Here is a 72,089-nt window from a genome sequence, read left to right on the forward strand (position 1 = left end):
GAAGTTGATCTAAAACATGGTAAGGAGCTTGAGAGTCACCTGCTGGGCCAGTGGTGTTTAAGAGGGGCTCCATGAAGCCCTGGCAAGGACAGAAAACCGCAGGTCTGTGGAAATGCTTTGGATGGCCAGCATGCTGCTTTAAAATGGATTGGTACTGTATAGCACAGGGAACTCTGCTCAATACTCTGTGATAACCTAAATGGGAAAAGAATTGGAGAAAGAATAGATACATGTATATGTATAACAGAATCACTCTGCTCTGCACCTGAAACTAACACAGCATTGTTAATCAATGATACTCCAATATAAGATAAAACTTAAAAAAATAAAAATTAAATTAAATGGATCTGAATGCTTTTTTCCAATCTGACAGAGTTTTCAATATCCTCCATGGTCCTGTTCTGGTCTCTTCTCTTCCTCTTCCTTCAGTCCTTGTAGGTTCCCCGGGCTACTGACTATTTTACTGACATTCAGGCCATTTGTGCTGCACTGTCCATTCGTGTTCTACAGATGTTTCTCATCTGGTTTTTACCAAATTTTGTTTCTTAAACCCTTGATATGTGAACCTCCCGTCCCCTCAAAAAAAAAAAAAAAAAAAAAAGATGAAAACTTTTTGAAAAGCAGAGAATACCAAACCCCTTTTCTGGAGATCTACAAAATACATTTGTACATTCGTGTCACTGATATGATCCACATTAAACAAAAAACAACTAATTTTGTTTAACGCAGGATTTTCCAAGCGAAGCCGACCATGGGACCAGCCCTTTTATTAAGCGAATGTCGAGTAATTAGGGAGTGAAATGTTGACAAATAAATTAATTAATTAATAGGCCAGAAAGTTTCATTACCTTTGAAGAAGCAACAAGTGGACTGACAGTGGAGTTTCCAATCCAGGCTGTGGATGCGGGAACACAGAGGGATGACACCTTTAGGATAGGAAAGGAAAATAACTGCCTTGCAGGAGGAATGTCGCATGAAGAACTCTGTAGGAATGTAATATACGGTCCTATCCATGAAGCGACTAGGTCAAACACAACTGAACAGATTCAGAGATTTGAGGGAACTTCTTCTAATCTGAGGATCAAGATGCCAAGGAATAAAAGACATGTATAAAACATTGGAAAAGAATGGAAAGGGCTATACAGTAAAGTCACTGTGGGTTTAGTTGTTATAACACATTTTTTAAAATCTTTGATTCTAGTAGACATTTATAAAAAGGATGAAATATAAAATTGTTTCCCAAAAGAAGAAAAAGGAGAAGGAAGAGAAAGAGAGGGAGAACAACCGTTACTTCCCAAAGTTCACCAACAAAAAGTAAGAAGAGGCCCAGACTGCATAGAATAGAAGATCAACATTTGTTGTTTCTCTATTGGAGTTTGAAAATTGGTTTTTTCCCTCTTTCCTCATCAAACTTGAGATACATACACAAATGAATGCTAAAAGCATCTTTGAATTTGAACAAATCATTTCATTTGGGTGTTTATTTTTTACCCATCCTTGTTGCTCTTCCTCAACACGTGCTGAGTTCTAAGTGTTTAATTGCGAACACGAGTTTTAGTAACTCATAGATGTGCCATTTGTGAAAAATCTTCCCTGTGAAATGCCCTTTCGAGAACTATGCAGAAAGAGGACACAAAATTCAAACGTAGTGGGCTTCCCTGGTGGCACAGTGGTTAAGAATCCGCCTGCCAATGCAGGGCACACGGGTTCGAGCCCTGGTCTGGGAAGATCCCACATGCCGCGGAGCAACTGGGCCCGTGAGCCACAACTACTGAGCCTGCGCTCTAGAGCCCGTGAGCCACAACTGCTGAAGCCGGCGTCCCTAGAGCCCGTGCTCCGCAACAAGAGAAGCCACCACAATGAGAAGCCCGCACAACGAAGAGTAGCCCCTGCTTGCTGCAACTAGAGAAAGCAAAGACCCAACGCAGCCAAAAATAAATAAAAATAAAATAAATTTATAAAAAAAAAAAAAAATTCAAACGTAGTAACAAAAAGTGAAAACATCCTAAGTTTTTATAGGTGTTTAAATTGGCTAGTACCTCCGTTCTTTCCTGCTGAAGATGTATCAGAATCTGTGAGCAATGTTCGTATTCTCATTTTCTCACCATGGGGCACAATTCTGAAGACAGACTTTTAAAAAAGCTTTCCTTAGCAAGGAAACCAACATTTAATTCCACCTCAGCTTTGTGTAACATCTTTCTGTCCTGATTGACAGCTGGAGGAGCGCTCCTGGGTGGCCCGCCTCTGGGTGTATATCTCTCTTATTTTTAGGACACTGAAGGAAAGTAACTGCCAAGCAGTAGGAATGGCATGTGACTGAACTCTCTTCGTATATATGGTCCTATATGTAAAGTTACTGGGTCCTACCCCTCTCTCTGTACCAAATTTCTTTTTTTAAGTCACAGTTGGTGCCTATCGGCTCTCTGCTGCCACATTCAAAATCTGTCTCATTTAAAGCCACTTTGAGGGTGCAGAAACAGGGGTTTGGGAAGAGGGTTCTGGTTTCCTAAGCCTGCCAAAATACATATTTCGGAACCTATATTTGGAAACATGCTAGAGGCTGCACCCTCAGGATCTCTGAGGGTGTTCCTTGCTAAAAAAAAAAATGTGAGGGGGGTGGTGGGAGGAGGAGAGGCAAATAGGAAGGGCCTTCAGACATCACCAAGTCCAACTTTCTAAATCCTATAGGGGAAACTGAGGCTCGGGGATGCCAACTGCCCCAGGAATGTCTGCGATGTCACCTTTATCCTTGACCAAGGCATTCATCTGCATCTCCCCCAGCCCATCTCTTGGACCTCCAGAAAGGCCGCTGAGGATGGGCAAGTGGCCTCTGGAACCGCTAGAACAACCCACAGCCTCTTCCTCCGAGGGCCCCGATGGGGAGGGAGGAGGCCTTTCAGGGAGAGAGTAAGGGAGGGAGGGCGAAAGGAAGGAAGGGGAGCCAGGGGTGGGAGTGGAAGAGGCAGGCTCGGCCGGGGCTGATTGGCTCCCGGGGCCAGCCCTCCCGAAGCGGTTTATAAGAGTTGGGGCGGCCGACACTCTCCTTGCTCGCCCGCGCGCCCCAGGAGCAGCGCCCGCTTCTGAGCGCCCCTACGTCGAGGCCCTCCTGGCCGCGCGCCGGCTCTGCGCCGCCTTTGGACTTGGCCGCCGGCCGAACAGCCTCGGAGGGAGGCGAGCGCCCGAGCGAGGCGGGCCGAGCGCCATGCGCCGCGCCAGCCGAGACTACACCAAGTACCTGCGCGGCTCCGAGGAGATGGGCAGCGGCGGCTCCGGCGCCCCGCACGAGGGCGCCCTGCACGCCCCGCCGCCGCCGCCGCCCGCGCAGCCCGCCCCGCACCATTCCGCCGCCGCCTCCCGCTCCACGTTCGTGGCCCTGCTGGGGCTGGGGCTGGGCCAGGTCGCGTGCAGCGTCGCCCTGTTCCTTTACTTCCGAGCGCAGGTGAGTGCTCGCCTTACAGGGGCGCGCGGGCGGGGCGCACCCGCCTTCATCCTCCAGCACTTTGCAGGCGATGGAGTCTAGTGCCCCGGCTTGACTCCCCAGAGCTTGCATATCTGGGGAGGGGAAAGTGACCCTAAAAAGGGAGCGTCCGGCTGGGGGACAGCCAGGCGCGGGGCCCGGCGCGCTGGCCTCTGGTCCTCGCGCACGCACCCGGCCCCGCTGCGCGCCGAAGCTGAGCTCGCCCGGCCTGGTGCGTTTGAATTTCCCCCGGCGAGACCGCATTGGCCGCTCACCTCTTTGGGAAACGACTGCACACTTTTCTCTGCTTCCACTTCCCACTTGAAGCAAAGAATGAACTTAGGTCCACGCAGGAAAAAAAATTGAGCGCCTACCGTTGCGAATCGACCCTTTCCCTTCCCACCCATCCCCGGGAGGATTTGGGGTCCTGGGGTTGGTTGCTTTGCACCGCGCAGTGCGTGCGCTGCCGGCAGCTGCTGGAGCCCCGGGGGGCGATGCCCAAGTCGCCAGATGGACCGAAAGACATAGCGCGGCCAGAGAAGCCTGGTGTTAGGACCCGGGCTCCGCTCTCGCGGAGTGGAATTAGAAAGAAGGGCCCTCGTGCCTTCCCACTAAAGTGGGCGGAGGAAGGAAGCAAAGTGTGTGTGGAGGTGGTGAAGTTCTCTCCCCCGGCACAGCCTAGCAACAATCTAGCAAGTAATCAAGCTTTTCAAAGGTGAGGAAGCCGGCTAGGAACGGCAGAGAGATAGTAGAAAGGAAGGGGTGAATTTGTAACATTATGCTTTCTGGTGGTTTATGCTCTTGTGTTTTCTTGGAAATTGCAGTGCAGTTGGTTGGATTCATTCAAGTATTCTTGTCTGGTGCTGTGAACTCTTTTTCAAAGGAAGTGGGGGGCTGACTGTGCATTTTTTTTTTTTTTATGGGAAAAAAGACTTGGGTTTGGACTTCATTGGTTTTCAGATTCAAAGGTGATTACTAAACCAAATTGAATGCATCAGAACAAGGCATTGCCTGGGCTGTATGGGTTTTTGACATGTGCCAGAGTCTTGAACTCCATTACTTGTAATCATAGGCTTTTTGTTAAATATTCAGTATCCACTAATTTGCATTTTATAGAACTACTTTATCTACTAAAAGGTAGACATACTATGCGCAGTGCTTTAGAAAATTTGTATTTGTATATTGATAAAAATAATCTTTTCCTATTGAGAGGAAGTTTTTCTAAAAATACAACTTTCAAGTGGCTTACTTGCAACATAGATTACACAAATCTATATGAAAGTGATGAAACATTTTTCTTTCATTGGAGTATGCTGCAGCCAAGAATGAATGATTTATCCATTTTCTCATCCAGCATGTGGTCCTGTCCCCTTCCTCCCCCTGCCCCGCCCCGTCTGTATATTGAGTGCCTGCAATGCACATGACACTATTAAATGGTATGGAATATGAATTAAGAATCATTTATTCAACATACAATGTCCACATACTATGTGCATTGCATGATGCCAGGTAATGAAGGGGCCTATAACAAAAGACTTTAAATTCTTAGTCAAGTAAGAGAGAAGCATTCAGAAAAGGGACAGAAGATTCAGTAGTTCTCTTTTATCTTTTCTAACAACTGGGGGTTATGGCATTTTCATAGCAGTAGTAGTGAAGTGAGTATTCAGCACTGAAAGAGCAGTAGGAAATGAATGAGTCCCAGGGACCAGGAACAGCTTAGATTGGCAGGAACCATGGAAATCGGCGTGACCATTTAGGAAAGAATGACCTGTTGGGCTGTTGAAGAAAGTGCTCAGCTTCTTTGTAGGGATTCTCAATATTCATGGCCTGGTGGGCTGAGGGGTCTAGCCTTCTGATGATCGTTTAGCAATCTTGATGTAACATGGATAGAAAATTTTCAGATGGAGAATTTAATGTCATCGACTTTCTGGGTACAGTTTTCCTAAATGCCATGAAGATTGGGCTTCTCCAAGACTTATGCAAAATATATTAGCCATTACTCTGAATCCAACTGTGTATTACATTTTTAAAAGGTCATCTCCTTCAGTTAAGAAGTAATATTCGGAGCAATGTTTTCATAGGAGGATACTCCACTAGATGTGGTTATGTTTTGCTGAGTACGGTATCTACAGTTAATGCTGAAAGGGGTCCTAATCATTTAGAGATACATTCGGAAGTAGTTACAAATGAAATAAGATGTTTCAAAATAATAGGTGGGGAGCCTGGGGAACAGGGAAGTGGTTGCTTATGATGAAACAAGATTGGCCACGCACTGGTAATCGCTGAAGCTCGGTGATGGGTACGTGGAGCTTCTACAAGTCTACAACTCTTTCCACTTTCACATATGCTGGAAGCCTTCTTTCGAAGTTCTAGCTGAGAGAGTAGATTCAGTTTGACCTGACACTGATTTAACATTTTCACTTCTATCAGCTTCCTTGGATTAGAACTTGGTACCAAATAAGAGAGAGTTTTTTGATTTCCACTAAATTTGTGGGTCAACTACTTGGGGCTTCTGAATGTGTTTGAACTAGAATGAAATCATCTAATATCAGGTAATATGTTTGCAGTTAACAGTTAAAATAAAAGAAAAGAAAAGAAAAGGAGCCAGTTTTGTTGTTTTTGTTTAAAGATGGGAGGGGGGAGCCATGCAAATCCTCAAGAAAAAACAATTCAATTTAGTTTTAAATGCATTTAGAAAACTGCCCCCAAATAATGTAAAAATTATAGTGACAAAAACTTTTCCCCTGCTCCACTCATGTTTGAATAGCTAAACGTGAATCAGCCTCCTGAATGTTTGTAGATTGCTTATGCCTAGATTAAGAAAAAAAATTTAAAAAGTACTAGATCCAGTGTAGATTGGCTTTTCCCCTACCAACCTTGCCAAAGAAAAAATAGCATGTGGCTTGTGCTATATATTTACCACATAGTATTCATACTTTGGTTTACAAAGAAAAAAAAACCCTTACAAAAAATTGCTTTTAAAATTTATGTGCCCTTTTTTTTTTAAAGCATCCATATAACCATATTCAAAGTTTAGAGCTTAGCTACAAGATAAGCTTTTCAGGAAACTCAATCTCTGTCCCCTTTTAACGCCTTCCGCCAAACCCCCAATATGCACACCAACCTCCCTGGGCTGTTTGTTACCCAAACAGGAGAGCAGTCATTACCGAAAATCTGATGTGGAGGTGTGTAGGCTGCCTGCTTGAAAAAACAGAAAACAAAGTAGCACAAATGTCTAGCATCCTGCCTCATTTAACCCTACAAATGATTAAATTTCAAGGAAGTTTTTTTTTTTTTTTAATGATTGAGTTCCTTTCACATGAACTACATCATCTGATCACTGTATTTTTGAAGTCCAGTTTAAATCAGATATTCAAGATTCACTTAATATTTTCAGTCATTTCTAGATACAATGAATTCATTTACTGTTTACTGTGATTTTTTTTTTTTTTTTACTCTGATTTTTGGATGAGTTTCTTCGTTCCTCTGTCGAGTGTAAGTTCCTTGAAGGTCAGGACTGCCTGTTTTGCTCACTGCCTCCTTTACAGCATCCAGCCTACTGCTTTGCATGTTGAATTTACTGAAAAAGCTTTTCAAATGATTTGCAGCACTAGAAATATACCTTTTTCTAATTTGTGATGTGTAAATGATCTGGTTAGTAGCTAAAATAGACTAAAAAGCGTAATTTTTCCATCATATAAATTTTCTATCCAGACTGCTGTGTCAGGGGATGGGTTGTTAGGGGAGAGGTTACATTTGTCCAGCCGCTCGGTGAGTAATGTGGAGGGTCCAGCATCAGTCCGACGCCCTGCCCTGCAGCTCCTGCAGTGCTGAGACCACAGGAGCAGAGGCCATCATTTGCCTGTGTGTGTTGCTGGCCCTGCGGCCCTGCACCCCTGCACCTCTACGCCACCCTTTCTCCTGGTCTCCACCTTCAGGAAAGGAGAGCTACAAGGGCACTGGAATAAGAAAGACATTTGTCTGTAGGTTAAAAATAAATTTCTAAGACGCATGCAACCCTATGTTCATAGCAGCACTATTCACATTAGCCAAGACATGGAAACAACCTAAATGTCCATTGACAGATGAATAGATAAAGAAGATGTGGTACATATACACAGTGGAATACTACTCAGCCATAAAAAAGAATGAAATAATGCCATTTGCAGCAACATGGATGGACCTAGAGATTATCATACTAAGTGAAGTAAGTCAGAGAAAGACAAATACCATATGATATCACTTATATGTGGAATCTAAAATATGACACAGATGAACTTGTTTACGAAACAGAAATAAACTCAGACGTAGAGAACAGACTTGTGGTTGCCAAGAGGGCGGGCTGGGTTGGGGAGGGATGGAGTGGGAGTTTGAGATTAGCAGATGCAAACTGTTGTATATATGTATAACTGAATCACTTTTCTGTACACCAGAAACTAATACAACATTGTAAATCAACTATACTTCAATAAAATAATTTTTTAAAAATAATAAAAATAACATTCTAACATATGACCCTTAAATAAACAAAATAGTATATCAAAATTAATTGAGTATATCAAAATTAATTATGCCATACTTCCATTTGGGAAAACAATTGGTGACATTTTATATATGTTTTAGCTCTAATGTGACTTTCTGAAACAGTGGTTCTCACCTGCACATTAGAAACACTTGGGGAGAGAGACTCAGTTGACCCCTCCCCTTAGGAATATTGATTAAGTTGGCCAAGGGTGGGACCTGGGCATGGACATTTTTTTAATAGAGAAGAGACAAAAATCTTGGCATTATATTTCTTTGCATTAAACCCTTAGCCATTATTGACCGTTTCAGTAATTTTGTATTAATACTAATTGGTATTACTTGTGAAAAAATTTTAAAATTGGTGTCCAAAGAAATTTGGAGACATTTTAATAGCAGACAATTGATATTTGTATCTTCGGTATTTGAAAGCATTACTTCTCAAACTTTAACGTGCATCAGAATCACCTGGGATCTAGTTAGAATGCAGATTCACAGGCACTGCCTGGGGTGGCGCCTGAGCATCTGCATTCCTAACAAATTCTGGGTGAGCCTGTAACGCTGCAAGTGATTGGACTATAGTTTCCATAGCAAGAGTCGCCGGTACTGCTGCTTCTGTTGATGGCACTTAAGCTTGTCAGCGGGACTGGGGCTTAACCAATGTTAGGGTACCCAGGCATTTCCCCACTAATACCACACTGTTCCTTTAGCTCAGCGGCTTTCTGGTGGTGAGATAGCTGAGGCCCTTGCAGGATTCTTCTTTCTTGAGGTCTGAATCCAACGACTCTTCATATCAGTTGTCCAGGCTTCTCTGGTTTTTTGCGAAACTTATTGGTATAAGTGAGCTTTTTAAAAAAAGTATGGAATTGAACACTTGCCTTATATAAAATCTCAGATATTCTGATTCATACTAATTATTTTAAAGAAAGAAAAAGTAAACTTGGATTGCAAATAGTTTTGCTTCCTGAGTCACACCGTGCAAAAGTGGAATGATAAAATTTGCATTAGTGGGTGCACATTTGTTGAAAGGCTGTTATTTCATTTTGAGAATCACGGGTATGGATAGGGTACTTTCTTAGTTTACTTCTGACAGCTGGTTAATAAACCTGCACATCTTCTGATGACTTTCAAAAAGATGATTAAACCAGGGAACGAGAGACTTGATATTAATTGACTGGGCTTTGGTTATTGGAAACTTCCATAATTTTCCCTTTTTCTCATCTAGCCTGTACCTAGTCATAAGCAAATGCACATGAAGTACCTTGAATTTTTTGAAAGAAGAGGACAATAAATTAAACCACTTAAAAATTAAACCAATTAAAACAATTAGGTAGCTAATTACCTCTACTATTTACTTGGCAGTTGAAACCACTACAAAGGCTTGGAGGAGCTGGCAGACAATTTTAAGAAAAGAGTAATACTTAAAGAAGTGCTAATGCTGGCACCTGTTTTAACCAGGGGACCAGCTAATAACTTGATGGGGATATTTTGGGTGGGACGATCCCATACACTACAAGAATTTTAGCATCCCCTCAGCATGTATCCATAGAGCTTGCTCACACCATGAGCCCCCATCATCCCAGCCGACACCAAATAGCACCACACACATTCTCGGGCACCCTCTGACAGACGTACCACTCCAGGTTAAGAAAACTGATGAGAGGCTCAACGAAAAGGGAAATTATACTTCTGGCTTTTCTTTGGAGCTAGGAAATGGATTTCTCCCTCCCTTCTTCAGCTGATTAAAACACACATTGATTAAGGGAAAAGGCCAGGCAAACATGGCAGCTGAACATGATGTTAATTTCACCTGATTTATATAGGTTTCATGCTTTGAATATCCAAGTGGGCTTCATAATCCCACGTAGCGTGCTGCATGGGGGGGACTTAAGGATAAAAGGCTTTCTCTCCCTGTACTGAACACATGTAATTTCTTTGATTCCCCTCCCCTCAGTGAGCACTTTTACAATGTCAGACGATTTTGATAATTTCCCCATGAATCACATGTGTACAGGTGTGTTGTGGATGGTAGTCAGCTACTCATAAAAATGAATTAGAAGTCAATTTTTTCACCAACTCGATGGTAATTGTATTAACTATTAGTTGTTGGGGACATAATGACTCTTGCAAGAATGAATTCTTTTGTCCTTAAGTCACACTTTATTAAATAACAGAATGATCAGTGATAACCACTCTGACGTCCTCACATTTTTCCCTCCTCAGATGGATCCTAATAGAATATCAGAAGATGACACTCACTGCATTAATAGAATTTTCAAACTCCATGAAAACACGGATTTGCAAGACACAACTCTGGAGAGTCAAGACTCAAAATTAATACCTGATTCGTGTAAGAGAATTAAACAGGCCTTTCAAGCAGCTGTGCAAAAGGTGAGTACACATTGAGATAAGTCAAGGGCCCTCACTGACTCTCCTAATATTGAAAATTAAAACTGGCTAAGTGCTGTTGACTTTGTTCTTTTTTATTTTAATAATTTGTAAAAGAGCCAAAGAGAATTTTTTTTTGTGGGATTAGCAGAATTCTTTTGAAGTTGGTAGTGGTTAGTTTTGGTGACCAGCAACATTCATGCAAATATTCTTTTCTTTCCTTTCTTTCCTTCCTTTCTCTCTCTTTCTTCCTTCCTTCCTTCCTTTTCTTCCTTTCTTTCTTTCCTTCTTTCTTTCTTTTCTTCCTCCCTCCCTCTTTCCCTCCCTCCCTCTCTCTCTCTCTCTCTTTCTTTCTTTCTTTCTATCTTTCTTTCTTTTATTTTGGAGGAGGGATTTACATTCACACTTGGAAGGAGGACAAAGATGGTTTGCGGTAGTCAGTGGGTCAGTTTGCTAGTTTGAATTCCCTGCCTTAGAAGACATTCCCTCAGCTCACAGGATTCTCTGCTGGCTACTTCCTTTATATTTGGTCTTAGAATGGTAGGAACCTCTATTCCACATCTGTGGATCCAGGTCTCTGTTGAGAATAACAATAGCTGGTCCACTGTTGTCATCCGAAGTGAGGGGGTAAGCGAGTAGAGCAAGAATTGTTGTGGTGGGTGAGATGGAAATTCTCTGTTCATTTTTCATTCTTCGGGAGAGCTGGGTGAGAAGGGAGGAGATGAGGACAGAGAAGACGAATGACTTCTCTACACCGACAGCCTCAATTGAGAAACCCTGTAATAACTGCCTGTTTTACTTTCCTGGATAAAGTCACTTGAGAATTCTGCAGCCTTGCAATTATTTTACTTCTACCCAAGAACCGGGTAGAATCCCGTGACTCCAGTGCATGCACATCTGTATACATTGCATACTTGCGTGCACATCTGCATGGATTCTTGCATCCGCTCATACATCCCAACCTCTAGTTTGCAACTCCCTGGGCTATCTCTGATCATCTTAGAGTAAATACTAAAGTTCTCAAATGCCTTACATCTAAACTAAAATTTAATTAGTTTCTTTTTTAAAGATTCACAAATAGTAATAGCATTTTTTAAAAAGAGGATATATATTGGACATAGAAGTAGGGTGATAAAGCTGTTTTGTATAACCCTTAAAACTGATATTTGCTATATTTCAACAAATCTAAGATACCATGAATTTTAAGCTTACTTTATTTCATGCATCACAAAGAAAGAAAAAAATTTTAACTAAAGAATTAAACATGATCATTATAGATTCTAGTTGCATCAATTTCAGAGATTCTGAAATATAAAAAAAATACATCATAGAATCAAGGAAGTACATATCGTTCTAATATCTATAAGAGCTATTGCTTAGAAATATTACATTTTCATTATAGTGTGTAGGTGCTTAGCTTTACACAGTAGATGCATATTTTAAAATGTGGGTTTAAATTTGATCTTTTTATCTTACATTGTAATTTTTGAGCTATAGCAACAGCAATTCCACTAGTCTAATTCATTTTTTAAAGTTCTATAACATTTTCTTTTTCTGCTTTTGCAAAAAATTAAACTACTAAAAATAAGAGAAAAATGAGTAACTTCTGATTTTTTACTATGGAAAGAAATTGGAAATTGAATGGCTACTATACTGTATCTACCTCTGCTCACATCATCTTAATTCATATATATTTTGTGGGAAAAATCGTGGCATGTGAAGTCAGATAGACTTATGATTAAATAAATGTGATCTTGGAAAATACTTAATATTTCTTCACTTTGGCTTCCTCATCTTTAAAAAGTGGAGCTCACAATCCCTCCGTAGCAGGACTGTGGCTGATTTGAAATAAAAGATGTAAAGGACCTAAGCACAGTACTGGAAATATAGTATGCACTCATTAAATGTTTATATATTACTTTTATCACCATTATTACTAATTCATTGTCATTGTTGATGATTTAATCAAAGACATATTTTAAAAGTTTAGATAGAGCAGGTTTGATCATTTTTCTAAACATGCAAGAGGACAAAACAATAGGACACTGAAGCAAGTTGCAGAAAACCACTGTGACATTTTTATCACCAGCAGCAATAAACATGTTGATTATATACTATCCTTAGGAAACTTCTAGGTCTATTTAAGATGTATAATTAATTAATTTAATTAATACAGTAAGTAATTAAACAGCCTATTCTTAAGGCATTTTAAGCTACATGTTGAAGGATAGTGTATTAGTGGAGGAGAGAAAGACATAACATTTGCAAGACCCTCAATTTAAAATTATCGTCAAAAATCCTGATCTACATTGGGAAAAAGAGGATCTACTGAGCTATATATTGTGAAATCTAATACTCAATTTGCTATTCTTTTTTAATTGAAGTATAGTTGATTTACAATATTGTGCTAGTTTCAGGTATACAGCAAAGTGATTCAGTTATTTTTTTTTCAGATTATATTCCATTATAGGTTATTACAAAATGTTGGATATAATTCCCTGGGCTATACAGTAAATCCTTGTTGCTTATTCTATTTTATGTATAGTAGTTTGTATCTGTTAATCCCTTACTCCTGATTTGTCCCTCCTTCCCTCCCTCTCCCCCTCTGGTAACCACAAGTTTGTTTTCTGTCTGTGAGTCAGTTTCTGTTTTTGTATATACATTCTTCTGTATTGTTTTTTAGATTTCACATGTAAGTGATATATTAAAAAAAAGAATGAAATATTGCCATTTGCAGCAACGTGGATGGACCTAAAGAATATTATACTTAGTGAAGTTAAGTCAGACAGAGAAAGACAAATTCTAATTCATTTTTTATGTTTCATTTTCAGTAGTCAGCTTTTTATCCCACCTCCTAAATACTGAGTGGTCTATCTATAAACATTGACATGTACCAGAGGTAATCTGTTAGTTCAAAGCTGAACCTCTAATTAAGGTAATTCTGGTTAGGTAAATGATTGTCTCCTAATTTTCTGTTTAAATCAAGCCATACTGTATATCCTTACAATGAAAAAGAGATAAACTTTTAATTTCAATGGTGTTCTGGTTCTTAAAAATTATACTTTGGGTTTCCTCTGGAAGAATAAGTATGCAAGATCAGCCAAGATAATTTGGAAAATAAGTAATATTAAGAAGAACAGATACCATTAACATTTACCTATGAGAATGCAAGGATGGTTCATCTTAACAGGTCAAAGGAGAAAAATGTTATCATCTCATAGACACTGAGAAGTGATTGACAAAATTTTGCACTTATTTCTGATGTTTAAAATCCAGTAGAAAACAGAACGAGATGGATTCTTGATGTTATCCTAAATAGCTCAAACTAAAAGTTAGCTAATGATGAAAAATAGGAGCATTTCTCTTAATATCAGGAATACACCAAAGATGCCCACTGTCCCCATGTTATTTAACATTGTTCAGAATGTGCCAGCAAATGTAATTACATATGAGAATGAAATAAAATATATAGAAGGTAGAATCTGCATGTGATATGATTGTATACTTGGGAAAATTCAAAAGAACTGAAAAGCTACAAGCAAAATAAATCAGTTTGTAAAAGTTAATAGGTAGGGACTTCCCTAGTGGCACAGTGGTTAAGAATCCGCCTGCCAATGTAGGGGACACAGGTTCGAGTTCTGGTCCGGGAAGATCCCTCATGCCGTGGAGCAACTAAGCCTGTGTGCCACAACTACTGAGCCCGCACGCCTAGAGCCCGTGCTCTGCAACAAGAGAAGCCACTGCAATGAGACGCCCATGCACAGCAACGAAGAGTAGCCCCTGCTTGCCGCAACTAGAGAAAGCCCACGCACAGCAACAAAGACCCAATGCAGCCAAAAATAAATAAATAAATTGATTTATTTATTTTAAAAAATAGTTAATAGGTAATAATCACTAGCTGCCCCCATTTCAAACAATAATTAGAAAACATGAATGAAAGATTTCATTCATAATTTTTAAAAAGCCTGAAAAATTAGCTTAACAAGGAATGTACAAAGCTAGAAAACTCTCTAGAGGCATTTAAAATAGGATTGGATAATGTAAAGATGGAACTAGGCAAAGCCATAGTCCATGAACGAGAACAGACACCTTGGAGTAGACCTCATTGTATGTGTGTGAATGTATGTGTGTGTATAACTTAATATAATAGAAAATTATTTTGAATAAGTGGGTGTAATTTGGGTTATTCAAAAATGGGACTAGGACAGTTTGTGTGCTATTTTTTTTCAAGTGATAGCCTTATCTCACGTCCTAAGTGAAAACAAATGCCAGATGGAGAGATGTGGCCAATAGCTGCTCCCTGGCAGTCCTCACTTCTGCTCCCTCGGTGAACTTTCCGCCGCTAACTCCCCCATCAGAACTTACTTGTTCATTATCCCATTTCCTTTGAGCTTTCTGACTGACTGTCTAGAGAGTACGATAAGCCAGTTTGTACTTAAAGATGTTGATGAACAATAATGACAGAATTTTCACTATTTTAGGAGCCTGTTGGAGACAGGGTGCCTCATTCCACATGAGTAACACTAATTATGAGAGATTCAGTGCCTGGGAAGCCAGAAGGAGAAAGATTTGTGGGCAGACAAGAATAGTCAACTGCTCTTATTAAAGACACACAGGTTTTGTGTTTTTTTTAAGATTTTTTGATGTGGACCATTTTTCAAGTCTTTATTGAGTTTGTTACAGTGTTGTTCTGTTTTCTGTTTTGGTTTTTTGGCTGTGAGGCATGTGGGATCTTAGCTCCCCGACCAGGGAATGAGCCCGCACCATCTGCACTGGGAGGTGAAGTCTTAACCACTGGACCGCCAGGGAGTTCCCAAGACACACAGCTTTAATTATACTAACAGACTAGTGTGACTCACAGGATGAGTAGAACTTTATTTCATTAATTTAATATTTGTTTTTGTTGTGCTATGGGATTGTTACTCATGGGTAACAATATTACACACAAATAATTCTTTTTAAGGAATAAGAAGTTGTCATAATATACCATTGTGTGTTTGGAGGTAGAAGACGCCATTTCTTCCCCCAGACAAGGGACTCCTTAGGAAGGAGACACACGTTATTCATCTTATCATTAGACTCAAGCAATTTTATTCAGTGCACACACTGTGCTAGGCACTTTGCTATAACTTGTCCTTTAACCAAGGATTTACCCTTCTCTTACCTTGGCCAAATAATGCCAAATGTGTTATCCTTTGATGAGGATTATTGGTTAAGGTGACAGTCTACACATCTTGCCAAAATAATCAGATTTCTCATTTCTCTTGCTGATACTAAAAATAGGATGGATGTATCAGGCATTCATAAGCAGGTTTGTATCTTAGCTTCAGTTCTAATATAGATATTGGGTGAACCCATAAAACACAATTACTTTTGTGGCTGCAATCATTACTGAGAGATCTCCCCATCCAATGGTAACAAATGCTAGACATAAGCACAATATCACATTCTATGTGTGCAAAAAGTGGTGTTTACCCAGCCCGTCTTTGGTCAGACAAGTAATGCTGTTTTTTCCGCCTTTTTTGTTTGTGGCTGGGTTTTCTTGGCTTTTTTTCCCTTTAGCACAGAACTCTGAAAGCCTCTTAGTGATCCAACCCTACCAACCACAATTTACAAAGTCTCTCATAACAGTCTATGACAATAAAGAGAACACTAGTACAAATACGGTGTCCGATTTATAAAGCAATTCTTGCTCCAGCTTTGGCCGCCTCTCTGGCCTCTGCCAGCCTGAGGAGCAGTGCGGGGGGCTCAGGCCTGAACAGGAGCACTTGGCCTTCAGACCTCCCGACCAGTCTCAGTGGAAAGCCATCTGTTTATACATATTTATACATCCTGAGCCCTGGGATGTGACTCTACTTGATGTTAGTATGCCTGCTTGTTGATTTCACATTGGGTACCTGTTGGTGAAAGACTTCCTGAAACTTACTTTGAAATGTATCTGAAAGGGTGATATGGAGGAGAGAGATCAATATACAAGTCACACCAATCACCTTGCTCTCCAGCGTGGGGTGTTCAGTGCATTCAAGGTGACCTCCCTAGGCCGCTGGAAGGAAGCAAGGTGATTTACATGTATATGTATATTTTAATATTGGCTTCAAAATATTTTTGTGAATATTTTAGAAGGTAGCTAATATACAGGAACGTTTTAATTTAATACTTAAATAAATAAATATGCACGTTTGGGAGCATTAAAAATTTTTCCCTGAAGAAGCTGCACAGTCAGAAATGCTTAGAGATCTTGGAATGAATTTGCAGTTCCATCAGGATGAGAACTGCAGCCACTTTGCTCACATTTGAATATATCACATCTAATTTAGACTCAAGATTGAAGGAAAAGAACAAGTAAATGAATGATGACTTCTTGAACTCTGTAAACTAATATTTTTAAATAAACATGAGTCATTGACCAACTCACAAAGCCATTCAGAATGTTATAAGCCTGGTTCTCAACTATTGGATGTCTTACCAGTGTTATAATTGATGATTATTAATATTATAGCCTGAAGCAATAATGCCTCCATATAATCATACTACAGGTTAATTTTTGTTGAAAGTTATGTTCATCTGGACTTCTTGATTTAATCATGTTTTCCCCAGGTCTATTTGCCTCTTCATAGCTTATAAACTATATAGAGGCAGGTTTACAATGTGAACTAAAAACACAGCTCTGGCTTCTTTTATGTTTCTGTAAAACTCTCTATTTCATCCCAGAATATGAAAAGCCAATGGTGATGACTACCAGTAAGCTATGTTGTTAGCATATTCTTGACTAACCATTTCCTGGAGTCAGTAAGTCTCTGAGCCTCCAAAGATTTACTGGAAAATGGGGAGTAAGACCAGCGCCATAATCACTGAACAATTAATTCTTACCTGGAATTCTTATTTTATTCCCTGGGAATCAGTGCATAGTTGGCCTTATCTCCTGCAGGATTCACAATATAAATGAAACTATCTCCTGGTACTAAGAATGATGTACCCAAAGATTCACAGTCCTTTGATCCTCAGTCATATATTCACTGTTATTTCATATAGTCTATGCTGCCCTAACAAAGAGACTCATCACTCATTGGACAAGATAAGATAGAAGTTTTTTCTCTTGTGTGCAATAATCCAGAGGTGGCGGTTCAGGGCTGGCAGGAAAGCACCTCCATCCTCAACAGGTACCTTCCATCTCTGGATCCACATTGGTTTCTCCATATATTGTCATCTCCAGACAGAGGAAAGGGAGAAAGAAAAAGTCAAGGTGGTACCTGGAAGTTGAGACGTCAGTCATTTCTAGTAGCATCTTATTGGCTGGAACTTACTCATAAAATGACACATGGATGCAAAGTAGGCTACACATTGTAGTCTCTAGCGGGGCAACCGTTTGCACCAAAGCTTGAGGAAAGGGGTTGCCTATAACTAACTGGAGAGAGGTGAGGATGGATTCTAGGGGGACAATGAGTGGTCTCCAGTACTCACTAAACCCTATTTAGGCAAGAAAGTGGGTTCACTGTATGAACAAGAGGTAACTCTGTATATATATACAAGTCTTTGAAAAATTGGAACAGTCAAGATTTTATTTCTAAAAGTTAAAGTACTTTAAGATTATTTAGATTCCAGAAGAGAGAGAAATTTGAAGGTAGATTTAATAGCATGCATCTTTCTGAGGAACTTTCAAAGATTCATTGAGTCATATGCATCTGTGATCTGTGAATAAACCTTGATTCTCACTTGTCCAGTTTTTAGTAGGTTTTGTGGATTCAAGAACATTAATTTAAAACCAGAAAGTTCATCAAATTGAGTGGTTGTTTTTTTCATCTGTAAAGCTGATTCCTTAGAATTCCAATGTCAATTATTACAGGAAACCTATTCCCATTTTTAAAACTAAAGTACATAAGAAATCAATTAAAAGTTGAGTAGATCTTAACTGTTTATGAACTTGTAAACACTGGAGTTGTTACATAGCCATTATTTCTCATTTGCTTTTTAGTTAATACACACACAACAGAAACAAGGGGAAAAATTAAACCCCATTCATTATCTCTTTTCCTTTGTATACAAGAGTATGTGTCCCAAGAAAGTTTCTTGTAAACCCACAAGGCAACTTGGGGTTTGGGGGCACTGACGTTCCCAAATCAAGATGTTAGTCATGTAGTGGTTTTCCAATGGGATTTCATCTCTGCCATAACAGTTTTGGGAACTGCAATTCAATCAACCCCAATCATATCTAGCATTTATAAAAGCTGCCTTTATGGGAAAGCCAAAGTATGACCCACAGAATTTTCCTACAAAACCAAGGCCATCTACTGCCTTTTGCCCAACAACGGGCCATTGGCTGTGATGTGCTCAATCTCAGGGGAGACCCAGGGCAAAAGGTAGGAGGGTCTGCACGAGGGAAATAACCAGGGAGTGATGTCATCAGAGGTGGGCTTATCTTCGTGCTAGAAGTACTCCAGGGTGGAAGGAAAGATATTCTGGCTTGACATTTTTAAAGAAAGAGAGAAGAAGAAGGACGTTCCTGAAAGAGGAGCATCTCGTTATGTGGCATGGGGATCTTGAGCTAAGACTCCAGAAGTCAGTAAGACTGAGGGTCCTCAGTTGGAGGGGACTTGGTAAAGGATGGTTGGATTGCTCCACCAGGAGTGGCTCGTCCTAGGAGAAGTACAGCCTGTAGAACTGGAGAGAATGGCGTGCCCTAGAGCAGCGTTTTCCAAACCTGCTTGATCTTAAGAATCACTTGGGGACCTTGTTTACAAAAGAAAGAAAAAGGTTCCCAGATCTGTTACAAAGATTCTGATTTGGTAGTTTAGGTGTAGACTTTGTGACGTGGGAAATCCTTTTTTAGAAGGGCTGGGGGCTGGTCCGTCTTTACAAGAAGGCTTCAGGGTGGATACTGACCAAAGAGGTGTTCTAAGCATCCTAAGAAGAGTTGAGGGCCACTGGAGGACAGGGAAGCCATTGATGAATGAATGACTATATTTAAGAAGTAGGATTCAGCCTGTGTTGTGTGGAGAAGATGGGTCTTGGAAGTTGCAGAGAACAGTCTATATCTGAGATGACCAGACAATAAATGTTTGCTTGAACTTTTTGAGATTCAGGGTCTGAGAGGTCCATTCTCTCGTAGCTTCCTCATCACGAGGGTGCTACCCCAGTCCTTAGTCATTGCCCTTTGAGAACACTGGGTGGGAATAGCAGCAGTAGCAGCAGTAAAAACAATCTTGATAATTATCAACTGTAAGGCTTATCTTCATCAGAAAGTTTAGGTGAGCTCAGAATCTCTTCTTCTCGGTGCCTGTACCTGCTTCTCATCTGATCTACCCCTTGGTGGTGAATTACTATGATATTATCTCCATCACCCCAAATCAGAAGCCAGAAGATGGTCTTAGACACTTACTCATTGACTTTTCACCTCACCCCCATCCTGGGAATTCTACCTCCTTACTAAACCTTCACATACTTTACTCTGTGTCACTGCTGTTGCCACCTGAATACAGGTGTCGCCATCACCATTGCCATTTTGCATCTGGACCACTGCAAGTGGGCACCCCATCCTACTCACATTACCTCCAGCCTATCCTCTCCACAGCTGAGTGACTTCTCAAATTCAAATCTTACTTTCCTACTTAAGGAAATCCTTTGGTGGACTCCCTATAGTCATCAGGATAAAGTCTGAGCTGCTGAACACATAACACAAAGCCTTTTGTGTTCTGGAACCCTCCTTCCAACGTCAGCCTCTCCAGGCTCATTACCTTGTGGCTCCATCTCCTCACCCCACCTCAGCTTGTGCTCAGTGGACCCACCTCAGGAAAGTGCTAGAAGTTCCCTAACCTGGCTGTGCCCTTCCCCACCCCACCCCCGCCCCCGTGCTACAGCCATAAACACAGTGAAGGCAGAGAGGATATCCGTCCAGGACACGCAGCATCTTAGTATCCTGCAGAACATCTGGCCCTAGCAGCCATCAGTGAGCTTTGTGGGATGGATGAAAAATGGATGGATAAATCATGGGTCTTTGTGCATGTTCTTTATGTGCCATTCCAGGCTCTTCTTTGTGTACAGTTTTCTAATTGTCTTTCAAAATTTAGCTCAGGCATTACTTCCCAAAGAGTCCCCCAGTGATGCCCGCCTGCCCACCTTTGGGGTTAGGGGCCCCTTTTGTGCACACCTAGGGCTTCTTGTATTCACCCCATCATAGCATTGACCCCAGGAGCCGGGTGCGGGTCTGACTCACCCAGATGTGAGCTTTCCAAGGACAGAGACTATGTGATGTTTGGTTTCTCTAGCCAATGACAGGTACAATGAGTAGGCGCTCAGCTGATGTTTAAAGAACACTTTTAACGAATACGTGAGTGATCTGTGCTCATCCCTGCTCGTGGTGTCATCAGGTGGCTGGTTGTTTAATATTGTCGGAAGCTAGCCACATTACCAGTGCCTGGAAGATTCTCATCAAGGGGTGGAGGTCGCTCCCATGTGTGATGTTTTTCCTGCTTCTTCAAGAGAGAGCGTCTTCCCTCTTTGGGGCATGAACACCATAGGGACTTTGAGTCTGGAGGACCTTCACGGCCATCCTGCCCCTTCCCTCCCTGGCCTCACTGGTCCACAGTGGCTGGCCTGGTACCTCTGTCCCCCTTTAGTTCCATTTGTAGCAGTCAGAAATACTTTGGGGAAGAGTCTGTGAGAGTAAGCCTTCTACAGAGGAGATAGGGCTTTGTGAATGTCAGAAGCTCTGCCAATGTGAGGTGGCATAATTACGTTTCAAGTGGCAAAAGAGAGCAGAGACATGGTAAATAGTGCAGTTAGCCCAAGATTCCCCACTGCAGTTACCCTGCAGAGACCTTAGATGAAACTTTTTAAACGAGTACCCTAGTGCAAGACACTTTAAAATTGGGCTCTTTATGAAGACTAATATTGCTGTCATAGGGCTACTTCATATAAACCCGAAGGGACCTTTAACTAGAGCGAAACTTCCTCATTTAAACCATGAAGGTTAAACAATAAAAACTAATTTTCTATTCCCAGCATAGCCATCGCCCTGCCGGGAAAGCATCACTCTGCTTTAGGAAAACAAGGGCACCGTATTCTTTAGCCCTTCGGTGGGTAGAGTACATTATCTGTGTGCAAAGACATGTCTTTTCCAATCAGCAGACTTCTGGGAGAAGTGAGCCTTCGCTGACTGTACTTGGGGTGGAAGGAGGAGGCCGGTCCACATTTTTCTTGGTAAAGCTCTTTCTTGAGAATTTCCAGAGATGGTCGTGGGTTGGTGGCTGATTCAGTGAGGAGACAAAGAGATGAGGAGATTCACAGCGGGGGGGTGCATGAGGGTGGGGGAGGTAGAATCCTGTTGAGAAGACTTTGGCTTTGAGAGAATTTTTAAAATCAGTAGTTCATAGTAAGAAATAAAGAATTTTAGGGATGAGAGGGTAAGGTTACAAATTCAAGTCCGAGATGGTTCTTACCTTCAGGATTAGGGGGGCTTACGCCTTATCTACTGTCTCCCTTGCCCCGACACTTGCTGGACCCTGGGCCCCTCCTATCTCCCCCGCCCCTCCCCCTCCCCTGTGGGGATTGGGGGGGAGCTGCCCTTCCCCCTTCCCAGTGCTTCTGCCCTCTGCATCCTGGTACCCGGTACCCTGTAGGGCTCTGCTCCAGGGGATCTGGGCTGAGACGCACAGGCTCCACTATGCCTGAATGACATGTATTTAGGTGACAGAACCTTTAATGGCTCCTGCTCCTAAAGTTCTTTGCTTTGAGGTGTTTTCGAACTGTCACCATTGACTCTTCATGACAAGCTGGGGGGCCTCCAGCTCCATCCAGGTGCATACAAAGTGTTCCCCCACGTTCTGTGGATTGGAATTTCCATGTGAGCTTTCGGAGAGGAGGCAAGCGAAGCTAAGGCATCAATTCTAATCCTGTCTTTTTAGTTGCTCCACAACACCTGGTGGCTATTGTTTCAGTGCCTTGTGAGCCAAGAATGCCATGGAAAAAGAATCTTTACAATTAAAGATGAACTATCGATAAGACAGTAAGACATTTCTCCAGGGGAGCAGTTGTACGCCAAGTCTGCATAGATGGGAGGGCAGGAGACCTGCAGAGAGAAATAACTCTAAGTAGTTCTGTGTGGCTTGAGCATCCAGAGTGTCCTCAGGGGTGATGGAGTTTGGGGGTGCAGGGGAGGAATAGCTGGAGAGTCCAGAATGGTAACCAGCCTGGTCATGCAGGGCCTTATAAGCCCAGGTAAGGAATGTAGACTTGTTCCTGAAGTCTGCAGGCAGCCCCTGGAGGGTTTTCAGAAGAGAAGGGACTTCATTGACAGAGGAATGGATAAAGGAGATGTGGTATATATACACAGTGGAATATTACTCAGCCATAAAAAAAGAATGAAATAATGCCATTTGCAGCACATGGATGGACCCAGAGATTGTCATACTACAAATGAACTTATTTACGAAACAGAAATAGACTCACAGACATAGAAAACAAACTTATGGTTACCAAAGGGGAAGTAGGGGGAGGGATAAATTAGGAGTTTGGGATTAAAATATACATACTACTATATATAAAATAGATAACCAACAAGGCCTTACCATATAGCACAGGGAACTATATTCAATATCTTGTAATAACCTATAATGGAAAAGAATCTTAAAAAGAATATATCTATCATCTATCTATCTATATAATTGAATCACTTTACTGTGTGCCTGAAACTAACACAACATTGTAAATCAACTATATTTCAATAAGAATTTTAAAAAACCTTTCAAAAAAAGGAGAGAAGGGGCTTGCTCCCATGCGGACTTTCTGATGCTCTCTCTAGCAGCAATGGACCAGTTGGAGGAAAGCATATCAGGAGAGGAGGTAGGAGGTTATTATTGTAATCCTAATGAGAAATGATGAAAGCTTGAAGGAAGGCAGTGGTCCTCTGGCTGGAGAGGGGAGGATGGATTTCTGAGCTATTTACAAGGTGGAAGTCTGCAGGATTTCTCTGCAAGAGTAGGAAACTGGCTATTCATTTTCAGAAGCAACCCATATGTGGCATTTACGTGCTAACTCAGCTGATGAAAACACTATTCTTGTAACTAGGTTGGAGAAGAATTAAAGGAAGGGTATCATTCAGATGTTATAATGAATGCATTACACATGTTAACAAGTGTATGAACCCTGTATTATATCTGGCAAACGGGGTGTTAAATCCTTGTTCAACCAGCCAGATGTCCCTGCAGCTGCTATTGGGATTGCAGGCGGAGCCAGCCACCTGAGACCCCAGGTAGGAGCTGGTGCCAGTGGTTTCTGGAAGCATCTGGCTAGACAAATTGCTTCTCCTGTGCTGACTGACAGGTCCCACATGGATCACACAATTCACATCACAATGAACAGGTGGGATTTTCAGTCTGATAAGGCCAGACTCCAGGAGCTTGACCTTTTTTCAGGGAATCTTTACAGCTGGGAGTGTCCTCAGTGGAAATTTAAATCTATTTATACATATGATTTTTTAAGACCAAAAAAAAAAAAAAAAAACCACTTCAGTCAAACAAACTAAGGCCAATTTAATAACATTCGCTCTTGAATTGGTATGCTATCAAAGTCTTGTTTGGGGCAGTTATCCAGCTGAGTTTGCAAAGGCTGGCTTAAGCGTTTGCTGTAAATGTTTAAATTACCTGGAGCAAAATTCCCGTAATTACTCAAAAGAAGTTGAAAGTACTGATAGGTGTTTATATTTATTCTTACGGAGTACAATCTCTCCTAAGTGGCTTTGATATATCAAGACTGAGCCAGTTCTGGGATGTCTCCCTCCTCCCTCTTTTGGAAAAAGATCCAAAAATATTTTTAAAAGATGATCAAGGGAGCCTGTCCCAGCAGTCTCCCTGTCACACTCCTGGGAATTGTACTTCTGGGATGTTGAATTCAGGAGAAGTTAAAGAGAAGCAGTCCTAGAGACCACAGTTACACAATCATATTGATCTTTTGTGTACTTTCTTTCCTGGAGGAGAAATTGTGAAATGCCAACAGTTTTTCTATGAGTGAAATAAAAAGTCGAAATTTAAAAAAAAAAAAAGGAAAGAAAAATCATACCGGTTGTTTTCTTGTCTGTTCAAATGTACTCGGACAGCAAAGATGAAGAGTCAGTGCAGTCTAAATAGGAAGATACCACAAGGAGCAGATTTTCAAATGTTGTGAAACTTCCGCATCTCTCTTGTTTTTAGACTTTGGAGTTGGGGGCGAACAGCAGTTTCAAATCTGCGAGGTCTGGCTGTGGAAGCCCAGGCTTGGCAATGTTAGACAGTGTCCACCAGGTGGCAGTATGTCAGAGGATTTCTTCTATCCTTGAATTGGCAGCGATTTTTTTGGCTGTCTACCAGTAGGTCGGTTTTCCTTTTTGTCCTGTTTTGAAGGGTTAAATGAAGCTCTCATAATTTAGGCGCAAATTATGCTTATTTAATAAATGCATAAATTCGCTGAAAAGCCTACTTGTTACAGTGTGACCATAAATAAGTTCATTCATTCATTGGATTTTTGTTAGTAACTTACAGGTGATCCTAATGGTCATGAGTAGGTTTTGGAAACCAGGGGGTAGTTCTCTTTGTCCTTGCATGTGACAGATGCTAAACATGCTGTTTTCTGAGAAGGTAGATCGCTGATCTTCCTGGGGAGCAGGGCATTGGGTCCTCTTTAGTAGCTTTCAGCCAAGAGAAGATCACACGGAGGGCTGTCTGCCCAGCTTCCTCACCCTGGAAACTGCTTCTGGCTTCTTTTGGAGGCTGTTTGCTGGGAGGTGTATCAGAACTACCTGTACTTCTTTATGCAAAGCTGTGGGCATTCTGAGAGTGTAGACAACATATGAGTGCACTGAATGTGTATCCAGAGAGTTAACTTTTTTTTTTTCTAATTTTTTTTTCTAATATAGCTGGATATAAAATAAGATCAAACACATATAACATTTTTTAAAAGATCTCTTTCATCTGAATAATTTGTTCAGAGGAAAGGAGTTAGGATGTTCTTTGTAGTGTCTTCCCCAAATTATTAATAGATGAATCAGAACTTTCTGCATTCAGAGAAACCAGAAGCAATGTCTGAATGATTAAATTTGGGACTAAAGAACTCTGCAAATTTTAAAACATTCTAATTAATGTGACAAAAGAAGAGGACTACTGTGGATGAAAATAATCGTAAATTCAAAGCTGAGGAAATAAATGGAATTGTCCGTTGGGGTGAAGTTTGGGTACTCCTTTAGAAGAGTTTCTTATAATTTTGAAAATTAAAAATATTAGGGGGCCATTCAAGAGAAAACTGTGCTTGGTATGTACATAGCAAAGTATTTGATCTTTGAGAAAAATGACCAGAGTGGCCCTGCTCTGTGGAATGGCCTTGATGGAGTCACATTTGGAGACGTGAGGCCCCCATGTCCAGGGCCCTCATGGCTTACTTTGGAGGCTTCACCAGCCAAGCTCTGAACAAGTCTTGGCAGGTTCTGAGCCTGCTGTTTTCTGAAGCGCCCCCCCAAGAATTCTGAGACCATATTTCCTGATGTTGAGGTTCCTTTTTGTCAGATCCCTGGTCAAGGTGGGCCTCCTTTCAGAGTTTCTACTTCAGGGAGGGGACCACCCTCTAAGAATTTCCTGATAGGTATAGAGAGGGAAAAAAAATTTCTCTCCTCTCCCCACTTAGGTTCACCAGTCGGGGCCCTGTAAATTAGACTGACAAGAGATAAATTATAAGAGAAAAGCATACCAATTTATTTAATGTAAGTTTTACGTGACGCAGGAGCTTTCATTAGGAAGTGAAGACCCACAGGAATAGTTAAGCTGAGTGGTTTTTATACCCAGTTTGATGAAGGGTGGAAAGGTGTAGAAAAATGAGACAGGACAGGACAGGACAGGGTCTCAGCTAAGGATGGTAAACTGGGGGAAACGGAGCAAGGCCTGTTCCTTCAGATTCCTCTAGGCGCCCTCCCGCCTTAAGAGCTAAAGATGCTCCTTTCTTCCCAGTGGTAAGGCACTTCTCACGTGAGGGTCTGTGACCTGCTTCAGGGGAGAAGGACAAAGCCAGGTAGTCCTTCCTGCCTCTGCCATTTCCCAAAGTCCTTTAGCTTAAAATATTCCACTTGCCAAAGCACCATATTTGGGGGTAGCATGTCCTGAACCCCATCACAGGCCCCTGATACTTTCCTGCCAGCTTCCAGGCATAGAGTTGATGACCACGTGTTGTGAAGGGGGGTGGGCTGATAGCTCTAGAAGAGGACTTGGAAGGCGTAGGCTCAAGTCCCAGAGTTATTAGGGGCATCTTTATTCTCTCTTGGCCTCGATTTTCCAGTCTGAAAAGTGAGCTTAGTAGTAGTTACCCAGCCTCTGATTCTAACATGACTCAAACAGGATAATACAAGGGGAGATAGTTGGCTTTTTGTTGGCTGCAAATGTAAGGGATGATTTAATTTTCAACACTTGGAATATATATAAATCGTGAGGATATAATAAATCTAGGACTAAATAGAGCTGTCACCAAGCAACCATTCACGGAAACGCTCAATTAGTAATAATGCTTCTCAACGCCTGCTGCATATTAGGATCACCTGGGGAGATTCTTGTAAAATGCTACCAAGTCAATATCAGACTAATTGAGTTAGACTGGCTGGAGTTGGGCCAGCGTACCCTAAAACTGTAGTCTTAGAAGAATGTTATGTTCGTGGTTGATATCTGTGCATATAAATAACAATGATCTTGAGTTCAAAAGATTGGGGTGGGGTAGGGATATAAGAACAGATATTGAGACTACATTTTTTGTAGCCTGAGGCTATAGACACATCACGTACTTTGCTTTTCATGTGGAAACTTCCCTATAGGGTTTCTGAGAGGAATTGCAATTCTTGGATACCCAACAATATATAACATGAAAGCAGCATTACCTCATGGGTCTTTAGCTCAAGTTTTAATTCATCTTGGGTCATGACACACTTTTTTTTTTCTTTTTTAAGCAGACATTGAAAGTGTTTCTGAATGGCACTGGTTATTGAATTTTCTTGACATGAAAAGTTTCTGTGACAGCTCTGACCTAGCACCTGCTGATTAAATGGGCAGGAGAAGTTCATTCCCAGGTAGGAGAGAACAAACTTTCCCTGCCCACTTAATCAGTGACTTTTGTCTGCTGCTCCTTTGGCCTGGTCTCAAGCTTCAAGAAAATCTCAGATTTGCTCATCTCTGAAATCTTTTGGGATGTGAGAGGGATTGCTCTTCTCAAATGGAGGCCCCAGGTCAGCAACACCAGCTCGTCTGTTAGAAATGCAAATTCTCAGGTCCTGCCCCAGACCAAGCAGATCAGAAGCTGTGTTTCAACAAGCCCTGTGGGAGATTGTGCTGCATGTTCAAGGTTGAGAACCACTGAGCTAGCAAAACGGATCTTACCTTGTTTTTCTCAATAATAAGTGTGCTTTTCTCAATAGAAAAACACCAAGCAGGCATTTGTAGGCATATGTCATACTTTGCTTTGCTTCCTTCTTCCCTCTCCCCTCTTCCTTCTGATGATGAGGCAGATCGGGGCTAGAGGGAAAATGAGGGGTAGCTTTAAATCTCTGAATTACTGTCATCAGGTTCCTATTTGTTCCAGTCTTTTAAGAGATAATAATCAGATAAAGTTACATTATATACAAATATATAAGTATATAAAGAGATATACAATGTATAAAATATATTGTATCATAAATGTATAAAGCTATATACATGTATAGTAAATGTATAGTAAACATTGTGTGTGTATATATATCACCATTATAAATGTGAAAAGATATATACAATGAATAAAGATACACTATATATACATTATATATGTAATGTATTATGTATTTATAAAGGTAAAAGATACACTGTGTATATATAAATGTATAAAGGTATACACAATGTATAATAGGTACATTGTGCATATATAAATCTCTGTTGTGAACGCAGGGAAGACTAAACCAGGAAATTCCAGAAATCAGGGTACCACTGGGAATCCAAAGATCATGAGAAAAGACTTGGGAGATTGGCAGTCAGCAGGGGAGAGAAATAAATCTTGGATGGTGTGGGGAGAGGAGCAAAGCCTGGTAAGGGCCACTGTATTGCACAACCCAAAAGCGCCAGCCATCACTTGCCTGGAATTTCCTGCAGGTGCGCCCAGAGCTGTGCAGGGCAGTGCCCTGGGTCAAGGCAGGGGCAGGAAGTAGCCTTGGATGAGGCTGTAAAGCTTCCTTCTAAAAGTCAGTCATGCTGTGACTTCTTTAGGATGTTAGAATAGGTAACTGAAGACAGCTGTGCTATCCTCCAAGGGTCTTTAAAAATAGAATTGATTCTCTTCTCTCTTGGGGGTCTTGAAGGCAGAGAGAAGAATCAATGTAATTTTACCACTAGAACCCTTCCAACTGTTAACAGTCGAAGTTTTGTTATAGCCTCTATCTATCTAACTATCATCTGTCTCAAAGCCCTTCTCTCCAGACATTCCAAGAACTTAAGCTATCTGGCCTACCTTTCAAACATCATGAGGGGGTGGGGTAGTTAGCATGGATGGTCACCCCAATAACAGAGAAATTAGGAATCTCTCCAGAGTGTTTCTAGTAGTATTTAGATGTATGGAGTTACCAGACCCTCTGCTGAGTGCCTACATCTCCTTGAGTCTTCACAACCACCGATGATAAAGGTGCTGTTAATATCCTCAGTATTTTTAGGTGATTGAGAAGGGATTTGAGCTGAAGTCAAAGCCTGAAGTTCCATCCACATCACTTTACTATTTAATGGTAGCTAAGGTCTTGATTCAGGTGGGCCTGCAGTTACTTACTGGACCCTTCATTGTCAGGGCTCAAATTGAGATATGCAATTACCTACGTTCTTTATGTACTTGAGTTCTTTCTTTTACTGGCTTGCACTTCTTTTTTTTTTTTAATTTATTTATTTATTTATTTATTTATGGCTGTGTTGGGTCTTCGTTTCTGTGCGAGGGCTTTCTCTAGTTGTGGCAAGCGGGGGCCACTCTTCATGGCGGTGCGCGGGCCTTTTCACTATCGCGGCCTCTTGTTGCGGAGCACAGGCTCCAGACGCGCAGGCTCAGTTAATTGTGGCTCACGGGCCCAGTTGCTCCGCGGCATGTGGGATCTTCCCAGACCAGGGCTCGAATCCGTGTCCCCTGCATTGGCAGGCAGACTCTCAACCACTGCGCCACCAGGGAAGCCCTGGCTTGCACTTCTAAACCTCTATTTGTGGCAATATTTTAAGTTAATGATTGGTAATCTAAAAGCTCTTAGACTTCCATGTAGTAATTTAAATACACTGTGACTTTTTAAAATAAAAAATTAACCACTGGGAGCCAAGCATCTTTCTCTTTCTTATGGGCTGAGCTTCAACATTATAACAGGAATTCACTAATGAAACAGACATAAAAAGAGACTCTCTAAAGATTTAAGAGGGTCATATATTCTGTGGTAATTGTTATTTTCCTAGTTAACTTCATCTCCATTTGTGTACCTGCTACAAATGTTTAATTATGTTCAGTGATTCCGTGTTTTATAATTTACATTGTCTTTTATTTCCTCTTATTGTCCAGAGTATTTTATTGGATGGTATGTGTGTAGTCTGCTTTTTAAGCACATCAACATAATTCTTTGGGGTGAACTTCCCTTGATAGCTACTTAGAACATCAAGAAATTTTACTGCCTATGTACTTCTGGCATATTTTGAAGGAAAGAGGATTAATTTATTGTATGTCCAACAGTCCTGAATTCTTAACTGCTTTATCAAAAGAGTGTATAAATAAGATTCTTTTTTCTTTTTATTGCAGGAAATGCAACATGTTGTTAAATCACAACACATCAGAGCAGAAAAAGGTAAGCATGGATGTGTATAAATATTTGAAAACCCCTAGGGTGACTCCTCTTTGAGCTAACATGGCTTCTCTCATCTCCAGCCATGGTGGAAGGTTCATGGTTAGATGTGGCCAGAAGGAACAAGCCTGAGACGCAGCCCTTTGCCCATCTCACGATTAATGCCACAGACATCCCATCAGGTAAGTTCCATTTATATCCAGCCTGAAAAATATTTCAAGAGTAAGTCAGAAAGAGAAAAAGAAATATCGTATGCTAACACTATATATATTAAAAAAAAATTAAAAAAATTAAAAAAAAATAGTTCTGATGAATCTAGGGGCAGGACAGGAACACAAGGACACAAGGAGGGGGAAGGGTAAGCTGGGACGAAGTGAGAGAGTAGCATTGACATATATACGTTACCAAATGTAAAATAGATAGCTAGCGGGAAGCAGCTGCGTCGCACAGGGAGATCAGCTCCGTGCTTTGTGGCCACCTAGAGGGGTGGCATAGGAGGGATGGGATAGGGAGGGTGGGAGGGAGACGCAAGAGGGAGGGGATATGGGGATATATGTATACAAATAGCTGATTCACTTTGTTATACAGCAGAAACTAACACAACATTGTAAAGCAATTATACTCTAATAAAGATGTTTAAAAAAAGAGTCATTTATCAGCCCATCTGAATACTCAGGCCGATTCTTAGCCTGTTAGCAAAATTTTGAGAGCCCTTAACTTCTAGACCAGAAGAAAGATCATCTATTCTTCAGTTAGTCATCCACATCATGGAAACAGTGATCCTCAATCGTGCCGGAATGGACATCATCACTATATTCATTTTCAGATGATCAGAGTGAGTTTATTTTAAAAGACTGCTAGTTGAGGTTGTATAACTGGGAAGGATAATCCCGTGTTATACTCATCTCTATTTTTCCAAGCAAAAGTTGACACATCCGCATCGCTGGCCCGTGAGGTGCATGAATTCCTCCAGGTGGTCATATACTCAGCCATCTCCTGCAGAGTTCCAGGCAGGAGCTCAACAGAGTGATATTTAAGAGGCAATAATAGCCCTCTAGAAAATGAGACATACTCCTTCTCCAGGGAGTTATCGTTTTTTCTGGCTAAGAATTTAGCTCAATAGACTGGAGACCTCATTATCTTTTGGAAATGAGGAAACCCAGAGCTCTATGTCTACATCTACCTAACGTACCAGTGATTTCCATCATATAATCCCCACTGGTCACTTCACATTGCGTTAGGTGAGCATCAGAAAGATCACAAAGAACATTATGATGGAGTGACAATGGAATATTATTGTTATTATTCTTATACCATTTATACACACACTTTGTATCAGGCATTTTGCTCTGTATTCATTATCTCTAAACCTTACTACAACCGTGCGAGGTAATGATTATCATTCAGATTTTGCAAACAGGGAAACCAAGGTCCATCTAGTGTAAGTTATCTGATCGAGGTTACAGCGTGGTAGGATTAGAAGTTGAATTCCACTCTAGTTGATTCCCAAGTCCATGCTTTTTATACTATAGGTTATCACATAAGTACCTTGTGGCCTGTTGGCTTTGTCAGAGGGAAATAAATTCAGAGCGCTTATGTTCCTCTTTTCGTGTAAGAAGTAGATTAATGTGGTTTTAATAGCAGGGCGTCTCAAGTCTGACGGCCTGGGTTTGAGGTCCCACTGTACCACCTGGCTGGGTGACCTTGTGCAAATTATTGGAATCCTTTGTGTGTCAGCTTCTTCATGGGGGTGGTAACAGTTTGTACCTCATGGGGCAGCTATGAAGATTTAATGAGGTTATATACTAAAACGCTTACATGGAAGTGGGCATATAGTAAGAACTTAGTGAATGTAATTTGTCATTATTTAAAGTTTAATTAAATAATTTTATATATTCTATTTTTTGTTTTACAAAAATGATTCAAGGCAAGTTCTTCTTAGAGTTAAAAAAAATCCAAGTTTTAATAAGCAGTTTTGAAGCTACTAATATAGTATGGGCCACAAAGGAATTTTCCCTGACTGCAGACATAGAAAGGAGAAACCAACTCTTTGATTTTTAGATTTTCCTAAACTATCTATACTGTCCCAGATATTTGCTTCATAAACAAATTCTCTCTCTCTCTCTTTCTGTGTGTGTGTGTGTGTGTGTATGTGTGTGCCTTATGGTGGAACTACACTAATTTTCTGAGTGGAAAACTATTTTGCATGTTAGCAAAGGCAATCAAATTAATACTGATCTATCAGCTGTGTGTGCTGTGAATGTAGTCTGCATTTATCTTTTCAGTTCATTTTAAATGGCATATGATAAATATTGCATTAGACTGTGTGCCAAAGTCTATTTGGCAATAGCAAGCATGTTTTAGTTATATAGCTCTCCCTCCGGGCACCTTGCATCAAATCATTGCCAAAAAGAAGGCAAAACTCCTGGTTATTTTCTGATGGTTATTGAGCTTGAGACAGAGTGAAATGAGTTAGTGTATGCTTCTGTTTAAGAAAATAGAATTTGCTCTTCTGACTTGGCCAATGACTCCTTGAGTCCATTTATCTCCCAGTTTGGGCCAGGATTGGATACTTCAGAGGAAGATGGCTTTAATTTTGCATGTTCATTCGGGGCCTCTGTTTCATACTTATTTGTACTTATTTACACATAAGAAAGAAATCAGAAATTGCCTTATACTGACTGTATTTCAAAGCTTCTTGAATAAAATGCATTGGGGAGTATTTTGTGAGGTCAGGATTCATGGCTTTCTTAAGGGCAGCTCAGGCTAAATATCTGGAGAGACTTCTTCTCTAATATCTAATAGCAGTGACCCTAGGGGCTGGGGCGGCTGGGGACGCTGAAGGTCGTCTAGTGATGGAAGCCCAGGCTTGCTGTGTGAGGTCCTCCAACCTGATGGGAGTGCTATTCTCGTCTTTTCTCCCACTATCGCTATTCATGAGCTCTCCAGTTCACACTGACGGTTCTTCTCCCTTTTCCTCTGTGTGCTGTGTGCGTTCCGTTCTTTGCTCGAACAGTTTTCCTCTCTCACAATCCTCTCCCTTTTCTCAGCCCGTCCACATTTGACCCAAGTCCTCCCTGCCCTCTGTCACTGGGCTGAGTTCACCTGGTCGCCACTAATTTCTGCAGCTTCCACTTGGCGGGTGCTTTAACTGAACTTCAACCATGTGCTGTGTGACATGCAGAAATGAAAATGTTATATTTTTCATTTGGTGTGCCCATTTCTTCTTTTCTCCACTACTAAGTGCCTTGAGGGTATACTGCTTGATGCATTTCTTAACTGTGGATAGAGTGAATGCCCATAGAAAGCACCATTCAGATATTTACTAAATGACTAAATTGATCAGCGAATGGATAAATACAGGCATGTTTAGAAGGAAATAAGGACACTCCTTCCACTTGACTTGAGCTAACAACGGGAGTGGTATGCGGTCAGGGTTTCTGTGTTCTCCTCTCTCTTTCATATCCTTCCCTGCCTTCCCTGAACTGTATCTCTGAGCCCTTGGTCTAACGCTAGCTGATCCAACCTGTCGAGAGGGTAGACGTCACCTTAGTCATTCTGCTGCTATCTGTTAAGGGCCGTCATAGGAGATAAACTGTAAGACCGATAATTGATTGCATAAAGGATTTAATACAAGAGTAGGGGAAGAAGGAGGTAACCATGGGATGGTTTGAGATAGGAAACACCTTGAGTTTTATTAGCTCCGTCAATGGATTAGGTGGCTGTTTACCAGCCTGGAGAAGTTACTTTGCTAGTGCTCATGAGGATGTGATGCATAGAGTCTTACAGTCTCATTTTGACGCACTTGGGACCATGGAATGATATTTACATTTGGGATGCTTTAATCTAGGATGATCTGAGGTAGGAGCTCCGATGAAAAAGGGCAGGGCGCTGTGCTGGGTTCTGGAGGCAGCAGTGCCTGTGATGGCTTCTCAGGCTCGCTCGTGCGCCCTCCTGTGGATACGATGTGCAGTTCAGGAAATCTGTCCTGTCCCTGAGCATGGGGATTGGAACCATTGGCTTCTTTGCCTTTGCAGGCATGTCTAAGGATGGTGGGTTGCCCCACCATAGCTTGGACCCCGCTGCATTTTTTTTTTCTTACACTTACCCTACCATCTAGTTGGTTCTGGAACAGCCTGGTATTGAGGTCCCCAGACCATATCCCAGCTGCCCAGTAGCCCTCCAGGGACAATAGAACATTCTCCTTTTTGTGGCTCTCCAGAGAAAGATGCAGGTGTTCACGTTTTCCCAGGATTCAGGCCAGTCTTGAAAGTTAGCCAGTGTGGGTTTCTGGTTCTACAAAGATCTCCCAAGGACCCACTCTAGCCGAAGTGTTGTCAGCTCTGATGGATCCGTGGAATCCACTTTAAGTCTAAATTCCGTGGGGGGATTTCTCTTGGGTGACAGGCAGCAAAGAACTTCTGCCTGGCTGCAGAAACTACTCCCAACCCCATTCTGAGACTCCTCAGCTCTGTTTTGCCTTGTTGAAATCCTAGCAGATGACAACCTTAACTTAGCATAAGTGTTTACAAAATCCTCTGGAGGAAAACTCTGGACTTTCCACAGTATAACAGCTTTTTCCCCACTAGCTGACATCTTTTCCAGTTGGCTAATAGGTATCCATATAAATATAAATATTTGATTAATGAGGTTTATCATGGAGGTAGTCCCAATTTTTAAAGACCTAGTAAAGTACACTAAAGACCTGAAATATTCAAAGCGTTGGACACTTTTCTGACTTAGAAGATTTTCTAGAAACTTCTGCTGCTCCAGAAACAGTGACATGAAGATCGGTTGTCACATTTCAGGTGTGAGAAGGAGCTAAAGGAGAATTCTGGTCTAATAATTAGAAGAGATTTTACCATCCTTTGGGCACAAAGGATTGCATGAAGTTGTGAAGCTCAGGTGTGAGAAGGAGCTAAAGGAGAATTCTGGTCTAATAATTAGAAGAGATTTTACCATCCTTTGGGCACAAAGGATTGCATGAAGTTGTGAAGCTGGGGAGTGCAATGCCAAGGATATGTTCTTTGTGAACTTCTCTGGGGGCAGCTTTTCAGTCATGTGACCTTGGGAGGCATTTGGGCTATTGGAGGAGGGGAAAATCAATGGTGATGAGAATATAGAGTTTAAGAGTTTTGACTTTTTGGTCAAAGTTGCTGTGACCCAGATTTTCACCTCCTTCTATATACCTGTCTCCATGAATTAAAAGAGAAGGTGGGGTCGTGTGAAGTCTGGATATTCTCTTCCTATACTTGTTTCTTGCTTTCTTGTTTCAACTGCCTTTGGCTGATTCTCTTCCTTCAACCTTGAATGACCTTTATGCTTCTGTTGGCTGAATTCCTCCTTTAAGTTATCAGGCTCAGTAGCCCAGCAAAATCGTTCTTGAGCCCTCTGGGAGGAAGTAATCTCTTTCCTTTGAATTCCCATTGCAATATCCACACCTTTCTTATCAGGGCCCGTGCCTTGCTTCCTGTCTGAACATATATCATACTTATCCCTTGTGTACTATAGGCTCCTTGAGGGCAGGAAAATTGAAATTTTGTCTTTGTCCCTCTCAGGTGCCTAGCAGAGAGCACAAGTACTTCTTAATGTACTGGTACTCCCCTTTTAGAAAATAAATTCTGAGAAATTATTCTCCCATTGGAACAATGACTGTTACAGTAAGTCTTTCTCCAACCTCATAGAATTGTGAGGATGTCCTTCTCCTTGAAGGGGAGGGTTTTAAATCACGTGCCTCTCTTTTCCTCAGGTTCCCATAAAGTGAGTCTGTCCTGCTGGTACCATGACCGAGGTTGGGCCAAGATCTCCAACATGACTTTCAGCAATGGAAAACTAATAGTTAACCAAGATGGCTTTTATTACCTGTATGCCAACATTTGCTTTCGACATCATGAAACTTCAGGAAACCTCACTGCGAATTATCTTCAGCTAATGGTGTATGTCACCAAGACCAGCATCAAAATCCCGAGTTCTCATACCCTCATGAAAGGAGGAAGCACCAAATACTGGTCGGGGAATTCTGAATTCCATTTTTACTCCATAAACGTTGGAGGATTTTTTAAGCTACGGTCTGGTGAGAAAATAAGCATTGAGGTATCCAACCCTTCACTACTGGATCCAGATCAAGATGCAACGTACTTTGGGGCTTTTAAAGTTCGAGATATAGATTGAGCCCCATTTTATGAAGCGTTTTCACGTATTTCCTAGGATGTATAGAAAACTTTAAAAACAAGCCAAGAAAGATATATGTAGGTGTGTGAGACTACTAAGAGCTATGACCCACAGGGTACAAGAAGACCCGTGCCTTTGACTCTGTAGGGAGCGAATGTATTTACAGCCAATGGGAGATGTTGGACTCAAGGTGTGTTACAATCTAAGGGTTTTCTTACACAGTGGTTTTTAAATTTTGTAATGAATTCCTAGAATTAAAGCAGATTGGAGCAATTATGGTTGCCTTTATGAAAAACTGCCTTTGGGCTATGGGAGGGGTTAATTCTCTGTCTCTAATCCGTGGTTAGGTGCCACGATGCAGCTGAAGTGGAAAGGGTGTCATCTAATTGCAAACTGATGACCATCTGAAGGGTTAAATTCTTTTGAATTGTTACATCATCCTGGAACCTGCAAATAAATACTTTTTCTAATGAGGAGAAAAAAATATATGTATTTTTATATAATATCTAAAGTTATATTTCAGATGTAATGTTTTCTGTGCAAAGTATTGTAAATTATATTTGTGCTATAGTATTTGATTCAAAATATTTAAAAATGTCTTGCTGTTGACATATTTAATGTTTTAAATGTACAGACGTATTTAACTGGTGCACTTTGTAAATCCCCTGGGGAAAACTTGCAGCTAAGGGGAAAAATGTTGTTTGCTAATATCAACTGTATGATACTTCTTCATTCTTTTTAACTTAATAGATTTTTCAGACTTCTCAAGTCTGTTTCCAAAAAATTAAAATGGATGCCTTGAATAATAAGCAGAATGTTGGCCACCAGGTGCCTTTCAAATTTAGAAGCTAATTGACTTTAGAAAGCTGACATTGCCAAAAAGGATACATAATGGGCTACTGGGATCTGTCAAGAGTATTTATATAATTATTGAACAGGTGTTTTTTTCTACAGGTGCTGCAAATTGTAAATTTTTTTCATGGAAAAGTTATCAGTGGCTTATAGCAAAAAAAAATTCCATTTTTAATTTAGTGGAAGTTATTTTATACTATACAATAAAAACATTGCCTTAGAATGTTATTTTTTTTTTGGTATGAAAATAAATTTATAGGAAAACCTGCCTTGTGATTTTGTGCTTCTCTTTTATGTCTGTCTTGCTCTGTGATCCTTTCTCTCCAATATGGTAATGTGGCTTCTATCTTTCCAAAGGTTACCGGGAGAAATGCAGATTTAATTAAAAATTAGGAACCGATTCAATTAAATTGCTGAACCTCGGAATTTGAAAAATAATTTACAAGGGATTTGTATGCAAGAATGTAGCCAGATAGAACACAGAGGCTTCACCACTCAAAAAAGAAAAGTTTGTACGCCTATATCGTGAGAAAAAATAGTGCTTTGCACAAGTTCATAAGGCCCTGCAGAACAATCATTTGACCTGGAGGAAACCCTGAACGTTGTATCTCTTACTAGTGCAGAAGCATTAACAGTGGATGGATGCTCGTCCTCATGGAAAGTTATGTGAGGGAGCCATCTAGCCCATGTTGATTACTCCACATGAGACAGAAGGAAATGAACAGCTTGGGAAGACACAGGAAGCTATAATTCAAGGCACTTGCCATTTGTGGATAAATGTTTCTTGATGGTTGGAACAGGATAAAAGGAGAAAAATGGCAGAGGTTACAAAGAAAAAAATTATCAATTCTTTTTTGGGGTGGGACTTGATCATTGACCAAAATACACCTATTGTTTTCAAACTATCAGTAAATCTGAGGTAGATTCGTACAAAATGTCTGTTACATATCCCAATTGCTGGTCCCAAATATTCTTCGTTTAAGGAAAAATTAACTTTGAGGGGCCACTGGAGAATTTCTCTACTCTCCACTGACACAAAATCTTGTTACATAGAGAGCCTTATTAGCTACCCTGGCTTCTAGAATATGAGTCTATCATTTCCAAAGGTGAATAACATTCATTCATTCATTTGCTTCTTTGCTGCACATTATTTATTGAGCATCAACTATGTGCTAGGCACTGTACCAGGCACTGGGGATACTATGGCACTCCTCTTGCCCTGCAGGAAACTTCATTTCAGTGGGGAGCCAGCCTAGTAAGAGTGTGGTAATCTCCAAGTCTTGGGCATCTACAGAATGCTGTAGGAACAGAAAGGAGACCATTGAACCCAATAATGGGGATCACAGAAGGTCTAGAAATGAAATCAAAACTGGATAGGAGGTGGGCTGAATATCCATTCCCACTTTTAACTTAGAGGCAACTAACTTGCAGTCTCTCAAAAATGAGCTAAAGCCCAAGGCCTAGGGATGGAAAAAACCTGGAATCTAGTAAGAAAATACATGGTGGCACTAGCCAGACTGGAGAACTAACATGGTGGATGGTCTGCCATGCTAAGAGAGATCCTCTAGAGAAGACCTTGAATATTCAGCCTGACCATAATGTGAATTTCATGTATGTTGACAACCTGATAGGTCAGGGGTATTTAGAGCTTCGCTGGAATGAATCTATGACAATGAAATGTTGGTGTGAACTGGCCTGTGCCTTGAAGGAGGCAACTGTAGCAAATGGATATGCCAGGAGGTCTGGGAAAGGCTTGTTCTCTTTTCTAGTGACACTCAAGGCTTTCCAGGATCTGAATAGCAGAATCCAAAACAGGATCCAAACCCTACTTTTCCCACTCACATGCTACTTTTTACTCCTGCTTTTTCTTCTCACTCACCCCCTTTTCCACTTCCACTCTTGAGTGTTTCAATCCTGTTTTTTTTTCTTTTCCCCTAATGCCTGGCTCTTGCCTCCGAGGACCATTTAGTTTCTCCGATGGCCCTCGTGGAACAGAAGGCTGCTGCATCTGATGGTAATAGTACCCGACCGTGTCAGCACTCAGCACAGTGAAGTGAAGGTTGAGGAGTGACAAAATATGTCAGGAAACCAACACATACTGGATGCTAGGGCAAATGGAACTGTTTGCTTATTTTACCTACTCCATTTCAATCTTCCCAACACCTGCCACATCTGAAGCAAGGGAAGTGTGCCAAATTTGAAGTCATCTCTCTTCTTGAGTCGGTTTTGACAGCTATACCAGGTCCATGAATCCTTGCATCTTCCCAAAACACTACATGCGCAGCCATCCTTGTCTAGCAAATTTGCTTTCCTCCCTTTCCTCCTGCTTCCTTTTGTCTCATTCATCTCCATCAGGCCATCCTAGAGAACTAACCAGAGAAGATCCATTTCCCCAGTGACTTAGGTGGGAACCTAAGCACCTCACATTCCATCCTCTCTCTGGGTGTATAATTATCAATGCGGCCTGGGGTAGAGGTAGTGGCCTGGGGTCATACGTACGCATTTTAGGGACCCAACTTTGACTCAACCTGCAGTTCCACGTTTAGCCTGTGGAGTCACTGGGGGGCCCTCCAAGCACCTGCTGGCTTCAGGCTTGGCTTTGTTAATGGATTCTCTAGCTTCCTTGCAATGAAATTGATATATGTCCCCCAGTAGTTGCATTTATAAATGCTAATTAGTTATTGAGTCACATTATTATGATTTAGCCTTGTGTCCCTTTGTACAATAAAAAATTTGTACACAGTGAGTGTTAGATGTTAGCTATAAAACAAAAATCTATTCTTTTGATTAATAATACTTTTATGATACTGCTACTCTTCTAGTCTTGTATTTTAAAAATTCTGTTTCCTAATCATCTACCCTCACCTCCCTTCTCCTTTGCTGACTGATTTTTTTCTGTTGTTACTGCATCTTGACCAGTGCTCTGGCTATTTGCAGTGACAAGCTCTTTGATATTATCGGATGTGGACCACATACAACATTATTCATATGCTACTGGCTTTCCATATCTGTAGAAAAATCCTGTAGAATCATCTGCTTTGAAAATTCAAAGAGGTAGCCCTTTCCGTTGGCAAAGGAATGAACTAGGGGTCACTTGCTCCGTTTGTAGGAGCCAGAGCTAAGATACCGGGGATCAGGGCTGGTTTCAGAGACAAGAAGTTCTCCCGATAAAAGATAATAGATATTTCCATCTCCCTTATCAGGGTCTTAAAATCAAGGGATGTCATTCTCTTGGGAAAAATCCATTTTCTTCCTTTTCCTATGGATTCTGAAGAAGCTGTGTTGCCTCAAAAGACTGATCTCAACAATCCCATGTTGGTGGAATGAAAGTACCTCATGAGACATGAATATCTTTTGGAAGAAGGCTTGCAGATTTGGGCATCAGCCAGATTCAGGCTTGGAATCTGAGCTCTGCTGCCTGGTAACCCTGGGCAGATAGCCACCATGCGGATTTCAGTTTCCTTCCTTGTAAAGCAGGAGTCTCCCTGTCTGTGTTGAAGAGTTGTGAGGATTAGCAATGGGAGGTGCTCAAATAGGAGCCCCTGTTTTTAACCTCTCATCCCATTTGCTACATCCCGAGTCCCAGGTCACGCACACAGTTTGTCCTCTTTTTCTCTAGCTGCCCGGCACTGCCTGTGTTGAGCAAAGCACTATGCTCTGAGTTGTGGGGGACACCAGGAGAGAGATGGTATTAATTTCCTGGGGCTGCAGGATGGTCACATGGCTGGTGGCAGCAAGGGCAGGGGGGTTGAGAGATCAGAACTGTACCTGTGACCCTGAAATCTTCGGTAAGTTACCAGCATCCTCATGTGTTTGTTTTTATTGCATTTCTGGTGGGAGCCAGTGGAAGGACAGCATTTGCCCAAACACTGTGAGATGCAGAACAGAGCACCCTGCAGAAGCAGAAAAGGAGAGATGTGCGGGGCCACAGCCATGACCTTGGGGTGGAGGTGCTGTACTTTGAGGCGGGGTCCTTGAACCTTCTCTGGGTGGGGAAACCTGTGCTGAGGACACTTGTTCAGGTTTAAGATGGAGTATTCAAATTTAGAAGGAAGACATCCTAGACCCTAATAAGTAAAAGGAGAAAAGTTCACACACAACTCTAGGGAAAGCACAAATAATAAATGAGACGTACCAAGAATGTCCAAGTGAGGAAACACGTCATGAAATAGGCAAGGGGCATCTAGAGGAGTTTACCTAAATCCCAAGGTGCAGAGAGACACTGCAGCAGAGGAAGAAAGAGACGCCCACAGCGTGTCAGGTCTACACTAGAAACAGAAGCATCACCTTCCATTGCCTTCTCTTCTACAAAATCACCAAATAGGTGGCCCATAATCCAAAAGGCAAGTCCCGTCCCCTACTAGGCCCAAGTCAATAGTTAGGGAGCCGCGAGGAGTGTCTGGCCTATGGGAATGAAATAGGAAAGCAACTTGTGGGTCAGAATCCGTGTCGGTTCAGGGATGAGTAGTGTGTGACCAAAGGCTCAAGCAGGGGTTCAATTCTGAAAGAAGACTGGCAGGATACCCAGAAGTGGGTCCGGCCCCAGCCATCTGGAGGTATGGGCGGTGCCTGCTGCCAAGACATGGGGGAGCCCTAGGCTGGGTAGAAACCCCAGTGTCCATGTTCCTGGGAGAACTGGCCTGACAGACTGGTGGGCTTCCTTGTGGGAAAGGTCAGGAAGCTTCCATGCAATCCTGACCCAGAAACCGCTAGAGGCTGTTACCCTCTGTATTAGTGTCCTGGAGCTGCTGGACAAATGGCCACAGACTCGGTGGCTTAAAACAAAAAACACTTATTCCCACAGTTCTGGAGCCAGAAATCTAAAATCAAAGCTTGAGCAGGGCTGCTTTTGCTCTGGTAGATCTAGGGGAGACTCCTTTCTTGCTTCTCCCAGCTGCTGGTGGCTCCAAGAGTCCCCTATGGCTGTTTCACATCAGTCTCTGACTCTGTCTTCCCTTGGCCTTCTCCCCATCTCCCCATGTCTTCTTTCCTTCTGTTTCTTATAAGGACAACTGTCGTTGGATTTAGGGTCTGCCTGGATAATCCAGGAAGATCTCTCAAGATCCTTAATTACATCTGCAATGACCTGTTTCCTAAATAAGGTGACATACAGAGATTCTAGGGGTTAGGATGTAGACGTGTCCTTGGGGGGCCACCATTCAACTTACTAAACTTTCCAAATCCCAACCATTAATTGGACCAGCCACCCTGGTATCCTCCTTTCGGCGGCGATGGCTTCCAGGGAAGAGGCTGGGACTCGGGAAACTGTAAGTAAAAGAATGGGGCTTCCCTGGTGGTGCAGTGGTTAAGAATCCGCCTGCCAATGCAGGGGACACGGGTTCGAGCCCTGGTCCGGGAAGATCCCACATGCTGTGGTGCAACTAAGCCCATGCACCACAACTACTGAGCCTGCGTGCACTCTAGAGCCCGCGAGCCACAACTACTGAAGCCCACGTGCCTAGAGCCCGTGCTCCATGACAAGAGAAGCCACCACAATGAGAAGTCTGTGCACGGCAATGAAGACCCAACGCAGCCAAAAATAAATAAATAAATAATTTAAAAAAAAAAAAAAGAATGAATGATCCAAAAATCCCTCGATCTGTGACTTGCATGGAGACAGATCCCAGAGGGAACAGACAAATATGAGACTGTTGCTGTGTTACAGAGATGGAATTAGGGATATTTTCTTCACTTCAAAATTGTCCTGTTATGACACTACCATTGAATTCAATCATAAAGAGCATTAAAGCTGATCTTTTCAATAGAGAAATGACATTGAAGCTTTTGGCGCTAAATAAGCCTAGAGCTCCATGATGTAAGCCTGTGTGCTATTTTTTTTTTAATTGAAGAATAGTTAATTTACAATGTTGTGTTAGTTTCAAGTGTACAGCAAAGTGATTCAGTTATGCATACATACATACATACATATATATACATATATATATTCTTTTTCAGCTTCTTTTCCATTATAGGTTATTACAAGATATTGAATATATTTCCCCATGCTATACAGTAGGTCCTTGTTGTTTATTTCATATATAGTAGTGTGTATATGTTAATCCCAAACTCTTAATTTATCCACCCTCCACCCCGCTATCCCCTTTGGAAACCATAAGTTTGTTTTCTATGTCTGTGAGTGTATTTCTGTTTTGTAAATAAGTTCATTTGTATCATTTTTTTTTAGATTCCACATATAAGTGATATTATATGATATTTATCTTTCTCTTTCTGACTTACTTCACTTAATATGATAATCTCTAGGTCCATGGACCTGTGATTTTGAAATGGAATACCCTAGAAGCTTGGGGAAAGTGTGTTTTAGAATGAGAAGTGACCTCTCCCCAGTGTTGAAATTAGGAACAGGCTTATTATCCAACACTCCCTCATTCTCTTCTGATACACATTTTTCCACCATTCTCCTGATTTTAGAAGACAAGATGAAGAAGCAGCACAGTTTCAAAGAAGAATCTTTTCCTGAACGTGTTAAACCCAAGAGCCTCCGAGTTAAATTTTAAAAGATGACTTGACAACCTGTTCACCTTGTTTTCTGCTCTCAACAAGGGACTAAGCTTGACAGACAGAGACAAGTTAATTGAAATGTCCCCTTAGCAGGCAAGCTCTTTGGATAAAGATGGAAAGATGGCATCCTTGTGGCATGGCTGTTTAATAAGGTGTGTGGGTTGTGTTTTTTTTTTTTAAACTAGATTGTTAAAAGGAACTCAACAAGTCAGCTGAACACTTTTGTTTGTGACATAATAAGGACTGATGATAAAGGCAATAAGGGCATTTGTTAAAAACAGAAACTTCGGTGTTTCAAAACCTAGGAATTTTTATTTAAGTCTGAAATATTGGCCCATAGAAGTCCAAACCTGCAAGCTATGGTGTCTATAGAGTATCTACTGGCCTGAAAAGAGGGTTCGGCTTCTGGCCCTATACCATTGCAAAAATTCTGCTTTTCCATCAGTAAAGGCTGGCTAAAGGGAGGAAAACAGGCAAACATGGGTAGAAAACCTTTCTTCTTTTTTTTTAAAATAAATTTATTTATTTATTTATTTTTGGCTGCGTTGGATCTTCGTTGATGAGCACAGGGTTTCTCTAGTTGCAGCGAATGGGGGCTACTCTTCATTGCGGTGCGCGGGCTTCTCATTGTGGTGGCTTCTCTTGTGGCGGAGCACGGGTTCTAGGCGCATGGGCTTCAATAGTTGTGGCACATGGGCTTAGTTGCTCCATGACATGTGAGAAATTCCTGGACCAGGGATAGAACCCATGTCCCCTGCATTGTCAGGTAGATTCTTAACCACTGTGCCACCAGGGAAGTCCCAGAAAACCTTTCTTATCTGGCTTCACAATAAAATCCTTTGAAATTTGTTGTGCACTGTTAATATCACAGCCTTTAAATTATTTTTAAAAAGCCATAATATGACATAATCTTGTTTCTATAGGGGGCTTAGGGAGATTTCTGTGGTTATTGGTACCCCTGGAAGGAATGAGTCATTTAATGTCCTGGGTCTACCAGAATGCAGGTCCTGACCCAGAAGTGGCGGACCAATTTAGTCCACTTAAAAATAATATTTTAAAATATCTGTTCAAGATTTATTTAAGAGAGAAGAGTGATTAATATGTAAAGGCAGAGAAGGGAGCTGCTTGTGGCAATATTAAGCCTCCTTTTGGCTGTCCTGAACAGTTCAGATCTGGCCCAAACTTGCATATCACTCAGTAAAAGGACTCCTGAAGTTCATCAGAACCCCCGTAAATAGCACAGCAGCTCCCTGTCACTAGAGGAACACACCCCTTAGGAGCCAAATCTCTATGGATGCCCCAGGGGACAAACATGAATTCCTTCCTGGCACACAGAGAAGCAAATATACCCTTTTCATCTCTATCTTCTTACATTTCAAGTGCCCCAGCCATGAGCCCCTCCAGCCCACCCAATTTGGCTCTGTAAAATGTACACTGCAGTCACCAGTCTTCCCTCAAAAAAAAAAAAAAATTCCCTTCTTATCCCAGAAAAGGGCTTATGAACTATAGTAATCCAATTGTCAAAAATCAAGTCTATTAATGCATTTTCATGCATTTTTCTTTGCCTTGATCAATGATTAAGAAATACCTGCATTTGTTTCTTCTCTTTTACCAAATCCATGCCAGCATTGGTCCCATGGTTAAAAATTGTGAATCAGGCAGTAGTAAGACATGTTTCTTTTCAGGTTTTGAGAGCCTCCTATATATTGAACATTATGCTAGGCTATTTTCATACATAATCTATTATAATCCTCACTACAATTCAATGTAATGACTGTTAGGATCCCATTTTATAGACTCGTAAATAATAAGTGACATCTGGAGTGCGTGTATGTGTGTGTCTGTGTGTTTGGGATTTGAATGTGAAAATGCAGTAGGCTTTTTTTGGCACTCCTGCAGTCACAGACAATGTGACTGCTGTCATTCCTTCTACCTGAAATGTCCTGCCACTTCTCCCCTGACCAGATTCTCACCATCCTTCAAGACCTTGTGTAAGCCCCACATTCCCCATGAATCCATCAGTCATCTTTTCCTTGTGAATTCCTATTGTTCTCTGTGGTTGTGTGTGTGCATGTGTGTGTGTGTGGTATGTGTGTCTATTCTAGTGATTCTGCTTCTCTCCTTTTAACCTTGACTGATATACATACTCTCCAAGTCAACTAACGTGAGTATCCAGTCTAATAATTCATTCATTTAACCAAGAGTTATTTAGCACGTTCTTTGTGTTTTAACCAAATCTAAGACTCAGTTATCTCTTGTCTCCTACGACTTTTGATTGTCTCCTAAGTTGTGGTCATGCTTTCCAAGAAGGGTGTGAGCTGCTTCAGTACCAGGGAGGCTGTTCTCTGTGCTTCTCTTGTACTCCCAAATGTGCCAAGCAGATAAGGGAGGGGGGCAGGTGAAAAGAACTTGATACAGGCTTGTTGAGTTACATGATTGATGAATTCACCTATGTCCTCTGTCAGTCGTAAGCATCCACAGCCCAACTTGTGTGTGTAGCTCTTAAGAGCCCCTTGAATTTTGGCCCCAACTTCCTGCTGAGGCTACACAGAATGGGGTGAGTGGTGGGAGAGGGAATGGAACCAATGGGGCCACGTTTATGCGTTTTTTTCAGGTGTAGTGCCTTACATCAAATCCCATGGCAGGGAGATGCAACAGAGTGGAAAGCAGAGCAAATTTCATGTTTTGAGATCAGAGAGCTGGTCTTGCCCCTGCAATAACTGTCTCAAATTTTGGATCAGACACTTAATCTTTCTGTAGTTTACCTTCTATATTCACAAAATTAAAATATTTGGGTTGGCCAAAAAGTGCCTTAGGTTTTTTAGTAAAAATAAAAGACACATTTTTCATTTTCACCAAGAACTTTATTGAACAACGTATTCACCTTTTTGTTCCACTACCTTCTGCCATTTTTCAGGCAACTTCATAATCCCATCTTCCCAAAACTTTTTATCTTTTTGAGCAAAGAACTGTTCCAGGTGCCTTTTACAGTCTTCCAGGGAATTGACATTTTTTCCATTAAGAGAATTTTGTAAAGACTGAAACAAATGGAAATCCAAAGGTGCAATGTCTGGTGAATACAGCAGATGAATGAAGACTTCCCAGCCAAGCTGTAACAGTTTTTGCCTGGTCATCAAAGAAACGTGCAGTCTTGCGTTATCCTGATGGAAGATTATGTGTTTTCTGTTGACTAATTCTGGAATCTTTTCGTCAAGTGCTGCTTTCAGTTGGTCTAACTGGGAGCAGTACTTGTTGGAATTAATTATTTGGTTTTCTGGAAGGAGCTCATATTGAGGACTCCCTTCCAATCCCACCATATACACAACATCACCTTCTTTGGATGAAGACTGGCCTTTGATGTGATTGGTGGTGGTTCATTTCGCTTGCCCATGATCTCTTCCGTTCCACATTATTGTACAGTATCCAGTTTTCATCGTGTGTCACAATTTGTTTTAAAAACGAAACGTTTTCATTACGTTTAAGTAGAGAATCGCATGAGAAAATATGGTCAAGAAGGTTTTCTTAGCTTAACTTATGTGGAACCCAAACATCAAAGCGAATGACATAACCAAGCTGGTGCAAATGATTTTTAACGTTTGATTTGGATATTTTGAGTATGGCAGCTATCTCCTGCGTGGTATAACACTGACTGTTCTCAATTAATGTCTCAATTTGACTGCTATCAACTTCAACTGGTCTACCCGACCATGGAGCATCGTCCAGTGAGAAAGCTCCAGCACGAAATTTAGCAAACCACTTTGACACGTTCAATCAGTCACAGCACCTTCTCCATACACTGCACAAATCTTTTTGTGCGTTTCAGTTGCGTTTTTACCTTTCTTGAAATAATAAAGCATAATATGCTGAAAATGTTGCTTTTTTTCTTTCATCTTCAATATTAAAAAGGCTACACAGATTTCACCAATTTTGATGTCTTTTAAAATGCATGCTGATATGACAGCTGTCACATACAATCGAACAAAATTGTTTCAAATTAAGTTAAAGACAACTAAGTGCTACTAGAGCCATCTTACAGAACAAACTGAAAGAACCTTTTGGCCAACGGATAATAATAGCCACTTCACTTACCTTGCGTTTTTGAGAGTTCAAGTAAAACAAATGTGCAAACGTGTCAAAGGAAATAAATTATACTATGGGTTGAATCATGTCATAATTTTTGAAGGCAGTCTAACCAGTTACTCAATTGGACCTGATTGGCATCTAGGAGCTGTCCTGAAGTCCAGCTCATTTTCACCCCCTTTGGTACCATCTCCCAACCAGAAATCATTTCTGGGGAAGATTTTAGGGGTCCATGGGATCAATTCATGTGCTGGTCTCTATGTTGACCCAGATCTTCAAATGAATCCTATTTTGATTTGACATTTCAAGTGGTTTTTCTCCTGTTGAGCTCTGGTTTCCCATCCCAGAGGCTGAGTTCATCTCTTTCCAACTTTCATTTTTCTAAAGGAAAGAAGAGAAAGGAGGAAAGGCAGGAAGGGAGTGCATTTTCATCATAGTTACAATGGATCACTTTCTCGTTCCTGCAGGCAAGGTAAAAATGTCCTTGAAGTAGCAACGAATTAGAGTCTCAGGACCAAATCCATCTTCTCCTCCCCGTCCACCGAGCACTTCTATACCTCTCACTCTCAGCCTGGGGGAGCTGATCAGCCTTGTGGTAAAAATGAGGGGAGTCCATGGAGATGGCATCTGAGATAATTCTTCATTTTTTAAAAAAATGATTCTTTAGGGACCTCCCTAGAAGTCCAGTGGTTAAGACTGTGCTTCTACTGCAGGGGGCGCAGGTTCAATCCCTGGTCATGGAATTAAGATCCTGCATGGTGTGCGTGGCATGGCCAAATTAAAAAAAAAAAAAAAAATAGAGCATTTAACGACCACCTCCATCTAAAATTCTCACAGCCTAGAGTGTCTAGCACTTAATAAGGACTCAATAAAATACAGAACAAAATTTAAGCCAATTTTTAGAAAAATAAAAAGTCTTAGAGAGGATCTCCGAGAGATATGTGTTACAGTAGAAGGAAAATTCCCCAATAAAAAGAATGGCTCATAAGGAGAAGCGTTTCAGACAGCAAGGGTTGGTTAGAAAAGAGATATTTTGGGGGATGTGCATATGTGTGTTGTGTCCATGTGTATTTGGAAAGTATAACTCAGGATGCTTTTATCTGTAAGTAAGAGACTCATCCTCAAAGTGACTTAAACAAACAATGGGGGAATTAGGAAAGTTTTTTTTGCATAACAAGAAATCCAGCAGACGATCAGGCTACAGGTATAATATGTCAAGGCTCCAGGTCTGCTTCTTACTGTTCCCTTTGATCTGCTCTCCTTCATGTGTTGGCGTCACCCTCTTGGTGTTAGCAAAATGGTCGCAGCAGTTCTGGGCATCAAATCCGGATACAACAATGTTCAGAGGAAAAAATAATAAGCACGGCTAGCCCAGTCTCAGCCAGTGCCCTTGAGGGGCTCCCAGCAGTGAAGGGAGTAAGTTTTGCAATTCCCACAAGCCGGCTCCTAGCTAGAAGCCAGATGAGAGCAGAGCGAGCTGTATGCGCAGCTTCTGGAAAGCCATATTGATAAGGATTTTTTATACCACTTTTGTGTACAGAAGGCAAACTGGAGGATTTCTCTGCAGCAAAACCCCATTGAGCACTAATCCACTCACAGCTGTGTGACCTTCACCTGAACCTTTCCCTCCGTGCTTACTTGGCTTAAAAGTAATGCTTTGGGGCTGGATTTCCAGCACACACACATTTTTTCTGAAATCTGAAATCCCCCTTAAATGCCCTGCTCTAGCCAATACACTAAGGATGTAATATGGAAGCTTTCTGTTCTTTTAACATGAGCCCTTCCTGGCTTGCTAGAGGCTTGTTCTTCCAAACCTGTTTGGCTGCTCAGAACATGAGATCAGTAGTCATTCTGAGTTCTGAGATGACTTAACAATTGCTTTGGATCAACTGCACGACTGGCCCAAATGACTGCAGAAATTGGTCGTTCAGATGATGGAGAAACATGTTTCAACTGAACAACAGTCGAATTTGTGTCAGCCAGTTGATGCGGCCAAAGCCCAGTCTGCTCTTCCTACCCGACCCCCACCTCTGCTGGTTCCCAATCCCCCTTCACAGTCCTCTCTTGACAGGACGATTTTCTAAAACACAGTCACAGTCATGTCACTCACTGGAGCCATACATCATTTCTCAATGCCAACAGACTACGTGCAAAACATCTGCTGGCATCAACCTCTTTTTGCAAGCTTTTCTCCTAAAACCTCTGTCCCCTGGCCTCTACAGGCTATGCTCCAGTCACACCAAAACACCACCTGTTGGGAATTCCCTGGCGGCCCAGTGGTTAGGACTCTGCACTCTCACTGCTAAGGGCCCGGGTTCGATTCCTGGTGGGGAACTAAGATCCCACAAGCCCCGTGGTGTGGCCACAAAACAAAAAAATGAAAAAAACCAAAATACCACCTGTTACCTCATTGGCCACACATGCCCTTCACACATCTGAGACTGTGCCCGCTGTTCTGGGTGGGCTTTCCCCCTCTCTGCCTCATATCTGTCCCTTATCCTTGAATGTACAGCTCCAACATCATCTTTTGCATGAAACTTTCTTTATTCTCATGACCGTCAGCCAGTTGGTCCCTTCTTTGGGCCCCTGTGGTGCTTTGGTTTAGTGCTCAAAGATTAAATTGTAATTATTTACTTACTGTTTGTTCCCCTCACTAGAGCAGGGACTTTTTTTAAATTCATCTTTGTGGGCATGGTACCCAGCCCGATAAGCAGCAACTAGGGGCTGCCCAAGGAATATTTAATGAGGAAAGGAAGGGAGGAAAGAAGGGAGGGAGGGAGCAGGAATGAAGGAAGCTGGTCAACTTGCTGTCCTAAATCCTAGTACTCCTCATCCCCCTCTCAGGTCTTATCTCTGGCCAAGAATACAAATGAAGATTGAAGGTAATGAAAAGATCTGAAGGTAGCATCTGGAGGGTGTCTAGCTGCCCCAGGCAGCTCTTCAATAGCCAGCCTAAACAGCGTGAGCAACAGCCTTCTCTCTGTGGAACAGATGCTCCTCACTCGGCAAATGTTATACTGAGAGTCTTTTCCGTGCCAGTCATGTGCCAAGTGCCATTAAAAAAGAAAAGAATTAGACATGGCCTTCAGTGGTCTACAATTTAGTTATCTCAATCTTCTCTTCTGGGTACCTCAGATTTCATCACCCTCTTTTCTCACCTCATAAACTTTCCCTGCTCTTTAGTTCTCTGTTGTTTCTAAACCTTGGATGTCACTGCACAAGGTCCCGAGAATGCCCCTATTTTCACATCTCACTGAACCTGAATGCAGAAGTCAGATGATTGGCCTCTTTTTGTTTCTCTGGGCTTTCCTTTGCAAATCTGCTTTTCACAGTATTCTCTCTCTCCTCTCTTTCTATGACTCCAATTTCACGTATATTAGACCTTTCACTCTTTCCATGTGCATCCCACACTCTCTTCTGCACTTTCCATCATTTTTGATCTCCATGCTTCAGTCTGGGTATTTTCTACTGATCTGTTTTCCAGCTCACTAATCCTAGCCTTTACTGTGTCTTATTGCTGCTAATTCCTTTTAATGTATAGATTTCAATTATTGTATTCTTTAGTTCTAGAATTTCTTTATTTTATTTTATTTATTTTTGGCTGTGTTGGGTCTTCGTTGCTGTGTGTGGGTTTTCTCTAGTTGCTGCGAGCAGGGGTTACTCTTCATTGTGTGCGTTGGCTTCTCATTGCAGTGGCTTCTCTTGTTGCAGAGCGCGGGCTCAAGGTGAGTGGGCCTCAGTAGTTGCAGCGTGTGGGCTCAGTATTTGCAGAACGCGGGCTCTAGAGTGCAGGCTCAGTAGTTGTGGTGCACGGGCTTAGTTGCTCTTCAGCATGTGGGATCTTCCTGGACCAGGGCTCGAACCCGAGCTCCCTGCATTGGCAGGCAGATTTTTAACCACTGCACCACCAGGGAAGTCCCAGTTCTAGAACTTCTATTTGATTTTTTTTCATAAGTAGTTTTTCGCTGAACTTCTCCCTTTTGTCATCTACTTTTGAACTGATTAATCTGTGTTTGATATATTTGATAACTTCAATATTTGTGTCATTGTTCTGATTATTATTGCTACATAACAAACCACCCCAAAACTTAACGGTTGCATAAAGCAACCATTTGGCTGGAATCATCTAGAGACGTCTTCCCTCATGGCTGGCAGTTGATGCTGTTGGCTAGAGGTGCTTTCTACCACGGCTGCCTCAGGGTGGTTGAATTTCCTACATGGTGTCACTTTAGAAGCTAAATAAAGATTATGGGGACGAGGGGGTGGGAAAGTAAGAGTGTGGGGAGAACAGTCAGAAGGTTGTTGCTGCAGGGTCAGATTTCAGCATCCAAAATACTGACGTTCAAAGATGGTAAGGACACATGGGCACACACCTCATTCCACCCCCATGCCAAGCTGCAAAGAAAAGTGAAAGATTGTATTGTAACAATAATTATATATTATCACATTATGATAATTAACATTTATTGAGAGATTACCAGGTACCATCAAGCCTAACATTCCCACAAAATAATTGCCACCAACAGATGAATGGATAAAGAAGATGTGGCACATATATACAATGGAATATTACTCAGCCATACAAAGAAATGAAATTGAGTTATTTGTAGTGAGGTGGATGGACCTAGAGTCTGTCATACAGAGTGAAGTAAGTCAGAAAGAGAAAAACAAATACCGTATGCTAACACATATATATGGAATCTAAAAAACAAAACAAAACAAAATGGTCATGAAGAATCTAGGGGTAAGACGGGAATAAAGATGCAGACCTACTAGAGAATGGACTTGAGGATACGGGGAGGGGGAAGGGTAAGCTGGGACAAAGTGAGAGAGTGTCATGGACAAATATACACTACCAAATGTAAAATAGATAGCTAGTGGGAAGCAGCTGCATAGCACAGGGAGATCAGCTCGGTGCTTTGTGACCACCTAGAGGGGTGGGATAGGGAGGGTGGGAGGGAGGGAGACGCAAAAGGGAAGAGATATGGGGATATATATATATGTGTAACTGATTCACTTTGTTATAAAGCAGAAACTAACACACCATTGTAAAGCAATTATACTCTAATAAAGATGTTTTTAAAAATTGCTATTATTATCCTCACTGTATAGATTTGGAAACGAGGCAAGAAAGGTCAGCAACTTGGCCAAGGGCACACAGTAAGTGGCAAAGCCCCAATTCAAATCCAGGCAGTTATATTTCATAGGCCACTAGGCAACATGGTATTATATACAATACAATGGGCCAGATATACACTGTCTTCCATTTTCTATCCACATCCTGTCTAAACACCAGGCAACAGCAGTTACTGAGAGCTAAATGCAGCCATTACCTTTAGACTCTAGAGGTCGGGCAGGAATTGGGCTTCACCATCGTTTATTAGGTCCTCTAATCAAGGTCCCCAGTGACCACAGTGGGGGGAGGCTGTATCTGGAATTTGGATTTAGTCACAAGATCCAGCTCAAATCTAGGCTCTGCCATTTGCTAGTTCTGTGACCCTGAACAAGCCATGAGACCTCTCAGTGTAAAGTTTCCTCATTACTAAGATGAAGATACTAAGACTGTAAATGATGACTATTATCTTCATGACTATGGAACTGGAGGAGAGAAAGAAAGAGTGAACAGGCACAGCCCCACTGCTGGGAGAGGCGCGGAGAGTGGCAGCAACCAGCCAGAGGAAGACAGCATTCAGACATAGACCCCTCTGACCACGACAATACCGAATTAGTAAATAATGCGGTGGAGTGTGTGAGAAGGTGCACAAGGGGACAGGACACAATGACGAGGGGGAAGTTAATCTCCTCTCTCCCCTCCCTGTGCTTGCTGGGGGCAGAGGCCAAGGGCTGGGAGTGAGCTTCTCCTCCTCCCAATCCACCCCTCGACCCGGTCGCCATAGGATGGGGGGTACAGTTGTCTCTGGGGAGGATGGGGAGCAGTTGGGGGCGGGAAGGGGATGGGGACAGGGATGGGAGAGGCAGTGGCAGGTGGGACTGCCAGCGAGCTGACACTCCAAGATCCCAGCTCACGCTCCATTGTTCTAACAGACTTCAGTTGTAAAGCAAGTAATTAAAAGATAAAATTACTAAGAACTTTAAGCCAGTGCTGGCAGAGTCTTAAACCCCTAGGTTGCAGGGCCGCGAAGACCGCACTGGTCTCGGGCTCTGCGCAGCCGCAGTTGGTGCTAGACTCTGTGCAGCAAAGCCAGGTGGGCTTGGCGGAGGAGGTGGGGTCGGTTCTGCCTGGAGGTCTTCTAAAGGCAACGTCAAATCACAAGTTTGAAAACATAAAGGGTCATTTTATTCGGTTCCCTGCCTCAGATCTACAGTCTCAGCCTCCTCCGCCCTCCGTTTAGGGAGACCAAGGATGGTCTTTGTTTGCCTTAGTTTTTGCTGACTACCATCTATTGGGAGGAGGGTTTGGACACTGGTGTTCTAGGGCTGAAGTGGTTACACTAAGTGAAAATAAACACTAATAAATCCTGCCTTCCGCACTGGGGTCACATGCTGGCTTTAGGGAGCCATTTACATCCATCTATTTTTTTTTTTACCGAGGCTTACAGTGGAGAAGTAACATTATTCACATGTCACAGTTCGACATGCATTTTATTAGACGTAGGACCGCTGAAAAACATCACCCTTCAGCTAGCTTTAACTCCTCTGCTGCCACACAGTTGCTGCTAACTTCACCTTCAGGGAGTGCCTTGTTTAGACAGGGCCACTTTTTTTTTGGAACTGATTCATTGTTAAAGATGACTGCTCAAAATAAATTGCTATAGAAATGGGTTGCAATATTTCCAGATATAAGAATCAACTTATATCTGACTATAAGATGCAGCCAATGATACATAATATAAGAGCACAGATATATTGCATCTTGCATAAAATCCCACGGCTGTCTGTAATAGAAGCATTCCTCATACAGTTTAAATTTTATAAACATTGCCTAAGAGTGCATTCCTCATGCATTGTATATTTTATCTAAAATTAATGTTGGCTCTGGGACATGTTAAATTCTTAATTAATTATTAGAATTTGAGGAGGTGTCATTTTATTTTATTATTTCCAGGTTTATTGAGATGTTGACATAACATGTAAGCCTAAAGTGTACAAGATAATGATTTCATACACGTATGTATTGTAAAATTATTACTAGAATTTTTAAAGTTAGTATTATTCTTTGGATGATTCAAATTTCTTAAAAATATGCAGTCAAAATGCATCAAGTTCCTTAAAAAGTCCATATCCTTTGACAGAGAAATTTTATCCTAGAGAAACCAGAATGGGAGGGTACACATATATGTAAAAAGATGTTAACCAAAGAAATATTCTTTACAACTGCAAAATACAGAAAATTACTTAGTTATCTAACATAAGAATGATTACATAAATGATGGTATCAGAAAAACAGTATAGTCTCAACATTACGAATGGACTTTGCAGTCGGTCAGGACTGAGTTTGAAACACAGCTCTTTGACTTACTAACTTTGTGAGCCGGAGCAAATTAGTTTTTTCACCTAATGTATTAATTAGCTATTGCTAAATTAAAAACTGCCCCCAAGCTCAGTGGCTTAAGACAACAATCATTAATTACCGTAGCTTCCACATGTGCAGGTTGGCTGGGGTTGGCCTGATGGAGGCTGGGCTGGGCGTCTCAGCTCCCCACAGGTCAGTGTGTCTTGTGGACGCCCTGCTCCATGTGTCCTCCATCTTTCTCTCTGATCCTAGTGGGATCGACAAGCATGCTCTTCACGTGGTGCTAGAAGAGCCACAAGAAGAAAACGTGAAGATGCGTAAGACAATGTCACATTGTAATTTCTACCTCATTCTACTGGCGAAAGCAAGTCACATAGACCAAACCTCAAGTCAAGGAGTAGAACAAGTCACACAGTGAAGGTTTTGACTCCATGGCAGGAATTCTCAACCTTGGCACTCTTGGCCTTTGGGACCAGATGATCCTTCTTTGTGGGGGGCTGTCCTATGAATCATTTAATGTTCAGCAGCATCCCTGGCCTCTACACACTAGAAGCCCCTCCATAACTGTGATAATCAAAAATGTCTCCAGACATCGACAAATGTTCCCTAGAGGGCAAAACTGGTCCTAGTTGAGAACCACTAGTCTGTAGGGAGAGGTAAAGAGTTAGGTACAGTAATGAGATCTCCTCCTGTGAGGATTATAATATTATTGAACTTATACTGATTTCAGAGGATTAAATTAAACTTTTTCTCACTATTCACAATGGCCAAGACATGGAAACAACCTAAATGTCCACTGACAGATGAATGGATAAAGAAGATGTGTAGATGGAATACTACTTGGCCATAAAGAAGAATGAAACAACGCCATTTGCAGCAACATGGATGGACCTAGAGATTATCATACTAAGTGAAGTAAGTCAGAAAGAGAAAGACAAATACCATGTGATATCACTTATATGTGGAATCTAAAATATGACACAAATCAACTTATCTATGAAACGGAAACAGATTCACAGACATAGAGAACAGACTTGTGGTTGCCAAGGGGGAGGGGGAGGCAGGGGAGGGTTGGATTGGGAATTTGGGACTAGCAGATGCAAACTATTATATATAGAACGGGCAAACAACAAGGTCCTACTGTATAGCACAGGGAACTATATTCAGTATCTTGTGATAAACCATAATGGAAAAGAATACAAAAAAGATGTATATATGTGTGTAACTGAGTCACTTTGCTGTACAGCAGAAATTAACACAACATTGTAAGTCAACTATACTTCTATAAAATAAACTTAAAAAAAAAGAAGACAAAATCAAATGATCCATCCACAAGGCCCAACATCCTAGTAGAAGGAATTCCTCATGAGAAAAAATTCAATTGCTGCTATTTTAGTATGTTGAATAAATGCTGGCTTCTATTATGTAGCCATAGCATAATATAATAGCTATATAATATATAATGAAATATAGCCATATAACATAGTCATTACAAAATGTAGCCACTAAAAATTAGATTTTTGAAGGATTTCTAATATCATGGGAAAATATGTAAATATGTTTTTAAATGAAGAAAAAAGGATGTGAAATTATATATAAATTAAGAGAGCAAATTTGTAAATAATATAAAGATAAATGGAAATATAAGTAGTTAGAAAAAGAATAGGTAGATATACAATAAACTGTTAAAAGATGCTTTTCTATTGTGGTATAATTAGGGGTGACTCTCATTTTCTTTACATTTTTCTGATTTTTCCCCAGTATCTCCCAATGAGATCGTATTAATTTTTTTAATTAGAAAATGAGTTTTATCAGCAAACACACATAGTTTAAAACTTGTTTAAGGTGCTCCAACCTGACTCTTCTCTCCTCCCTAAATATTCTGCTAAAACACAAAGAGACCTTTAAAAAATCATTCTATTTACCTTGTTTCTTCAGCAAATGTATTGTTATAGGTGGTCAGTAAATATTTGTGGTTGATGATTTCATTTCTTGCAGTAAAAACCACTTCTAAAGGCAAGAATATATCAAATTGGGGGAGGTTTTTTTCAGCTTGGTTATTTTTTTTAAATTGAATTATAATTGACTTCAACTGAAGTATAATATTATATTAATTTCAAGTATACAACATAAATGACTCAACATTTATATACATTTTGAGATGATCACCACGATGTCTAGTTACCATCTGTCACCATTTAAAGTTATTATAATATTATTATGTTCCCTATTCTTTATATTACATCACCATGACTTATTTATTTTATAAATGGATGTTTGTGCCTCTTAATCCTCTTCACCTATTTCGCCCATCCCCCACTCCCCTCCCGTCTGGCAACCACGAGTTTGTTCTGTGTATTTATGAAGCTGTTTCTGTTTTGTTTTGTTTGTTTGTTTTGTTTTTTAGATTCCACATATAAATGAAATTATATGGTATTTGTCTTTCTTTCTCTGGCTTATTTCATTTAGCATAATACCCTTTAGGTCCATCCATGTTGTTGCAAATGGCAAGATCTCATTCATTTTTATGGCTGAGTAATATTCCATTGCACATATATATACCACATTTTTTTTTAAAGATTTTTTTTTGACGGGGACCATTTTTAAAGTCTTTATTACAATATTGCTTCTGTTTTATGTTTTGGTTGTTTGGCCATGAGGCATGTGGGGTCCTAGATCCCCGACCAGGGATCAAGCCCACACCCCCTGCATTAGAAGGCAAAGTATTATCCACTGGACTACCAGGGAAGTCCACATACCACATCTTCTTTATCCATTCATCTATTAATGAACACTTCTGTTACTTTCATATATTGGCTATTGTAAATAATGCTGCAATGAACAAAGGAGTGCATATATCTTTTTGAATTAGTGTTTTTGTTTTTTTTTGGGGGGGGGATAGTCAGAAGTGGAATTGCTGGATTGTATGGTAGTTCAATTTTTAATTTTTTGAGGAATCTCCTGTTTTCCTTAGTGGCTGCACCAATTTACATTCCCACCAACAGTTCATGAGGGCTCCCTTTTCTCCACATCCTCACCAACACTTGTTATTTGTTGTCTTCTTGATAATAGCCATTCTGACAGGTGTAAGGTGATAGCTCATTGTGGTTGTGATATTAAGTTGTATGAGTTCTTTATATATTTTGGATATTAACCCCTTATTTGTTATATGATTCATAAATATCTTCTCCCATTCAGTACATTGCCTTTTTATTTTGTTGCTGGTTTCCTTTGCTGTGCAAAGCTTTTACGTTTGATTTAATCCTGTTTGTTTATTTTTGCTTTTCTTGCCCTTGCCTGAAGAGACAGATCTGAAAAAGTATCACTAAGACTGATGTCCAAGAGCATACTGTCTATGTTGTCTTCTAGGGGTTTTATGGTTTCAGTCTTACATTCAAGTCTTTAATCCATTTTGAGTTTATTTTTGCATATGGTATAAGATAATGGTCCAGATCCATTCTTTTGTGTGTAGCTGTCCAGTTTTCCCAACAGCATTTATTGAAGAGACTGTCTTTTCCCCATTGTATATTCTTGCCTCTTTTGTATAGATTATTTAACCATATGTGTGTGGATTCATTTCTGGGCTCTCTATTCTTTTCCATTGACCTCTGTGTCTGTTTTTGTGTCAGTACCATACTGTTTTGAATACTACAGCTTTGTAGTATAGTTTGAACTCAGGAAGCATACCTTCAGTTTTGTTCTTCTTGTCTTTAGCTCTGAAGTGAGCATATAGATGGGTCTTGCGGGTATTTTTTTTGGTTTTTTTTTTTAATACATTCAGCCACCCTATGTCTCTTGATTGGAACATTTAGTCCATTTACATTTAAAGTATTATTGATCGGTGTGTACTTATTGCCAACTTGTTCATTGTTTTCTGCTCGTTTTTGTAGTTCTTTTCTGTCCTTTCTTCTTCTCTTGCTGTCTTCCTTTGTGATTTGATGACTTTAGTGTTATGTTTGGAGTCCTTTTTCTTTATTTTTCATGTATCTATTATAGGTTTTGGTTTGTGGTTACCATGAGATTCAAGTGTAACAAAATATGTATATAACCATTTATTTTAAGTTGATGGTCACTTAAGTTTGAGTGCACTTCAAAAGCACTATATTTTTACTCACCTCTCCACATTTTACATTTTTGATGTCAGATTTTACATCTTTTTATTTTATACTATTTATAACTAGTATCCCTTGACTAGTTATTGTAGTTGAAATTGATTTTACTATTTTTGTTATTTAACCTTTATAGTAGCATTGTAAGTGGTTGATCCATTACCTTTACTATATGGTTTATTTTACCAGGGAGATTTTTTTCCTTTCATATGTTTTCTTATTTCTAGTTATGGTCTTTTCTTTTCCACTTTAAGAAGTCCATTTAATATTTCTTGTACAGCCTGTTCAGTGGTGATGAACTCCTTTAGCTTTTGCTTGTCTGGGAAACTCTTTATCTCTCCTTCAATTCTAAATGATAACCTTGCTGGGAAGAATAGTTTTGGTTGTAAGATTTTTCCTTTCAGCATTTTAAATATATAATGCCACTCCCTTCTGTTGAAAGTTTCTGCAGAAAAATCAGCTGACAGCCTTTGGGGGCTCCTTTGTACATAACTAGTTATTTTTCTCTTGCTGCCTTTAAGATTTTTCTCTTTCTCCTTAACTTTTGACATTTTAATTATAATGTGTGTTAGTGTGAACCTCTTTGGATTTATCTTGTTTAGGTCTCTGTGCTTCCTGGACTTGGATATCTGTTTCCTTTGCTAAGTTAGGGAACTTTTCAGCCATTATTTCCTCAAGTAGACTTTCTGTCCTTTTCTCTCTCTCTCTTCTCCTTCTGGGACCCTATAATGCAAATATTACTATACTTGGTATTGTCCCAGAGATCCCTTAAACTATCCTCATTCTTTTTTTCTTTTTGCTCTTCTGATTGGGTGATTTCCACTACCCTGACTTCAAGATAGTTGACCTGTTTTTCTGCATCATCTAATCTGCTATTGACTTTATCTAGCATATTTTTCATTTCAGTTACTGTATTTTTCACCTCTGATTCATTCTTTTTTTATATTTTCTTTGCCTTTTTTGAAATTCTCACTGTGTTCATTCATTCTTCTCCTGAGTTTGATGAGCATCTTTATGAGCATTACTTTTAACTCTTTATCAGGTAGATTGCTTATCTCCACTTCATCTAGTTCCCCCCCACCCATGGTTATTTTGTTTGGAACATATTCCTCTGTCTTCTTATTTTGCCTAACTCTGTATGTTCGTTTCTATGTATTAGATATATCAGCTTAGTCTCCCAATCTTGAAGGAGTGGCCTTATGTAGAAGGTTTCCTGTGGGGTCCAGAAGAGCAATCCCCTCTGGTCATCAGAGCCAGGGACTCTTGGGGTGTTCCCTGCATGGGCTGCATACACCCTCCTATTGTGGAGATGCCACAGTTGGGCATCAGTGGGTGCACCAATAGGTGGGGCTGGCCCCCAGATTGGCAGGCTGGCTTGGCCACAGTTGCTGCAGGTGCCCTGTTGGGCTTGGATGGCCTGGGTGTGGCTGGCTGTGGGGCCCAGCTACAACCAGTGCAGGTGCACCAGCAGTATGGTTGGCCCCCCAGAATAGGAGCCACTTTGAAGGAGGTGCCATAACTGGTTGAGACCTCCTGCCAGGTGTAGTGAGTGGTAGTCACCATGTAGGGGCATCAGCAGGGGCAGGTCTTCAGGGGAAAGCCAGTGCAGGGTGAGCGGTGCTGGTAAGGTAGATGGCAAACGTCAGCAATTGCACTTGCCAGCAGCAGACCAGCTAGGTCGAGGGAGAATTTTAAAAAATGGTGCCTGCTAGTGCTTCAGTTCCCGGAGAAAGTTCCAACAGATTCCTGCTCCTCCACACTCATTCTAAAGTTAGCCAATGGATCTCCATCACTATAGCCCAGGCATTTGTCAAACTGCTGCCCCTGTGCTGGAACTTGGAGTGAATGATTTTGTGCATGAGCCCCTTCAAGAGTGGAGTCTTGGGTTTCCCACAGCCCTTTGGCTCTTCCAGACATTGGCCCTGCTGGTTTTCTAAGTAAAATGTTACGGGAGCTTATCTTCCCTGTGCAGGTCCCCTGGAGTGGGGTTGCTAATGTGGGACTCCAACCCCTTGCTCCTTAGGGAGGACCTCCGAGTTTGTAATATCCTCCACCGCTTGGAGTGAGCATCCAGACTAGACGGGATCTCTGCCCCTCCTACCCATCTTGATGTGGTTTTTCCTCTATATCCTTAGTTGTAGAAGAGCTGTTCTGCTAGTCCTCATGTTCTCAGAGAGTTGTTCTATATGTAATTGCAGTTTTGGTGTGTCTGTGGGAGAGGGTATGCAAGGATCTTCCTACTGTGCTATCTTGATCATGCTCCTCTGGGGGAATTTTTTAAATATAAAAATGCTAGGGGGACTTCCCTCATGTTCCAGTGGTTAGGACTTTGTGCTCCCAATGCAGGGGGCCCAGGTTCGATCCCTGGTCGGGGAACTAGATCCCACATGCTACAACTAAAGATCCTGCGTGCCACAACAAAGACCTGGCACAGCCAAGTAAATAAATACATATTTTTTTTAAATGGAAAATATTCTACAAAATACGTGCTGCCAAAACATGTCAGTAATTTAAAAAAAAATATTAAGTATTGGAGATTATATAGGGAGGCAGATTTACATTCTTAGGCTGGAATTACAAATGGCCACACTTTTTCTAGTAGGAAACTAGTCAATTCTTTATAGTGTTCATATGTAACATTTCCATTTATAAGTATACCTCTCTTAAGTAAATCATCCAGAGATGTATATAAAAACTGTTAAATAAAGATGATCAATACAACAATGTAAAGCAATTATACTCCAATAAAGATGTTAAAAAAAAAAAGATGATCAGCAAAGCATTATGTATTACAGCCCAAACTGGGAAGCAATGTTCAATGATTCATCATTCATGGGTGTGGAATAGCTCTATTTGCAACCTTGTATCCATCTTGCATTTAGTAACAGACCCCTACCACACTAAGTTTTACCGAGGCTAGTGGGTTTCCAACTGATACCGACCAGGGTTCTTGGCCTTCCCCAATCAATAGAAATTGACTAAAGGCCAGACAAGAAATTCAGGCTGCAGCAGGGGGGAACGAGAACAAACAACAGTTTTCGAGGTTTGCTCGCTCACTGAGGGGGGACAAGCTTGTTCCTTACATGGGGTGAGGGTAGGGGTGTGTCCAGGGATCCAACTGGAGGGTGTTTTGCCCACCCTTTAGGTGGTGTTGAGTGCAGGGGTCATGCTCAGTACCCTGCTTTTGCTCCCAACACCCTGTTTTTGCTCCTGGCTCTTCAGAAGTGGCAGTTGAGTTTTGTTTTTTGTTTTGTCTTTAGTCTTTTGTATCTTTTGGTCCAGAATTTTCCCCAACTGCCTGCACACAGTTAATTTTAGTCCCATAGAGTTTCTTTGTGTTTTGTAGCTCAAGGAGAGGTGTGTCCAGGTGCAAGCTTTGCAGCACTGCAGCAAAGGGTCTCAGGTCCCAGGCCTGTCTCACCACCAGCCTCACAATTGAGATGCGAATAGAAATGATGTGAGCAACTTGAGAGTCACACCCATCAAAAGAAAGGAATCGCTTGCTCTCCACTCACCCCGAGCTGGGGTGCAGGTGTGGTGCTCGTGAGCAAACACAGACCATGTGTCTAGGGCAGGGGTCTAGCAGGTGATGGAACAAAATACAGAAGAGACCTGGGTCCCTGGATGATGTCATAAACAGAGACACTTTCACGTCCCAAACTCCTTATTTGTGAGAGAAAATTCAATCTGTTTTGCAATACTGTATTTTGGGGTCCTTTGTAACAGTAGCTTAGTGGGAATCATAAAAAAAAACATAAATTGGGACCAGAAATAGTATCCTGCAGGGGTTAAAAAAAATGTACACTATATCACTTTCACAATTGTGTGATCTTTTAACAATTGTGTTAAAATGGATCCTTTAACAATGGTGGGATGGGCAGCAAGGAAACAGATATTGCAGGCTGTAAGGCTGATGACCTTTGTCAAACCATGGTAAAACATTGGTAAAACTGGTTCCTATGATAACTTTGAAGACAGGTTACATGCTTACCAGGCCTGCAGCTCTAGGGTAAACGGTGAGACAAAACCAGAATGTTGGTTTCTATTGGCTGCTTTTAGTAGAGAGCGATGAAGTTTGGCAAGATTTGTCAGTTTGCCAGCCGAGACAGAAGGAAATACAGCCCGGATAGGGATGTCCCCTGTGCTTGGGGCTGCCGTCTGAAGTGACTAACAGTCTTGTAATTTAGGCCTCATGGAGCTGGAAATTTGAACAGTTTCAGCACCATAAACAGAAAGAGATAAACTGTGTCTCGGAGCCTTTCTCCAGGGCCTGTTGTTAATGCGACCAGAGGAGCCAATCCAATGGCAAATATAGAATTAAGCGTATTGTTGTCTCACCCACGCCTGTTATTTTAAATGGCCTCAAAGTTGTTACTGAATTGGAGAGAAAATGGCCCAAGTTTAGAGATGAGTAAACAAATGTGTTCATGAACTTAAGACTGATGCAGACGAGATTGTTGGCTAACCTTACATGTTCATGGAAATGACCAGTAGCAAATAGTCTAGAAAACTGCTAAGAACTTTGAAAGAATTATGTGATCAAAGAAACCACAAACCTGGCCTGCAAAAGCTGTAATTTTCTAGTCCCTAGAGCAACCCCCAGGAGAGCTGTGCATCCCCAAGTAAGGCATGCTCCTCCACACTCACTTTAGTTGTGGCCGCAGAATTTAATGGACAAGCAGAGTCTCTGAGAGGTCAGTGGACAAAAGGACTCTCTCCCAGAGAAGAGAGCTAGTGTCTGTAGATGAAGAAATTTTCTTCCTTGGCTGTGGTGGAGATGTGTCACAGTTCCTGCCCAGTAAGATTTCATCATTCTCAAGAACCATACGATTTTTTTCTCCCATTCACCCTTTTTCCAAAAAAAATTTTGTTATTGCAGCTATCCTGTTTGACTCCACTGTTGAACACTAAGTATGGGGAAGGTGCCAGAAAACATGCCCATTAGTTAAAAAATTTCCCAGATCTGGGTACCTCCAGCCCTGATGGAGAAGACTTGATGTCACCCAGAAATCTTGAACTCTGAGTTGGATGGTTTTTGAGGCTGTCCCCTTGGTGAAGGAGTGAGTATATTCTATATGTGGTTAGCAGGGCACAGATGAGTGATTGGGGGACCTACGTTTGAGGCTGGCAATTGTTCCCAGTATCCATTTTCTCCTTACGTTTAGTAACAAGCTCTTCCATGCTGGGGTTTTGCAAGACACATGGCTGGGCAATGGGGCGCTAACCTTTCCCAGCTTCTCTTATATAAGGAAGTGTAGCCGTGTGGTTGAATTTTGGCAAATGGCAAGTGGGCAGAAAAGAATTAAGCCACTACCAAGGTACATCCTTAAAAGAGGAAGCTGCTTGTCTTCCATCTCCACTGTATCTCTTTCTCTTTAGCTGCAACATTATGTGGTGCTGTTGGACCTGCTTCAGTTATGTGGACCAGAGCAATGCTCCGAGGATGAGGGCACAGACCTGGGTCCCCAGGCAACCACAGGTGCAGAGCTGCCTAAGCCCCCTGGGAACCCTGTCCACCTCTGCATCTATCCATGTAAAACAAGAAAGTTTGTATCTTGATGGAACCACTGTATTTTGGGGTCTCTTTGTAATAATAGTTTCAATCTACCCTAAAGACTCAGGGTACAAAAGGAACTCCAAACCAAGATATGCCTTATGATCTCACATTTTAAAAAAAATTTATGTAGGCATAGAAAAAACCTGAAAAGCTAAGTATCAAAACATTTATTTTTCTGGATAGTGATAGTATAATAACTATATTTTCTTCTTTTTTTCCACTTTGCATAAGTATTATTTTTATAATTAAACAGGCACCAATATGGGCTACTTTTTTTAAGGATGAAAGACCACAATCACACGTTTCTTCCCCTCACTCTTAACTACTCATATTTTCTCCAATGGCCACTGCTTTTTCAAAGCTGGAAGCATTAGACCAAAAAAAAAAAAAAAAAAGCCCTGATCTGATTGGAAGCTCTAAGTGCTTTTTCTTATTTTTTAACGCCATAAGACCTGTTCAATGCTTGGTTAACATCTATCAGAAGACTTCAGATTTCATGGAAGAACTAGAAGAATAATCACCAGCTGATTGCCACAGCTAAAAAATGGCCCTCAGACAGCTGCTAAAGCACCCCAAGACTAACGGAGTGGGCAGTTACAGGGAAGACAAATGGCCTACTGAAAACTTGCCTACATTTTCTTTCTCTCCAAAAGCCTATTTGGCAAACATGGTTCTCATGCTTTATACATGGTTGTTATGATTGTTTTTGAAAAGCATTTTCATGATCTGCTCAAAATCCTCTTTCTCTCTTCGTCCATCCAACCATCCAATAGATATAACTATTGCAGGTTAAATAATCTCTTTACCCCATCCCCTTCCTTGTGTCTTTACTGCCATGATTCTAGTGTAGGTATCTCTCACTGATGACTGCAACAGCAACTAGCCTCCCTGCCTCGTGTCTTTCCTCTTTTTAGTGCAGACTCTACACCGCAGTCAGAGCTGTCCTTTTAAAAGACATATCTGATTCCATCACTGCTGAACTTAATGGTTTCTATTGCTTTTAAGGTCAAGTCTAACGACTCACAGATTCTTCATGATCCAAGCTGTGCCTACATCTCCAGTCTCCACCCCAGATATGATTCCCCACCCCCTCTGCCCCAGCAAACACACCCTATCTAATACTCAATGATTATGATTTATAATTATATATTATTTATAGTACTTCATATATAATTATATTATTATAGTAATATAGTATGTATATTAATATATGTTATAATGTTCATATATGAGCATTATATATATTATATAGAAGAGTAACATATATAATACTATATAACATATATAGGAGTATTAAGTATAAATATAAAATCTGAGTATTTGATTTTGTTTCATAACTGTTCTGAAGTCATCATGATCTTTATTTCTTTTATTTTTCTTCCATCATAAATCCAGAGACTTGGAACACAACAGGGGTTCAATGTTTCTGATTAACCAAGGGTTTGGTGTCTTTTCATTTCTTTATACAAAAATAACCCTGAATACTTGTTCTTCCTCAGAATATTTCATCCAGTGAATGTTTTTATTTTATTTTATATTTTTTAACATCTTTATTGGAGTATAATTGCTTTACAATGGTGTGTTAGTTTCTGCTTTATAACAAAGTGAATCAGTTATACATATACATATGTTCCCATATCTCTTCCCTCTTGCATCTCCCTCCCTCCCACCCTCCCTATCCCACCCCTCTAGGTGGTCACAAAGCACCGAGCTGATCTCCCTGTGCTATGCGGTTGCTTCCCACTAGCTATCTATTTTACGTTTGGTAGTGTACATATGTCCATGCCACTCTCTCACTTTGTCACAGCTTACCCTTCCCCCTCCTCATATCCTCAAGTCCATTCTCTAGTAGGTCTGTGTCTTTATTCCCGTCTTGCCACTAGGTTCTTCATGACCTTTTTTTTTTTTTTCTTAGATTCCATATATATGTGTTAGCATATGGTATCTGTTTTTCTCTTTCTGACTTACTTCACTCTGTATGACAGACTCTAACTCCATCCACCTCACTACAAATAACTCAATCTCATTTCTTTTTATGGCTGAGTAATATTCCATTGTATATATGTGCCACACTTTCTTTATCCATTCATCCGATGATGGACACTTAGGTTGCTTCCATGTCCTGGCTATTGTAAATAAAGCTGCAATGAACATTTTGGTACATGACTCTTTTTGAATTATGGTTTTCTCAGGGTATACGTCCAGTAGTGGGATTGCTGGGTCATATGGTAGTTCTATTTTTAGGTTTTTAAGGAACCTCCATACTGTTCTCCATAGTGGCCAGTGAATGTTTTTATTGTCTCGGATTACCACCCGAAACCCAGAGATGTTCTCGCCCAGGAATAGCCCCACTCTATGACTACGATAATAGAACTGCTATCATTTATTGAAGCACTAGGGTCAGGTATTGTGCTAGGTACTGTCCCAGGAACTCAGTATGTGTTATCACTATACAGTAGTGCCCCCGATCCACAGTGTCAGTTACTCACAGTCAACCGAGGTCCAAAAATACTAAATGAGAAATTCCAGAAATGAACTATTCATAATTTCTGAATTGCCGCCATTTTGAGTAGCATGATGAAATCTCACTTCATCCCACTGCGGACGTGACTCATCCCTCTTCCAGTGTATCCTGCCCTTTAGTCACCTAGTAGCCACATTGGTTCCCAGATTGTGTTGGTATCGTAGTGCTTGTGTTTGAGTAACCCTTATTTTACTTAACAATGGTTCCGAAGCAAAAAAACAGCAATGCTGACAATTCGGATGAGCCAAAGAGAAGCCATAAGGTGCTTCCTTTAAGTGAAAAGGTGAAAGTTCTCGACTTAATAAGGAAAGAAAAAAAATTGTATGCTGAGGTTACTAAGATCTATGGTAAGAGTGGATCTTTTATCTGTGAAATTGTGAAGGAGAAAAAAGAAATTTGTGCTAGCTTTGCTGTTGCATCTCAAACAGCAAAAGATATAACCACAGTGCACGGTAAGTGCTTAGTTAAGATGGGAAAGACATTAAATTTATACAACAAGATATTTTGAGAGAGAGACCACATTCACATAACCTTTATTACAGTCTATTGTTACAATTATTCTATTTTGTTACTATTATTGTTAATCCTTACTGTGCCTAATTTATAAATTAAACCTCATCATAGGTATGTATATGTAGTAAAAAAAACAAAACAACCCATAGTATATACAGGGTTTAGAACTGTCTGTGGTTTCAAGCATCCACTGGGGGGCTTAGAATGTATCACCCATGGAAAAGGGGGACTAATGCAATCCATTCTTCTCATACATATTCCTGGAGAGCCAGGGAAACAGCATGGTTCTTGTTTCTAAATGAAGAAAAGAAAAATCCTAAAGTTTTCAGTGATTTGCTTGAACTCACTTAGTTGGGAAGAGATGGTAACAGAGAACTACCCAATGCACAAGAGCTTTGCCTGATAAAACCCATCACACTTCACACCCTCACTCACCTGCTCAGTAATCAATAGCTTTGGAGAACTACCCCACTGACATTCATCACACTTGACTCCAAGTTCTGTAACGATCCCACCAGACTTTATTTCCTTATTTTTTTAAAAGATAAAATAATTGCAATGTAGGGACATTAAATAACTTTAAAGCCACAAAACCACCAGGTTGCAAGAATTCCAAGGTCCTATAATTTAAAGGGCTGTACAGGCATACCTGGATGATGTTGCAGGTTGAGTTCCAAACCACTGCAATAGCGCGAATATTGCAATAAAGTGAGTCACATGAATTTTTTGGTTCCCAGTACATATATAAAAGTTATGTCTACACTATGTTGCAGCCTATTAAGGGTACAATAGCATTATGTTTATACAAACAATGCACACACCTTAATGTAAAAAATGCTTTACTGGTAAAAAATGCTAACCATCATTGGAGCCTTCAGCGAGTCGTAATCTTTTTGCGATAGGAACGTTAAAGATTGCTGATCACAGATCACCATAACAAGTATAATAATAAAGAAAAAGGTTGAAATACTGTGGGAATTACCAAAATGTGACACAGAGACATGAAGTGAGCAAATACTGTTGGAAAAATGACACCGATAGACTTGCTCAGTGCAGGGTTGCCACAAATCTTCAATTTGTAAAAAACACAGTATCTGTGAAGCACAATAAAGCAACGTGCAATACAACAAAGCATGCCTGTATTGTCTTTAAACCTTCACCATCACACTGTGCTGTGCTGCCTTAAAAGACAAAATTCAATCTTCTGCAACACCGTGAAATCCATAGGGATCACTGAATTCTAAATCATAGCTGGGATGAGAGGTAGAAGGGGAATGATAAAACTATGACCCCTCTTACCTCTCCATGAGTTGACAAGATGATTTTATAGACAGAAGTCACATGTGAAGAACACACTAGAACACATCAGCATGGCATATGAATATCATGAACATAGCCACATATACCCATGGTATAAACCTACCTATACATGGAGAGAGGACATAAATCATACATAAATATGTCTCTGCTCTCCGCTAGGCAAACTCAGATATTGACCTTATGTTTGTATTTGTTTGGGTCAGACCATTGCCTTGATGAGGGCCATTTTTATGTGAAAGCAGTTGGGCATTTCACTGATTTGTTTGCGCTGTGAACCAAGGAATAGGGCTCAATTCTTCCAGTTCCGCCCTAGACCAGTGGTTCTTATTTGGTCTGCAGCTGCATACTCAAACATTCTTAAGTAGGCTAAAAAATGCCATCAAGGTATATAAAGCTCAGTTTTGTCATAATTAAAAATATATCCTGTAACAACAACAACTATCAGTGGGAACATTGTGCTGTATCTGTTGTGTAGCTATGTGTTGTACAGGGCACAATTTCTCCAAGTCAGAGATACAAGGTACAGCAGAAGAACAAAGCAACATCAAAGAAGTTCCAAGGCTTCTGGGAATATGCGTGAACTTGTTCTCTTGGTCAGGGCAACAACACTTCTGTTTGAATAGGGACCCAAGGCCAAAGGGCTCCCCAGGGAATAGTATGGTCACTGTGGGTACTCTTATTGTAATCCGTGACACAGTGAGATAATCTAGTATTGATTATACCTAAATGACTGCTGACTTAATTAGTGCCATTTTGAATCTTAAAATTCCATTGTCACCTCCAAAAATTTTGTTATTCAAGAAAATATGTCACAAGTACAAAAGAAGTTGAAAATTACTGTTTCAGCCTGATAATAGGCAATTGTTATGCTGGTTTGGAGTGAGTATTTTGGAGTCAAGCCACCCATTTTACACTAAGCATTGGTTTTACCTCACCTCATCCCTTTGTGTTGTTGTGAGGATTAAATAATACAAAGTATAGAAAGCATTTTGCACCACAAAGTAAATGGTAGATCTCAAAAGTATTGATTACTGAGCATGTGGGTGAGGGAATGAAATGGATGGGGTTATGCTAAAAAAACGCATTGGGACGTTCTCTTTAGGCCTTGAAAACTCTGTGGTTTAGTTTGTTACCATCTCTTCCCAGCTATTAATAGATAAGTTCAAACAAATTACTGAAAACTTTAGGATTTTTCTTTTCTACATTTAGACAAGGACCATGCTGTTTCCGTGGCTCTCCAGGAATCTTTATGAGTGGAGTAGAGTACTAGTACTACATACTGAGTTCATGTGAAGGTACCTTACAGGAATGGAAATGTCTACAGGATTTCCTTTTAGGGTCAAGGAAGAAAAACTGGGACTTCTTCATACTGCACTCCCCATGGCTGCCCAGAGTGATTGTGTTTTAGACTAGAGAAAAACGCAGCGTGTAAATGTTCTCCTTGAACCACTTGCACGCACATCTAGAAATCACACCAAAAGAATAAACTTCTCATATGTGGTCCTTAGTCCTTTAATCAAGAATTTTAGTTTCAGCTCTGTCAGACTCAACTGGTTTTGCTGGAAAGCTAGTTCTGGTTTAAGCAGGCAAGCTAGTTCTGGTTTAAGCAACAATAAATCACGGATAAGCACAAGGGAGTTCAGTTTAATTCCCAGAACCTAGCCTCAAATCATCTCTTAGCACATGTCCCGAAACTGGCATACTTTAGCTGACTGCCAAAAATGAAGAATATATCAGAAGGGCAACTGGCCTCCGACCTGCACCTAGTGATGAAATCTCTGTCTCTAATGACTTCCGTTTGAAGCTTGGAGAAGAAAATAAACGTGATCAGAAAATACAATAATGTAAAGATTGGCCACGCGAGAGAAGTCCTTCTCAACTATCTTCAATACTTCAGTTATCCCTGGCCGCATGTCTGCTATTCAGAGCAGGAAAACCATAGACTGCAACTTCTTCAGGTTCAGTGCTTCGGGCTTCTCACCTTGTGTTTACTGGGGCAGAAGAGAACTTCAGAGGCTGAGCAGCTGCCTCTGTTAGACAAATGTTTATACAGACTACATCAGGATTATGCATGTTGTGGATTATCACTGGTAGATTCCAAACCCCAGAAAGGCTTTCCCCTGCTCTTGACCTACCTCCTTTCTTTCCATTAATAGTAATGTGCTTAAAGAAAAGAGAGATTGCTTCTAATACAACTACATTGTATTAGAAAAATATGCCCTCAAGACAAATTTGCTAAAATCATAAGACAGTTCAAATGGTAGACCAGATCCAGGTGGCAGTTATCTCTCCTGATATGCCCCTTTTCCCAATCAATTGTCACTGTGATTGAGAGTTGACTGTGGAAAGCCTGTGTAAGTCACAAAGCTGAGGCCAGACATCTGTGAGCTCACCCAGGACAGTAGGAGCTGAAGATCATCCCTTGGATGACAGTCTCTCATGTCCCAAGAACCATCACTTTCAGGACATGATCATCTCCTATTTGTAGAACTGAGGCTGCTAGTCTGACAATCCTGCTTCCCATTCCTGCTTATCCTAGCCCCCTGCCAACCAGATCATGTCCCTGTCTTTAAACACAAGCCCCACAGCTGTCCACTGAATTCTCTGACCTAGAGGTTGGCTGCAGCATAAAGAACTTTTAATGTGGTGTAAAACTTGGATTTGGGTCTGGCTTCTGTTACTCGCTATCTGGGTAACCTAAAGTTATCTAGTTGTTTATTTCTTACACTGCAAAATAGGGACAAAATGGGGACAGTCTTTGCTCTGCCCAGCTCATGAGGTTGTG

General features: G+C 41.0%; 1 protein-coding gene and 1 long non-coding RNA gene across 2 annotated transcripts; one reads left to right on the forward strand and one right to left on the reverse strand.

Annotated features, from left to right (window-relative positions):
- Positions 1-3,019: 3,019 nt before the first annotated feature.
- On the forward strand, positions 3,020-42,484 carry TNFSF11 (TNF superfamily member 11). The gene is made up of 5 exons (XM_082435448.1): positions 3,020-3,439; positions 10,202-10,369; positions 30,143-30,188; positions 30,269-30,367; positions 35,935-42,484. The coding sequence occupies exons 1-5, from the start codon at positions 3,203-3,205 to the stop codon at positions 36,354-36,356; spliced, it is 972 nt and encodes a 323-aa protein (XP_082291574.1). The 5' UTR covers positions 3,020-3,202; the 3' UTR covers positions 36,357-42,484.
- LOC309647779 lies at positions 24,736-52,202 on the reverse strand. The gene is made up of 3 exons (XR_014256287.1): positions 45,994-52,202; positions 27,742-27,876; positions 24,736-26,657 (listed from the first exon to the last, which is right to left on the reverse strand). It is a non-coding gene; the product is annotated as an uncharacterized lncRNA (long non-coding RNA).
- Between the last annotated feature and the right edge of the window lie 19,887 nt (positions 52,203-72,089).

This window comes from Balaenoptera physalus, assembly GCF_965194825.1.
Source record: "Balaenoptera physalus genome assembly, chromosome: 18".
NCBI lineage: Eukaryota > Metazoa > Chordata > Mammalia > Artiodactyla > Balaenopteridae > Balaenoptera > Balaenoptera physalus.

Bases quoted from the DNA above. Each gene is read 5' to 3' on its own strand.
- TNFSF11 (XM_082435448.1), top strand. From the start codon at position 3,203: ATGCGCCGCGCCAGCCGAGACTACACCAAGTACCTGCGCGGCTCCGAG. The intron at 30,189-30,268 runs GTAAGCATGGAT...TCTCATCTCCAG, and splicing joins ACACATCAGAGCAGAAAAAG to CCATGGTGGAAGGTTCATGG. The intron at 30,368-35,934 runs GTAAGTTCCATT...TCTTTTCCTCAG, and splicing joins TGCCACAGACATCCCATCAG to GTTCCCATAAAGTGAGTCTG.